At 47.8% G+C, this 72,089-nt stretch overlaps 1 protein-coding gene across 1 annotated transcript; it reads left to right on the top strand.

Annotated features, from left to right (window-relative positions):
* The first annotated feature begins 27,878 nt into the window (after positions 1 to 27,878).
* Positions 27,879 to 67,091, top strand: LRRC55 (leucine rich repeat containing 55). The gene is made up of 2 exons (XM_086953305.1): positions 27,879 to 30,033; positions 63,011 to 67,091. The coding sequence occupies exons 1-2, from the start codon at positions 29,385 to 29,387 to the stop codon at positions 63,244 to 63,246; spliced, it is 885 nt and encodes a 294-aa protein (XP_086809431.1). The 5' UTR covers positions 27,879 to 29,384; the 3' UTR covers positions 63,247 to 67,091.
* Positions 67,092 to 72,089: the final 4,998 nt, after the last annotated feature.

Below are 72,089 nucleotides of genomic sequence, written 5' to 3'. Positions count from 1 at the left end.
TGCCCGGCGGCCTGCACCTATGAGGAGAGAGAGGAGAGTAGAGGATGGGAGAGCGCGAAGTGCAAAGAATGACAAGCAGAGGGTGGGGGGGAGGAGGGACCTGCACTTGAGACATACAACACAGCAACAAAGGTGCTGACTGAGGGCCTGCCCCTCAGGAGGGGAGAGAAAGAGAGCAGGTAGGGAGAAGCAGAAAGGGGGCAAAGGAGTGAGGAGTAAGGCAGAGACAAAGATTTTTGGAGCACTGATTTATTTGGTGCACCCTCGTCCGAGGTACTAGAAAGAGACAGAAGTGCCATGCTGCACACACAGAAGACTAGCACAACACATTTGTTTAACTAATTCCAGGGAAATTCTAGCAGCATGACACCTCTTACAGGAATGATTGCTTTTATGTTTGTATTACACAATGTATTCATGCAGCACTCTTAACTGCCTCTGTAGGGGCGATTATGTTGATTTACTTGTAAAGGGCACATCTCACTTTAATTTGCTTCTTAGCACTGAAGCAGTATCCAGCCGTGATGTGTTCAGTCTACTCAATATAGAACGTCCATGATTAAATAATCCGCGCATGAATACATAAGACGTCCATGATTGGATAAACCGTGCATCATAAATACATAGAAAGTCCATGATTGGATAATCCGCACATGAATACATAGAACGCCCATGATTGGATAATCCGCACATGAATACATAGAACGCCCATGATTGGATAATCCGCGCATGAATACATGGAACGTCCATGATTGGATAATCCGCTCATGAATACATAGAACGTCCATGATTGGATAATCCGCACATGAATACATAGAACGCCCATGATTGGATAATCCGCGCATGAATACATAGAATGTCCATGATTGGATAATCCGCGCATGAATACATAGAATGTCCATGATTGGATAATCCATGCATGAATACATAGAATGTCCATGATTGGGTTAACCGCACATGAATACGTAGAACATCAATGATTGGATAATCCGCGCATGAATACATAGAATTTCCATGATTGGATAATCCGCGCATGAATACATAGAATGTCCATGATTGGATAATCCTTGCATGAATACATAGAACGCCCATGATTGGATAATCCGCACATGAATACATAGAACGCCCATGATTGGATAATCCGCGCATGAATACATAGAATGTCCATGATTGGATAATCCGCGCATGAATACATAGAATGTCCATGATTGGATAATCCACGCATGAATACATAGAATGTCCATGATTGGGTTAACCGCACATGAATACGTAGAACATCAATGATTGGATAATCCGCGCATGAATACATAGAATGTCCATGATTGGGTTAACCGCACATGAATACATAGAACGTCCATGATTGGATAATCCGCGCATGAATACATAGAATGTCCATGATTGGATAATCCGCGCATGAATACATAGAATGTCCATGATTGGGTTAACCGCACATGAATACATAGAACGCCCATGATTGGATAATCCGCGCATGAATACATAGAATGTCCATGATTGGATAATCCGCGCATGAATACATAGAATGTCCATGATTGGATAATCCACGCATGAATACATAGAATGTCCATGATTGGGTTAACCGCACATGAATACGTAGAACATCAATGATTGGATAATCCGCGCATGAATACATAGAATGTCCATGATTGGGTAATCCGCGCATGAATACATAGAATGTCCATGATTGGGTTAACCGCACATGAATACATAGAACGCCCATGATTGGATAATCCGCGCATGAATACATAGAACATCAATGATTGAATAAACAGTGCATGAATACATAGAATGTCCATGATTGGATAATCACGCATGAATACATAGGACGTCCATGATTGGCTAAACTGTGCATCATAAATACATAGAAAGTCCATGATTGGATAAACCACGCATGAATACATAGAACGTCCATGTTTGGGTAATCCGCGCATGAATACATAGAATGTCCATGATTGGATAAACAGTGCATGAATACATAGAATGTCCATGATTGGATAAACTGTGCATCATAAATACATTGAATGTCCATGATTGGATAAACTCCACATGAATAGATAGAATGTCTGTTGGACAGGCCACATGACGGGCCGCTCTCCCCCGGCTCGACCAGGCCCGAGCCCAGTCATACAAGCACCACACACCACCATTGTACGTCCTACGTCCCCTCAGGGACACCTGCCCTCGAACATGATCACCTCATGGGCCCGATCCACTGCCGACCCATGCGCTCAGCCTGGGCCGCCATCTTGGACACTTCATCACGAGGCCGCCTGGCCCCCGATCGACCTCAACCCTGGGCCTAGCCCGGCCTCAGACATTCCGGCACCACCCTCCACCCAGGAGGTGAGCGAGCTACTTGGCAGGTCAATGGGAGAAAGAGGTGTCGATGGCTCTCCCCCGGCCAGTGCCGCTCGCCCATCGCCTCCCCGGGCGCTGGCTCCACCCCCCCGCTGGGTGTCTGGACTCCCTCATCCCGGACCTCCCGACCTCCAAGTGCGAGGGTCCGGACATCAAAGCCCGCCAGCCCTATAACTGGGGCAGCTCCAGAGCAGGAAGGCAGTTGTATCTTGGAGTCGAGAGACGTAAAGAGGAACTCACCCTGGACGGACTACTGGCGCTGCCGTAGCTCTGTCCTGTGCACCATCGTCCTGCCTGTTGGCGCTGCCACAGCCGTCGTAACCTTCATCCTTCATCGTCGTCCGGATCTGCTGGCGAGGCCGCGGACCGTTGTAACCGTCATCTGCATCGGGACCTGCTTGGCTTCTCCACGGCCCGTCGACCATCCGTCATCCATCCCGGGACCTGCTTGGCTTCTCCACGGCCCGTCGACCATCCGTCATCCATCCCGGGACCTGCTTGGCTTCTCCACGGCCCGTCGATCATCCTTCGTCCATCTCGGGACCGGCTTGGCTCCTCCACGGCCCGATCAGCAAACACACCGAGCTCGAGGATTGAGAGCTATTTAACTCATTGGCAACTAAGACTGTCCCGCTACCCCTTTTTCCTCAACCAGAGATCAGAACCGAGGGGACCCCTGAGTCCAGACCTCCTTGTATCATATCAACGTAACCTAAGAATTGCCTATAAAGTCTCGTTAACCTTCAATCTTGTGTGGTGTCCGTCTGTGGGGGGGGAAGTTACTTATCTGTACAGTCGTTGGAGACGGCTCTCCCTGGAGACCTCTCCCCGTAATCTCGGCCGACCCTCCCGGTCCGTCTAACATTGGTGGCCAGCGGCGCGATCCGAATCACCGCATAACGTACAGAGAGTAGCTCACCCCACAACGAACAACAATGTCAACTAAAGAGAGCGGATCAACTGAGAAGTTCCAAATGGAAAAACTCGAGGAATACAGCCATCGTGAACTAAAGCAGTTCTGCATCGAACTAGGTATCGCTACCACCGGACTAAGTACCAAGGACGATTTCAAGCATGCCCTAGAATCTTGGGCAGAGACCGGGGATGTCGAAGCCCCTGAGCAAAGCACCGCGAAAAATACCAGCACGGGCCCTGAGGGGCAAAGAACCAGTCTCTCGCAAGACGAGATCCAAGAAAGAGAAAAAGCCCGACTACACGAACTCGAAATGGCCCGACTCAAGATGGACATAGAACTCAAATTGGCCGAGCAAAAAATAAACTTAGAGCACCTTCGCCTCCGAGAAGAAAGAGAGGAGAAACAGAGGCAAAGGGAGCTCGAGGAAAAAAGACTAACGTACGAGCACGAGCGGAACCTAGCCGAGATCAACCTGCGCAAACAGAATAAAGAGTTAGGGGTGCCTGACCGACCGTCCACCCCAGGGACCACGGAGAAAAAAGTGCACATCCCCAAGGATGTGGTCCGAGAATATTTTCGAGAAGACGACATCCAGCAATGGTTTAAGGCCTATGAAATCGCGATGACTGCGCACCGGATCGATAGAGCCGACTGGGGAGCCGGCCTATGGGGCAAATTCCTTAATGAGGGCCGCGATACTCTGTTACAGCTCCCAGACCACCAGATGACCTCCTACGACCATATGAAAGCGGCCCTCCTCACCCGCTATGGCCTCACGCCCGAGATGTACCGTCAGCGGTTCCGAGACTGCACACGCATTCCAGGTACAACTTGGGTGGACTATGTAACGTACTTTAGCAGAGCCTTCGAAGGCTGGATCAGAGGGAACAACGTCACGACCTACGAGCAGCTGTTCAATCTGATGGTATGGGAGCATCTGTCCAACAATTGCTTCATTGAACTACGCCAACACCTCCTCGACAGCAAGTTAACCGATCCCCGGCAGCTCGCAGCCGAAGCTGACCGGTGGGAGATCACCAGAGTGGGCCGGAATGGGTCCTACGAGCAGAACAGGAACAACAATGGTCACCCCCGACCCAGAGGAGGAGGAGGGGGCCAAGAACGAGGAAGAGACAACACTCCGGCCGCCCCCACTACCAGCACCACCCCCCCGGCCAACCGGGGCAGCACCCCGGCGCGACCGGGATACAGAGCCAATGTTACATGTCACCGATGCCAACGAGTCGGCCACTATGCAAACGACCCAAGCTGCCCGCAGTATCAGAGTCCAAGACCCCGCCAGGTGGCCGCCGCGGCACTAGGGGAAGAACAGATCTCCGAGGAACAAGAAACAGACGAGCAAGAGTATCAAGAGTGGGAGCCAGCAGCCATGACTCTCGCGTGCTTAGGGGGAAGAGACATGGTCCCGCGGGTCCCCCTACCCGCTAACACCCAGAAGTACAGCCAATGGGTGAGCATCAATGGACAACGGGCCGAAGCCCTTCGAGACACCGGGGCCAGTGTGACAGCCGTCCGCTGTCATCTGGTGACCCCAGAACAATATCTACCGAACATTCTCTGCCCTGTACGATCCGCCGACAACTCAGAGAGTCTGTGTCGGATGGCCTGCGTCCCCTTTGAGTGGGGAGGGGTCTCCGGCATGCTGAAGGTAACGGTCCGAGACGACGCCCCCGTGGACTGCCTCCTCGGAAATGACCTGGAAAGCTCCCCGTGGGCAGCCGTGGAGCGAAAAGAACACTTGGGGATGTTGGGCGTCCCAGACTGGGCGTGCGTCACCACCCGGTCCATGGCCGCCCGTGCCAACCCTCACCCCGAAGAACCAGAATGGCCGGCGCCACCGCCCCCGGTCGCCCCCGCCGAGACCCCCGACCATGGTATCCCCCTCGAACTTGCCCAACCTTCCGACCTTGCTAATCTCGACCAGTGGGCTCAAGAAGGGGGACCCACACAAGAACAATTTCGTCAGGAGCAGGAGACTTGTCCCTCCCTTGAGGGACTCCGACAACAAGCGCTCGCCCAAAGCGCAGGGGATACCTCCGGAACTCATTGGGTCTACTGGGACAATGACCTATTGTACAGCGAGCAACGAATCGCCGAGCTAGGGGCCAACCGAGTACTAGTGGTGCCCCTCCGCTTTAGAGACTTCCTGCTAAATCTGGCCCACGATGTCCCCCTGGCAGGGCACCTGGGACAAGATAAAACCTACAGCCGCCTAGTGACCCACTTCTTCTGGCCAAAAATGAGAAACGATGTGGACACCGGAGACAACCCTCCTATCCGCCACCGGGCCTACCGCGTACCTGATCGGGTACGGGCCTGCATCCAGGCGGAAGTAGCTAAGATGCTCACGCTCGGGGTCATCGAGCCCTCAGACAGTCCATGGGCCAGCCCGGTCGTACTGGTCCCCAAAGCGGCCGCCCCCGGAACCACACCAGAACTCCGGTTCTGTGTCGACTACCGGGGCCTGAATGACGTCACCAGAACGGACGCACACCCCATCCCCCGGGCAGATGAACTGGTCGACCGAATGGGCGCTGCCCGCTACCTCAGCATCTTCGACCTGACGGCAGGTTATTGGCAGATCGGCCTCACATCCCGAGCACAAGAACGTTCTGCCTTCTCCACCCCCGATGGCCACTATCATTTTAAGGTCATGCCCTTCGGCATGAAAAATGCCCCAGCGACTTTCCAACGGCTCGTCAACCAGGTCCTGGCGGGGCTCGAAGAGTTCAGCGCCGCCTACCTGGACGACATCGCTGTGTACAGCCACCATTGGACCGAGCACCTCCACCACCTCCAAGCAGTACTACAAGCCCTTCAGCGAGCTGGCCTCACGATCAAGGCCAGCAAATGTCAAATTGGACAAGGGTCGGTGACCTACCTCGGACACCAGGTGGGAAGCGGCCTAGTGGCCCCTCTACAGCTGAAGATTGCCGCCATCCAGAACTGGCAACCCCCTATCACTCAAACTGAGGTGCGAGCCTTCCTGGGCCTCACGGGCTACTACCGAAGGTTCGTGAAAGACTATGGTACCATCGTGGGGCCTCTCACCGAACTCACATCAAAAAATCAGCCCAAGAAAGTGAACTGGACCCCAGAGTGTCAAGCGGCATTCGAACAGTTAAAGGCCGCCATGTGTTCCGCTCCTGTGCTCCAGGCCCCAGACTACAGCCGGGAGTTCATCGTCCAGACGGACGCCTCCGACCAGGGCGTTGGGGCAGTCCTGTCCCAAGTGAACACCGAAGGCCTTGATCAACCGGTGGCCTTCATCAGCCGGAGACTCCTACCCCGGGAACAACGCTGGAGCACCATAGAAAGGGAAGCCTTCGCTGTGGTATGGGCCCTCAAGAAGCTCCGGCCCTACCTTTTTGGCACCCACTTTCGGGTACAGACTGACCACCGACCCCTGCAGTGGTTGATGCATATGCGGGGGGAAAACCCAAAACTGCTACGCTGGTCCATCTCCTTGCAAGGTATGGACTTCACGGTTGAACACCGGCCTGGGTCCGACCACGCCAACGCGGATGGCCTGTCCCGGTTTTTCCGCCTCGACGAAGAGAGTCCCCAAGAGGATGGGTAACTCTCCCCGCCTTCAGCTGGGGGGGACGCATGTTGGACAGGCCACATGACGGGCCGCTCTCCCCCGGCTCGACCAGGCCCGAGCCCAGTCATACAAGCACCACACACCACCATTGTACGTCCTACGTCCCCTCAGGGACACCTGCCCTCGAACATGATCACCTCATGGGCCCGATCCACTGCCGACCCATGCGCTCAGCCTGGGCCGCCATCTTGGACACTTCATCACGAGGCCGCCTGGCCCCCGATCGACCTCAACCCTGGGCCTAGCCCGGCCTCAGACATTCCGGCACCACCCTCCACCCAGGAGGTGAGCGAGCTACTTGGCAGGTCAATGGGAGAAAGAGGTGTCGATGGCTCTCCCCCGGCCAGTGCCGCTCGCCCATCGCCTCCCCGGGCGCTGGCTCCACCCCCCCGCTGGGTGTCTGGACTCCCTCATCCCGGACCTCCCGACCTCCAAGTGCGAGGGTCCGGACATCAAAGCCCGCCAGCCCTATAACTGGGGCAGCTCCAGAGCAGGAAGGCAGTTGTATCTTGGAGTCGAGAGACGTAAAGAGGAACTCACCCTGGACGGACTACTGGCGCTGCCGTAGCTCTGTCCTGTGCACCATCGTCCTGCCTGTTGGCGCTGCCACAGCCGTCGTAACCTTCATCCTTCATCGTCGTCCGGATCTGCTGGCGAGGCCGCGGACCGTTGTAACCGTCATCTGCATCGGGACCTGCTTGGCTTCTCCACGGCCCGTCGACCATCCGTCATCCATCCCGGGACCTGCTTGGCTTCTCCACGGCCCGTCGACCATCCGTCATCCATCCCGGGACCTGCTTGGCTTCTCCACGGCCCGTCGATCATCCTTCGTCCATCTCGGGACCGGCTTGGCTCCTCCACGGCCCGATCAGCAAACACACCGAGCTCGAGGATTGAGAGCTATTTAACTCATTGGCAACTAAGACTGTCCCGCTACCCCTTTTTCCTCAACCAGAGATCAGAACCGAGGGGACCCCTGAGTCCAGACCTCCTTGTATCATATCAACGTAACCTAAGAATTGCCTATAAAGTCTCGTTAACCTTCAATCTTGTGTGGTGTCCGTCTGTGGGGGGGGAAGTTACTTATCTGTACAGTCGTTGGAGACGGCTCTCCCTGGAGACCTCTCCCCGTAATCTCGGCCGACCCTCCCGGTCCGTCTAACAATGTCCATGATTGGATAAACCCCGGATGAATACATAGAACGTCCATGATTGGGTAAACTGCGCATGAATACATATGGCGTCCATGATTGGATAAGCTGTGCATCATAAATACATAGAATGTCCATGATTGGATAAACTCCACATGAATAGATAGAATATCCATGATTGGATAAACCCCGGATGAATACATAGAATGTCCGTGATTGGATAAACCGCGAATGAATACCTAGAATGTCCATGATTGGATCACCTGTACATCATAATTACATAAAATGTCCATGATTGGATGAACCGTGCATGAATACATAGAAGGTCCATGATTGGATAAACCGTGCATCATAAATACATAGAATGTCCATGATTGGATGAACCGAGCATGAATACATAGAAGGTCCATGATTGGATAAACCGTGGATGAATACATAGAACGTCCGTGATTGGATAAACCGTGCATCATTAATACATAGAATGTCCCTGGTTACACACACTCACATGCTGCATGAGTACATGCATGGGGTTAGCGGTGTAGATTAGGGATAGGCAGGCTTCTAAGCTTTAGGCAGACCCACATCTTCTCCAAGTGGCAGACTTCAGGTGATGCCCCTTGTCCTCTATGAGACGAGCTGTCACGCTGACACCAACTCTGGTCTCACAGCAGTTCAGAGCTCTCTGCAGAGCAATCTGTTTCTTACTGAAGTAGGTCTTCAATCTTGAGTGAAGTGCGGTGGTCTGCGTCCCACTTTTATACCCTTCTAGCCGACAGGGGAAACGGATCCACTTTCTAAGGTCCTAGAGCCTGTTTGATGTTGTTTCCTTTCAAATGTCATTCTGTGGCTGCCATGTGGACGCAGCGCTTGTGACACAGCTCTCACAGCAGGTAGCGATGACACTGTGCACCTGGCCGTGTTCATTCTTCCTGAAGGAGCTACCAGAGACAGAAAAAAGGACAGGTCCTCAAAACCTCCCCATCTTTATCAACAGAATCTGCTGATTCGCTTTTTCTCCTCCACTATTTACAAAATGGCAGTATTCAGGAAAGCCTGTTCAGAATCCCTTGGTATATGGTCCTCATAGGGTTTCTGAGGGTAGTCCTGTCTCCACCCTCCCTCACCTCAGTGTCTGGGTCACCACCCCCTGGCTTCAGAAATGCACATGTGTGCTTTAAGAATAGAAGAATAGAACAGGATGTGGTTTTTCACACCTCTGCAACCCCTGTTCTTGCTACTCCAAGGGCTCGGTTACAAGCAGACCCCATGCACACAAGCAATTGGTTTCAATTTCGAATATGAGGACTTGTACATTACCATTGTGGAGCTGGGAAAAGAGTTTTCAGAACCCCTTTCAGAGGGCCACAGGGCACACATGGGCTACTGGGCCCAATTATGGATGTTGAGGCCTTTTACTCCTGATGTCCCAGGGCGTGATCTCCTGTGAATCCTGAGCAACTGCACCAAGTACTCCTTCTACACTTGACTCCTGGTGGTAGCTTTGGACGAGCAGTCAGAGGCTCCCTCGGGGTGGGGAGCGTGGGTACAGTTTAGTGAACACGACTCATAACTCAAAGCACATTCAGCAATGTCAGTAAATGAACTTACAGTCAAATACTTATTTCTATATCTAAAAAAGAAGTGTTTTATGTCTAACGCTGTGCATTCAAAGAAGTATCATGACATTCGTAAGCAATAACAGAATCCCCTTAACCCCTTCGCTGCGGGGGTAAATCCCCCGCTATGCTGGGGAGGGATAGGGGGGCGCCCACAGCGCCCGCATGCTCTTGACGACTAAGTTCGTCATGAGCTACGGCGCTCCTGTGCTCATGACGAGCTCAGCTCGTCACTGGTGCAATGGCTCCGTGGAACGTTCAGCACAGCGGGGGAATTCTCCCCGCACCTGAGTGTTCCACGGGCCATGACGAGCTGAGCTCATCATGAGCACCGGAGCGCCGTGGCTCATGACAAGCTCCTCTCGTCATGAGCATTCAAGAGGTTAATGTCGGCCTCTCATGTTTAAGTGGCGAATCCCTGTCCCACCTTCTTCCTAGTAACGTGGTTGGGGTTATTACCCATTCACCGGTGGCCACATCCAGGGAATGCTCACTAGGTGGCCTTACTCAGGAGTCTACTCTGACTCTTAAGAAATAGTCAAATGTGTCTATGGTGCCGCAGCACCTTTAATAGCAAGACCCTGGGGCACAGGATGCCTGTGTCAAGTCTTATACGCACCAGCAGCATGAAAGAGTTCAGATTTTCAGCAGGTGCCCCGACAGCGGGCATTATCAGTACTCCAATCCTACTCAAAAGAGTCGGTCTGCAGGCACGACTCGCAGCAGCACCGGGCAGGTGCAGGCTCTCTTCTGAGCAGTGTGGCCGGCCTCAACAGTGACCGGAGGTGTTTCAGGCTTTTGTTGGTGCAGTAAGTTCAGCATTTCCTAAACTCTGGGGGATGGTGTTGTTCTTTATGCTCTCAACCGGGTCCCAGTGATGGATCGGGGATCTCGCATCATCCTCCGGAGTTCACGGGGCAGGTCCCAGGGCTCAATTCTGAACCGCAGGTCGCAGTTTCGGTTTTTCCTGGCATATGGGATTGGCAAAATGGAGCCCAGGGTCCTTCATGTAATGTCCCATTACAGGCACACCTGTACTCAGTGTATGGACACAGCACGCACACTGACCAGTACTATTACCACCATGCATTGTGACCTCACAGACAAATACATTAAGCACACACATTCGCTTTGCGCGCACTGCAGCCTTTCGGTATTGTACCAGTGTGTGCTACTTGCAAATACACACACTGCCAGAACCCACATTCATCATGTACACACTGCACTACACTTAACCTTTCATGGATTGCACTTTTGGGAAGCACACATGCACCCAGCACATGCTTCCCCTGCACACACAGCACTGCATCTCTCATGTATCCCAAACAGGTACACATACACTCAGTACATGCTCTCACCATGCAGGTACTGCACAGCACCGCTCAATCCCTGTATTGTACCCTTCCCAGGCACACATACATCCAGTGCGGAGTCACCACTCCTGCGACGTGCAGCACTTTACATCTAACTGCTGTAAACCAAGGGTGAGTTAAACGCGCAGCAGCAGGACTTTCCACGATTGAGCTTGTGGGCCACACTCTAGTGACACATGATAACAAGGACTCCTTCTCTTCTACTGATCCTTACGGTATGCTGCTACCACGCCGTTCGTCCTGCTTGACTCCTCAGGAAGGCTGTAGCTTTCTATCACTTGGAGGGTGGTAATTAGGAACCCCGACGGTCCAACAAGATCAAAATCTGTGAAACAGGCCAATGTCATGGTGCACACGCATGATCCGTGTTTGCCTATGACAACAAAAATCACCATTTGGGATCCAGGCAACTGTACAGTTGAGCACTCAGGGCAGGAGCACACGTCCTTTACCTTGCAGAGGACGTTTTCGTCCCAACAGGAGTGTTGTCCTCAAGTTTCCGTACAGACAACATTATCATGTGTGCACGGTGTCACCAGCTCCACACCGCTTCTGCACGTGGACAGCTGTTAAACAACATAAAAATTAGGTCTGACGCCTTTGATTCACTTTGCAATAAAGAATTCATACTAAAAGTGCACTTTTAGGTGGTAATTGACTCATTATAATTAGTAATGTTAAGATGAAATTAATCTGTTTCTCCACCAAAGCAAACTACACAACCTGTGTATACTCCAGTCTTTCTACATGAGCACTGATGACTGTTTGTGTGTGAAAACTACTAGTCATTGAACTTATAATGAAAAAAGAGGTAGTTAAATATTTTGTATACCACCAAGTACACCTTTGAAAGCACAAGTCAACCATCCCTCACATTGTGTCCTCTGACCTCTTGTGCACATGCACTGGCTCCGATGGGTGACAATAGTCACTTCCCCAGGTTGTGTGTTGTGTGGTTGTGGTCACGTCTCTTCTGCATGCAGACTATGTGTGATGTGACTGGTGTCTTCTACAAGAAGATATTGTGCATCAAATGATACACTGGCCCCTGCAACAGAGTCAGGTCCACCGACACTCCTCTGGCACATAGTGCAGCCTCTGGGTTTATACTGTGTCTCTTTTCTTGACCTAGAGCTCTGCTTCATCTTACACTGTGTTTCACAGATGGTACCTTATATTCCCCATCCCTCCTTCCCCTATACACTGTTTTGTTTTAATCTTCCAATAAAGAATGTGAAACTCATTTCTTGACTGCAACCTATAGCCCACCCAGAGATCTGAAACAATGTGTTTACAGCGCCATCTAGCTTTGCTCTGAGGTACCTAGTGGAAGTGAGACCCTGCTCAGGTCATAGGGCAGCCTGTATCTCTCCTGTATGCATCCTCAGGTCAGTTGATGTCCCCCTTTTCTTCGAGTGTCGAAATGCAGGGGCCTGGTACCCGAAGGGAGCATCAAGGGGCCAGAGTCATACCCAGTGGAGGCCTGGAGAAGGTGCATGGAGGGCACACAGTGGCCCCTGAAGAATGGGTCCACTGATCTCAGCCAAAAGAACACAGAGGGACAAGAGAAGGAAATATGCTGGCAGTGGAGCTGCTGGGCTCAAGCAACACAGCCAGCCAAGGCACCACATGGTAGGACTGGCTGGTGGGGGCAGCTAAGCTCAAATGGGATAATCACCGCCTGCAAGAGGGAGAATCTATATGACATGACCCGAGCAAGCGCCAGGACGCTTGTTTGGGTGCAGCAGTTGCACCCTATAAGTATGTCTTCATTCATTCATTCATTCATTCATTCATTCATTCATTCAATGTAGAGTCCTTTCCCACTCCACAACAACTGGCACCGGTTCTTGGCCCACTTCCTGGCTGAGGAACCTTTGCTACCTGAGCTATGACCAGGCAGTGAAGCTCTGCACCCCCACGTGTGCCTAGAGGCGCAGATGTGAGCAGCCCTTGAATAGGACAGGATTTGTCCGGCTGGGTGCCGAAAATGTTAGTGGCCAGAGAAGGTGTGAATAAGACAGACCACTCCTTCCTGCAAACCTAACACAAAAGCGAACAGGACTGGCGGGACAGTCACCAGGAAGGAGCTTTATGGCAGGGTCAAAGCATATACCAAGGAGGAAGAGATATGCTGGGGGTTTGTAAAAGGCGACTGCGCATGGGGAGCGGCTTGCAAATTCCGGCACATGTGTACTACTGCGTTCCTCAATTTGCTTTTTTACTTATATTGTACATAGTTTGTACCTTTCTAATGTATGTGACTGTTCTCTTTTTTCTTACTTGTCACTCACTTCATATCACCTGTAAAGCGCTCTGATGTCTTTGTATGTTCGTGCTATGTAAAACTTTAGAAATAAATATGTAACTAATGCGGCAGGGCAGCCTAGTAACCGAACATAGAAAGAGTAAGGGTGGTAAGTGATGCCCCCACATGTCGCCTCCTACGACCCCGTAGTTGGACACGGTTGGGCAAACAAAGGCGGCTTAGCTCCCAGTTTTGACCCGTCCCCCACACCCACAGACAAGGCAAAGCTCAGGCCACGGGTACATGAGTAGTGTGGATGCAAGGGTGGCAGTGCTGCTGGTCGGGTGGGCAGAAGGCTTCCCAGGTCCTGTCCAGCAAACAGTAGGAGCAGTAAAAACCAGAACTCAGGGACAAAAAGCCCGGATGTAGTTATGGAAAAAAAAATTCTAATAAGAGTTAAAGGACTACTTTCTGAGCCACTGCTGGCTGAGGTCATCGCCTCACCATTGGAGGTGGTCCCAAGGGAACACCCAGGTCAGTTCAGACTAATCCACCTTTGCTTCTCTGAGAGAGGTGCAGTCACTGACTGGACCCAGGAAGAGCAGTTTGACTCCAGTGGCATGGAGAGCACGGGACCCATGTCTGGGCATACCCGTCCCACTCGGGGTGACATGTGCAACAAAGAACAATTGATGTATAGAATGCAGAACAATGTCATACATTCACCCCAGTACAGAGATCTGGGCCTAAATCCATCATTTTTTTGCTCACCATGCCATTCCAGGTTGAACCCAGCCATATGCAAATCAGTCTTGACCCTGAGCCCAATGGGAACAGTCCAGCCCGAACTGCCAGGTCAGGTCCTCCTTGGACTGGAAACAAGCATCCTAGGACCGGTTTCGGGCTTTCAGCCCTCATCAGCTAGGATAGCTTGGCTCCAGTGGCATAGAGAGCACGGGACCCCCGTGCTGTGGAGGTTTAGATGGGCGCTCCTGGGGGTTGGAGTATACCGTGGGCTGCTCTCCTGTCTGTACACTATGTTAGGTACAATTATTGACCCTCTGGGGAATACAGGTTTAAAGTGCAGACCCAGATGTGGCTGAAGGGGGAGAGGGGGCAAGGGCGGGGAGGGGGAGGCGGGAAGGGGATTAGCATGATTATGTGCCTGTGGTTTAGCCGCTGTTGTTTAAGTTTACTTACAGTTGTTATATAAATGTCATTTTTATATGCCAGTCCAAACTGGGGGGGTCCACCCAACACCCTGCTAGTATATAAGGCTCAACGCGTGGACAGTCATGGACTAATATGGAGTTTGCCCGCTTAGGCACCCCACATTCTAGGCAGCTCTGGGCGATTCTCCTCTGCTTATGAGACGCCACAACTGTGACATCGTGGCTCTGATTTGTAATGATATGATGTATATGAATGTTTAATTGACATGCCCAGATGGCAGTGATGAAATGTTTGAAGCTCGTACTGTACTATGAAAATCTAAAATGCTAATAAACAGATTTGACAAAAAAATAAAATGGAGAGCACGGGACCCCACGTCTGGGCATACCCGTCCCACTCGGGTTTACAAATGCAACAAGAACAATCGAAACGCAGCCTAACAGGCTAATCTAGCCCAGTTCAATGGTACCGCCATCTGGTGACCACCCTGTGTACCCTTATGACAGCCGAAGATAGATCTAGACTCAACAGGTAGTGAGAACCTCCAGGGTGCTCTTGGCATAGCTTGGTGTGCCAGAAGATAGCCTGCAGCGTGGAGGACAAAGGGGCTAGCGAAGGAAAACACCACGCTTGAACTATTGCCCATTGTCACCACATGTCATATCTGGCATTCACAGCTGAAAACTGTATGGCCACACAGTAGCTAAGGGATACAAGGTATACTGTTGGAGATGCCCATTGCTTAATTTGTGCCAATGTTACCACCAGCATTTAATTGTTAACACTGGCACTTACTTATGACACTTCACCAGATGGTGGCGCTGTGTGTCTATTTTTGAGCAAAGCCCACCAGTTTAACGATTAAATGTACCTTTAAACATTTCTTCCAGGCCTTTCTTGCTGCTTTGGGTGGGCTGGAAATGCCCAAAGTATCAAATGTCTAGGAGTGTGATGTTTAGTAGGGAGTGTTTAGTCTGGTATCTGGCAGTGATGCAGTTCCCGTCCCAGTGTAAGCTGCAGTGGCCTACTAAGCGACACCCTGGGGCCTGACTCTTGATTGGTTACAAATTAAGCACTGCTGAGGCCCTCTTTTGGATTCTGTGGATAAGGTTTTAGTAGGTCAGCAGATGATACACAGACATCCCCTTGCTCAGGGGTGGGCTGCAGGACCCCTGCTCAGGGGTGGGCTGCGGGATCCTTGCTCACTGGTGGGCCACGGGACTCCTGCTCAGGGGCGGATTGTGGGAGCCCTGCTCTGGGGTGGGCTGTGAGACCCCTGCTCAGGGAATGGGCTGTGGGCCCCTGCTACGGGGATGGGATGTGGGACCCCTGCTCGGGGGATGGGATGTGGGACCCCTGCTCGGGGGATGGGCTGTGAGACCCCTGCTCAGGGGATGGGCTGTGGGACCCCTGCTCAGGGGTGGGCTCTGGAACCCCTGCTCAGGGAATGGGCTGTGGGACTCCTGCTCAGGGGATGGGCTGTGGGACCCCTGCTCAGGGAATGGGCTGTGGGACTCCTGCTCAGGGGATGGGCTGTGGGACTCCTGCTCAGGGGATGGGCTTTGGGACCCCCTGCTCAGGGGATGGGCTGTGGGACCCCTGCTCAGAGCTGGGCTGTGGACTCCTGCTCAGGGGTGGGCTGCTGGATCCCTGCTCAGCGGTGGGATGTGGGTTGGTGTTGTCTCGTTCAGTCGCTGCAGTATTGACTCAGAGCCACTGGGCTGTCTTGACTGAGCAGTCATCCTGTTTACACACAGCCACCCAGAGTCTCTCGGTTTGCCGGCCCTGCTTGTCCACCCCCACAGTCTTGCAGAATCACAGTCATGCGACAGACAGAGAAAAACAACAAATGACGACATTTTCATAAATGAAAAACACAAAGGCCTTGAGAGCGGGCGCTTTTTAGGTCTCGCCTGCGTTGCAGCGCATGCGCTGCTCGCTTGAGAGATCTATTGTCGCTTGTTTTCTGTCGGGCTTCTATGGAAGTGGGGTTGATGCACGCCCTGTCTCCCTTAGTTCCCGCCAACCCGTTGTCTGTTGCTCATCATGCGTGTGTTGTGTCCTTGCCTCACGCTCGAGACCCCCTTTTCTGAGAGGCTTCCGTCGTGTTCCACCACTGCAAACCGGTGCTTGTTCTTCATATTTATGGCTCGTGACACGCTTTAACTTTTTTCCCCTTCAATTAGTAACTTTGGTAGCTGGGCGGGTATGCGCAGCTTGCCAAAGGGCGGGCATGCGCAGCTTGCCAAAGGCCTGGAGTGCGTCTTATTGTTTGTTTTTCTCCCCTTTCTTAGCACATTTTGGGTCCCATTTGAAGAGAATGGGTGTGATCAGCAAGGGTGTGCCATTAAACAGAAAACTTATTTTGTCCCAAGAATCGTGTAGTGCAGTAGACTTACCTGCCGAGCAGCGTGTTGTGTCTGCAAGGGGACTGCCAGTTAAAGTCCAGCCCTCTTTCATAAGAGCCACCCCAGAGTGCAAGTCATCACACTCTAGTTTGAGATGAAAACCGCTGGACTCGAAGCGCCCAACTCGATTCCTATCGCAATATATTATCGATTTGTGTGGTGCAACTCTCACGTGATGCTACTGTAAATAGTTGCAGAGTGTCATTGGTGTCACAGAAGTTAGCTGCGAACACGTGCAGATTGACACTATTTTCACAAGAAATTTGTGCAAAGTGTCACCGATCTCACAAGATGCTAATGCAGACACTTGCAGCGTGTCATTGGTGTCTCAAGAGACAGGGGCAAACTAGTACAGATTGACACTATTTTCACAAGAGATGTGTGAAAATTGAAGCGTGTCACTGGTATCATAAGAGATAGATGCAAACTTGTGCTGATTGACACTATTTTTACAAGAGATGTGTGCAAAGTATCACTTTTCTCATGACATACTTATCCGGAAGATTGGAGGGTGCCTCTGCATCTGACTCTTGTGATATCAAATACGTGCAGGGTCGCACTAATTTCACAAGAGACTGGTGGAGAGTGGGTCTTATGTCACCGTACGTAGGTGCAGAATGATGTAGCGTGAACTGAGCTCATTCACAATCCACAGGAGAGAAGCAGCACTGACATCACACTAGGTAGACAGGGGCAGGTAAAAAGTGAAATCAATACCACAAGGGACAGATGCTCATTGGAAATGATTTCACAAGAGGCAGTTGCTGGGTCAGATGTTACAAGGCGCTGACTCAAACAGGTGCAGAATGACGCTAATGTCACAACAAACGTCTGCAAAATGGCACAGATGTCACAAGATAAAGGGGCGTGGCTGGGATGCACATTAAACATGCCAGTGAAGTGGGAACTGGTGCACCAGGGGATTTGTACATCAGCTATGTACTTTGTGGTGTGCTTTATTTTATAGAAACCTGTGGTGTCGGCCAGGCTCCTCAGTCTCTTTAGGAATGGACTCTGGACTCCGGACTGGTGGCCACAAGACCTTGGCCCAGTACCAGAGCCGAAACCATCTGTAACAAGCATTTGCAATGCAATAGGTCTCGCATTTAGGAGAGTTTGAGCTATTGGCATTGTAAATGGCAATGCCTTTTATATAGGTTTTTAAAACAAATAAAAGGTATTGTCATTTACATTGCCAATAGCTCAAAGTCTCCTAAATGAGAGACCTATTGCATTGCAAATGCTGGTTGTTCTTGGGGTCACTCCCCCAGTTAGTCTGATGGGCAGATTCACTGCACAGGCTGGGTTTGAGATGCAGCATTCCACATCTTGTGCTCAGAGACATCACACATCGGTTTCACATCACCGACCTGTAGCCACAGAATGCTGCATTTAATAAAATAGACCTTGTTCATCTGACAAGCGTATTTCTAGGAGCACATTACAGTGCAAACGACAGAGTTAATAAGAGTAAGCGTGTTAACTTGCTCTGCACTCTGCTCTCTCTGCCCCTCAGGATCCGAGGAAGTGATTAAAGCCGACAGCTCGAACTGATGCTCGTGCCTGTCGGAAGCAGTCAGCCAGCATTGCCTCTTAACAGAGCAAAGTGACGCCGCTCTGCTGTCGGGTGATTTCTTTCCTCTTAGCAGGATTCACATTCCATGGGAATAATAGCTGAACCCGGTGCAGGGGTTGTAGGTAGCATTACTGCTGGCTGTGCTCAATACCTATTGTCTCTCACAGCTCTGTAAACTTTAATTGCAATTACAAACCAGTAATTAAATGCATCGGGAGTTATATTGCTGTGTTTTGGTAATGCATCTGACGCAGGATAGAGCCTCGAAATAAATAGACATCTTGCAGTCTTAGCACACACTAGAACCAACAAGGCTTTACACTGCCGCTGAGATGCAGAGGGTCACAGGGTGCCAGGGTCGTCAGCACAGCTGGTACAGTTCAGTTAAGAATCCGTTAAGGTCGGCTTGTGGGAAATGATGCAGGAAGCAGCGGGGAGAGGTGGGAGGGAATTCCTTCTTCCGACCCCAAGCATGGATGCGTGTGTGCTTGGAGCTTGGGGAGCAGGATACTGAGCCGTGGCAGTGCTGCCATTCTCCGGGAGCACGGGCGCTGTATAAGGCCACACACTGCCTATATGAAAGGCTGGCACAGCTGAGAGCACCGACCCGACCTGTAAAGAAACCTTCAGTTCACTCCTCGCTAGTAATAGCACAAAAGACACGCATGTTTTACATGGGTTGCCAAGTAAGCGCCAAGAAAACCACTTCTGGTACATTGTCTAGCTCAGAGTTTGCAAGTGCCAACGGGTGCATAGCGCCTAGAGCTCTGCAGCGCTTCCGCTCCGGAACATCGGTTAGTGGCGGGCTAGGAATCTGTTACGGTCGGCTTGTGGGAAATGATGCAGGAAGCAGCGGGGGAGAGGTGGGAGGGAATTCCTCTCTGCGGCCCCAAGCATGGATGCGGTGTTTAGGTGCTGTGGGAGGGAAAGCGGTGCCTGAGTGCATAAATTTACAAAACAAGCATTGGCCGCGTGGCCGGGCCGGGAAAAATGAATTTTAAGAAAAAACAAGAATGAGTGTAATTCCTAATGGTCATGCTGCTACAAGGCTACTGTGCCTCCGGAACCGACCACCTTGAAGTAAAACATACACAAATGTGCCACTGTCCTTCTCAGACCATTGCTATTACAACAAGTTGCCGCCGCGCTGCCTGCGACGACCCGGAAGCGGTTGGGCAGCCGGCCAATCGCAGCGCGGCCCCAACCGGAAGTCCCGCCCCCATCGCAGCGCGAGAGAGAAGAGACTGTCCGAGAGAGGTGAGTGGGGGTGGGGTGTGCGCGTGTGTCTGTTGTAGTGTGTCTGTGCGTGCGTGTGTCTGTCTGCGCGTGTGTCTGTTAAAGGGGGGTGCGTGTGTGTGTATGGAGTGTGTGTATGTGCGCATGCGTGCGGGAGCCTTTGTGTGAATGCGAATAGCAGGCAGGGCGACGCGACGTGCGCGCTCACGAGCTGCAATCTCCAGGAGGACAGGCTCGTCACAGTCTGATGTCCACAATATTCCCAGAAAAGCGGCAACATAAGTTGTCTCGCATAGACAGCAAAAGCTTCGCTTTTGCTTTCGTCTAGGCGAGACCTAAAAAACCTGGGGGTCCGGCTGGACCAGGAACTTTCCCTCAAGCAACATGCTAACCAGGTGGTGGGATCCTGCTTCCACATAATTGGTATGCTACGCAAAATCTTCCCCCTCCTGCCAGATGCCAGCAGAAGAACATTGGTACAGGCACTAACCATGAGTCGTCTAGACTACTGTAATGGCCTGTTGCTAGCTGCCAATGAGGGAGTCATGGCAAGACTACAGGTAGTCCAGAATACGGCTGCCCGTCTAGTCCTAAATGCACCCCCTTGCTCCCCTTCTAAACCCCTACTAGAAAAGCTCCATTGGCTACCTATCAGACAAAGGGCTAAATTCAAGGTATGCTGTACCATACATAAGAGTCTCAATGGTATGGGTCCGGCATACCTGGCCACTAAATTCGTCCCCTACAAGCCCTCCCGCCCTCTTCGCTCGAGCGAACAAGGACTTCTAGTAGTGCCCAGGGCAAGGAAGGCAAGACAGGGCAGCAAAGCACTCTCAATAGCTGGACCGTCTCTTTGGAATAGCCTTCCCAACACCCTAAGGCTTTGCACAGAATACCTTCCCTTCAGGAAGATGTTAAAGACTCTCCTTTTCAGCTCCTAGACAGCATACGTTCTCCCATTCGTACTGTGGCAGATGTCAGAAGCGCGGAGATGCTCCCTAGGGAGTCGACACCAGCGCTATACAAGCCAGTAAATAAATAAATAAAATGGCCCCTCACCCTTTCCACCACATTTATGCGCAGTCATGTTCTTTCCACCCGCTACTTCTGCCGCCGCAACACATTAGGAGTTGTCTCCGCGTCTTCTATTACTCCTATGCTCACAGTTTGATCATCCGCATTGGTAACGATCAAGTCTGGAGTTGTCTTAAACCATGTTTGCTTTTGTCTCGAAATTCTTGATGACTGGCAAATTTCAGTTAAGGCTGATGAGAAGGCCCTTTATTGCAATGCAATAGGTCTCGCATTTGCGAGAGTTTAAGCTATTAGTATTGTAAATGACAATGCCTTTAATTTATGTTTTAAAACCCAAAACATAAATAAAAGGCATTCTGATTTACAATGCCAATAGCTCAAACTTGCGTGAATGCGAGACTAATTGCATTGCAAATGCTTGTTCTCGATGAATGTATCTTGCTGTGAGTCACGTCATTTAGCGGCAACAGCAGTTGCTGTAACTGGGGTCAATCTAGGGCATCTACAGGAGTCTGAAGAAAAAAACCTAAACCCTGTGTTCAAGGACAGATCTGTAGCGCTGCGAGGCCATGGCATTGACAATGCAGCGCTACAGATCTCTGAGAATCTAACATTTCTGCCAACAGTTTTGCAAGCAAGGGGAAGAGGTTGGGGTTTGATGCTGGCCACTGAGCTTACTGCATTTTTCAAAAATGCTTTTTAAAAAAATGTATTTTTTTGATTTATCGAGCATTTTTCTATAGCGCCAACTTGGTCAAAGGGCATCAGAGACCTTCACACTAGAACAAAAAATAAAGGATCCATAACAATCACTAAACAACAGACAAGCAGCGAAGAAACCAGACCAAGCAGTGCACATCAAGAAAGACAGGCCAAGTAGTTCGGGTCCGGATAGAGTGGGCACGTCAGCAGAGGGGACGCGGAGAGGTGATCAGAGCTTTACCCAAAGAGCCCCTCAAAGAGGAGGACTCTGAGATCCTTTTAAATGTGGAGGGACCAGAAGTTGAGGAGAGATCCAGATCCCTGCCCCAGTGCCAGAGTACCTGTTTTATGTTGCGTCTGTACCTGAATAAAGGGGAAACAGCCTTTACAGCGCGGCTTGCACCACGCTGCGCCTTTACAGCGCGGCTTGAACAATTCTGTGCCTTTATAACGCTGTCCAAACCCCAAAAGCATCTTTACAGTGTATTCCTTTACCACGCAAGTCATTACAACATCTTCTTTTAGGCACAGTTGGATTGGGATAAAAAATCGGCCCGGGCACGCTAAAATAAAGTGGCCCAAATTTGCATATTGCCTTCCCCAAAACACTGCTTTGGTGAAATTTTATTAAAAAAAGGGGTCGGGGGTAACAAAAATGCACGGATGAGTTCCCACTGGCGAAACTCACCTGAAAACAAGTGAGGCCACTTCTGCTCAGGCCCCGTGCCTCCACTCAGTATGCACACATTATTTGCCGGCCCAGCGAGAGAAAGAAAGCTACACCTCTGCCCTTTGATAAAAGGGAGGTAATGGACGCCCATCTGCCTCCAGAAAGGCCACTCAGGCACCCACTGGGCCGCTGGCGGCATCCGAACAATGGAGAAACCACCCAAATCAGCCCCCAGACTGCTCAAAAAAGCAGCACACACCTGGAACTGGACACGGCCCCTCGGGCATTGCCCGAGTGCCCGCGTTACCAATCCAACCCTGCCATTAGGGGAAGTGTTGTGGGTCTGTTGTTGGACATTAAGTCCAAAACTTTCCCTACTGTTGCACCGACTAGAGTTGGGAAAGTAAATTATACTATTTTCAAGTCCAGCGCCCCCATAAGGCAAGTAGTAAAGACTCGAGTGGTAAAAGACTGTGTTGTAAAGACACATTCTTGGTTCGGACTGCATTGTAAAAGCTTGCATGGTAAATGCATGCTTGGTTATAACATACAACTGAATGAAGGGGGCTCCAGTGGTGTGGCTCACTGGTTAGAGGCGGCGGTGGAGCAGAGGTCGGCCCGGGACCAAGGTTCGATTCCCGACGCAGCAGGGTCTTGGGCCATGGTCAGCGGAATCGATAATTCTCGCCTCGGTGCCTACTCCAACCATGGGTCCCACCCAGCAACTCTGGGCAATAGCTTGCTTAATCTCTACTAACGGCCCCATGAGCGCCGGGGATGCCTGGTCTCACCTTGGAGATGCCCAGGAGGGACCATCTCACAGGGAAAGCCAGGACGGGTTCCCCAGCGGTATACAGCGCCGGGACACCCCTTTGCTGGGGCAGCTGTGCGCTTTACAAGTATACAACATACATACATACATACATACGCATCCATCATTCCTCGACCCTCCTTAAGTGCCAGAGACAGTCGGTTTTTCAGGTACAGAACAGGACAGGACATTGTGGAGTGCTTTGTGAGTGATACGTACAGGCTTAAATCAGGCTCTTGCTTTGATGAGGATACGAAGGACAGTAGAGATGTGGTTGTATTTCTTGTGACTTGTTACAACGTGGGAGACTGTGTGAAGCTATCAGTGTTTCTAGATGTGTTTTAGGGAGACTGGATATTGATATATATCTGTAAAATCCAATGAATGCCCAAAAGCGTCTTGGCGCTGATGTCTGTAAGGAACTGTACGGTGGAAACACTATTAATGGAAGCTAAAGAGGGAAGAAGAGCCAGGAATTGAGATGTTTCCTAAAAATGTCAAAATTGGACCGACATCTCTGATGCCAAGGTAATGATGTCCTTCGGCATCTGAGGCGCGAGTTCTCATAGTCCAGTCTGGAAAGAACCAGCGCACGGTCCAGCGCTTGGATCTTTGACCCAGCACCAGGCAGGTATCTGGTTGACCCCGTGGCCCAGGGGGTTGCAGCTTGAGGCTGGGTCCAAACTGGAATGGGCTGGGGTTGCATAAAACAATGGATTTGACCCCGATCTGTGACTAGGGTTGAATGTTTGATTAATTTAGCATTATGTCCATCATCTTTTTGTATCTGTTGCCCTAAGTGGGAAGGAATTGCCCAGACCTGGGTCCTGTGCAGGCTACACCACCATATTCAAGCTAGCCTGGCTGATGAGGGGTGTTACACCAAAACCGGTCCCAGGATGCTTTTTTCTGGTCCTGGGAGGACCTGGTCTGGCAGTTCGGGCTGGACTGTTCCCATGAGGAACAGGGGCAAGAATGATACTGGAATGGCAAGAGGAGCAAAGAAACAATGGATTTAACCTGGGGGTGAATATTTGATTAATTCAGCATTCCGTCCATCATTTATTCTTTTTGCAGCCACTGAGCTGCCCATACTGAGCAGTTATCCTACTTACAGACAGCCACCCAGAGTCTCTCGGTTTGCCGGCCGTGCCTGTCCACCCCCACAGTCTCTCGGAATCACAGTCATGCGACAGACAGAGAAAAACAACAAATGATCACATTTCCATAAATGACAAAAACAGAAGGCTTCAGAGGAGTGCACTATTTCTCGATTAATGTACCCCGCAGTGAGTCACGTCACTCAGAGGCAACAGCTGTCGTGCTCACAACACTGTGGCCAGGTGATCCAGTTGGTCCCTGTGCTCTACTACAGTGAACTCCAATGTCCATCAAACAACTCTTCCTTGTTCCAGGATCCACTGTGGATAGCACAGTCACCCAGAGCCGTAACAAAACTTGAGGTAAGTACATGGAGGGGGCCCCCCATGCTCCGGACACAGTCAGGAGCTCTCAGGCCAGGGGCCTGTCACCCGTGCACAGGGCTGAAACTGTCTCACAAACTGTAAACCTCACTTTGTCCCACAAGGCCTTGGATGCCATCACTGACAGAATATACAAAACAAAAACAAAGATATCTTGTGGGCAGAATATTGCTTCAAAGAGATCAAGGTGTAAAATATCAAGAAGGGGAATGCAAATAGGTAAGTATAGATTTGCTGTTCTTAACTCCACTTCTATGTACCTTGAAGATGTATATATCGTCAAGGTACATATACGTGCTGTTTGTTATATATAGCAAAACTTTGCTCACCAATAGAAACTTACCGTCACAATATTTTTGTCCTCCATATTCGTGTCACAATATTTTGTCCCACAATATCTTAGTTTCTGATATTCTGTTCAAGAAGAACCTTCTGTTGGTTCAGATTTAACATTTTCTTTGTAAACTGATCACTAAATATATTTAGGATCCTGATTCAAAACCTGAAAAAGTTAAAACCTGTGAGTGAAATGAGAATGATGAGTAAAACTGACACAGACTCAACAGACCGACTCAGTGCCCCAAATCTTATAGTCAAACCAAGAATGCATTTGAATGGTGTCTCTCCCCAAACACCTGTGCTGTGGCGCTGCCCCCGCCTGTCCCACCTGGGCCTCGGAGTTCTCCCTGGGTACTCAGTACTACATTCCCATAGGGTCACTTATTTTAAATGCATTTTCATTATACACACTCTTCTTCGTCCCTGGTGCAAGAAGTCTTGATGTTCGAGTCAGCGGCGTAGCTAGACGTATTGCCCCCCGGGAGCAGGTATGAGAGGTACAAGCAGGAGGGGTTTAGTGGCTGACCGACAACTTGTTCCAGAGGGGTATAGGTTTGCGGCCAGCAGGTGACTTGTTATCGGGACTGGGGGGCATGGTGGTAGTCGACAGACACGACTCCCCCCACCCCCAAAAACAGTGCTGCCCAGGTCTGCCCGCGAGCTACGCCACTGGGTAGTGTTGACAAATCAGTGCATGTGGGCCAGACTCTATGAGGCATATTTAGTGGAACATGATGCAGTGCAGTGCTCAAGCCATCTTTCTGCACCGAGCAGCGTCATAGGAAAGTGCAGGGATGCGTTGTATTTACAGCAATATGACGCATGCCTGTGCTTTCCTCTGTGCTGGCGCACAATGGGCTGCCATGCGCCAATCCAGGCACCTGTGCACCCTGGTTCAAGGGGGCCTGTGCTGCTGGAAGGATTGTAATTTATGTCATTTTCCTCCTTCTATAGTGCTGCATATTGCAGTACACATAGAAAGAGTGAAAAACGAGAAGAAATAAATAAATATTTTTCCTAGCTTTGCCAATCTGACGCACTTTTAGGTTTACAAAACCTTGTAAATGTGGCAATGCGGCAGATTCCTTGGGGCCTCATTTATGAGGCTGGGCGTCACTTTTACGCCGCCGGTGCGTCACTTTTTGTGACGCACCAGTGGCGTAAAAAATGCGCCTTGTTGCGCCATATTTACAAAGTGACGCATTTATGTATATGTAGATGCGTCACTTTGTAAATCCCTGCGCCACATTATAGCTGCGCCAGGTATAATGCATGCAAAGGGGGGCGTATCGACGCAAGTAAGGCTCGTAGAAGTGATGCAGTGAAATCTATGAGATTTCGCTGCGTCACTTTTAGGACGCCGATGCGTCAAAATCTTGCACCTGCCTCACAGCAGGCGTAAGACTGACGCAGGCCCTTTCACATGGGGCTTGCCCCATGTGAAAGGACGCATTGCTGGAGTTGCGTCACTTTTGTGACACACTCCAGCAAAGCGTCACTTTTGTGCTTACAGATACGTCAGAAATACTGACGTATCTGTAACTCCTTGCGACATGATGCATCATACATTAAATATGACGCTTCAGGAATGTCGCAAGGAGTGCGCACTGAGAAGTGACGCATCGCTGCTTTCACGCAGCGATGCATCATTTCTCATAAATGAGGCCCCATGTGTTTAATTGGAACACCCACGCCAACTCGGCCTTGCATACCGCGCAATGTAAATTGTGTTATTTATTTAAATATACTGAATTCCGTTGCGCTCTGTTGCGCCGTATGCCAAAGTTTACTACCCCCCACCCTGCCCCTCTCCCGCCCCCGCCTCACCGCCCACAGCACTCGCTCGGCGAGCCGCCACTGGTCTTGTCATAAATATGTCATACATTTAAATATTGAATGAACATCTGCTACAGCACAACATTATCATCAAAAGGTTAGACTACTGCAAAAAACAGCTAGTCACGTGTTTACTAAATGTGACTCAGGTGCCCGCGATCTTTAGTTACACGTTCACACCACAGCTATGCTAAATGTGTCCTTGACAAGTATCGTTCTTGAAACTTAACAATGCAATGCTCCCTACACGTCTGATGCCTGACAAAGCCTATCTCCACCTCTGTGCTGCCTTATCTACACATTTTCTCAGATACGTACTCTTGTAAGCTGGTCTGTGACCTTCCGTTTGGTCTGTACCTAATTATATTTCCCTTTTCTACTGAAGCTCATATTTATTTTCCTTGCACGGGGTCCGGTCTCCTTGTGTGCTCTTTTATCTTTTATTCTGATACCAAAGACAGCTGAGGCCTGTATTTCTCCTTTAACTCTTTAATTGCTGTCGTCGGCCATTGGCTGACGGCAGCACTACCTCCCCAGTGCTGCCGTCGGTCAATGGCTGACGCGGCCCCGCCCGCGCAGGGAAAGGCCTGCACCGCGGTGGAATTACCGCCGCGGTTAACGGGTTAATACGTATATTTGAACAGATCTTTCTGATGGTGATTTCATTGATACTTGTCGGCCTTCTTCATATTTTCTACATTCATTATAACATTATGATACTAAGTTATTCATTTATTTAAGAAGCGTTCTTACACCTATTTGTTGTAGGGCTCTTGATATATACCTCAATTCCATTAAATATTGGACACATATTAAACCTCTAATTATGAATAACATAGTAAAGTTAGCATGATACAGAGCCTGAGAATGATTTGAGGACATTTCACCGTGGGACAAACATAGACACTTTATCAACACCAGTGTTTGTCCCCTCGTGATTGCCATTTATTTAAGCATTTCAGAGCAGGTGGTGAAATGTCCGTCGGCATATTAAACATGGCACAAAGTCTGCATACCCTTGAGAAAAACATTACAAAATCAGAAACATATTCTGGGTATCAATAATAAGTTTATGGGGTTATTTAAGAGTTTCTGTAGGAAAGAACAGTGGGTTTATTTCTAATATTGATTGGAGGAGAGTTCCAGGTGGAAGCCGGGAGGTCCCACCACACCCGTCCCACAGTAAAACAAAGCTCGTCCCTTGGTCACCGCTCACCTCCGTAGCATTCTCTTACAAAGTGAGTAGGATTCCCAGAGAGGTTTAGTGGATAACCTTTGTTTTTTATCTCTTGTTCCCCTTTAGAATCGTGGGTCTGGGTGTGGCGACCCTCCGCGTCTGGTGATACCGAATGACGATGAACACCTAGACCCGAAACAGTGTCACTGGACGAAACATTGTGACAGGGAAACGTGGCCAATTATTTCTGGAAAAAGATCCTGGTGTTGAACCTCAGAGGGGATTCTCAACCCAAAGCCCTCCAAGAACTAAATTATATGTTCCAATCTGTGGGGCAGTGTCATAGAAATATGACCATGGCTTCCTCTCCAAGCTCATATCCAAAGACACTTTTGAACATAAGGTTAACCTCCAGAGAAATTTGCCCTTTAAGGAAAGACCACTGATCTTTTTGAATGTGGACCACTGAGAACAAATTCACCCCTCCTATGGGGAACACATTTAATCCAGCAAGTGCCAGCTTCTCTCCAAAGGGTCCAACTAACTAATTACTGTAAAGTTCTTTAGTGGGAACACTTTTCTTTGTCAAACAAGTCCTCATTCTAATCTTCATTGACTCTTTGGGGCTATAATGTATATGTTTTGTTCTGGAGAACCAAAGAGGCAACACTTTTAGGAAAGGACATTAAACCTTTGGTGTCCAGAAACAGTGCCTAAAAAGACTCTCTGCAGGAATCCGATGATACTACAAGATCCCTGGACTCAAGGACCCAATATCCGGCAGCCATTTTAGATGCGATTGTGCTATAGTCTTTTTAACATAGATTCAACTTTCATCGATGGAACTTCTTGGATATGAAAACTTAATTCTGACATTGAGTTTGGGAACAACGCAAAATCACTCAGACCACTTTTTACTGAAACAACTGCTCTGCGATTAAAATACAGGACAACGCCACTTTACATAAAAAATACCCAATAACTCCCCTGTTTCTAACTGCCTTGATTCACAGTAGTGCTAAGAAAGGGTCGAAACATATTGTAGGTTTCTAATTTATTTCTGAATTATAATGAATTTACCTCAACAAAGAGCAAGCTAATTTGGGTGCACCAGGTGCTCTTCACATTAGCATGAAGTAGACCCCCATTGCCCTCAATGTTCTTGAATTTGAACAGTTACTAAAAGATTTGTTTTACATTTTACTCACAAATCATTTGAATGTGGAAGAGCAGGAATGTGAATAATATGATGTGGAGAAACTGAGGAACAGGGACTGAAGGCTAAGGGATTTTTATGGAGATAATCTATGCCCTATAGAGGAACATGTGTGACAGTGTTAGGTCTGATGGTTCAACATTTATCTGACCGGACCACATAGATGTTGAGTTGGATTTTCTAATAGTCATTTCTAAGAGCCGGAACCTCCGGTGTACCTGGACTTGAGCACACAAAGAGAGCAGCGAGTGCAGAGATGAAGGAAATCTTCTTGCTGTCCAATCCAGCAATGTGGAAATATGTTCTATTAGTTGACGTTACTAATACAGAAGGTTAGGGCATCTGCAAACAACTAGTCTTCGTGAAGTATCTCAAGCCTTCAAGAGGTCATTCGTGTTTCCCTGCACTCCTCGTTCATGAGAAGACTGCCCAGCCGTTCTCTCTCCATCGTTCTGATCATGAAGCCCCTCATGTCCCTGCTTCTGGTGTTGGTCTTCCGTCCGGTGGTCCAGGGCTGCCCAGTCCTTTGTGTTTGCCAGGAGCGCTCAGTGGACTGCAGCAACCAGCGTCTCTTCTCCGTCCCCCCTGACCTTCTTCTGGACACACACAACCTAAGCCTCGCCCACAACCGCATCGCTAACATCCCTCGCGGCTACTTGTCGTGCCATGTCGAGCTGCAGATCCTGGACCTGCGGAACAACTCCCTCTCGGAACTTCCTGAAGGCCTGTTCGTCAACGCCCGCCGGCTGGCCCACTTGGACCTTAGCCACAACAACTTCAGCCACCTGCCTGCTGGGATCTTCCAGATGGCCTACAGCCTGGTGCGGGTGAACCTCAGCCATAACCCTGGGCTGAGGAGGGTCCACCCGCTGGCCTTCCAAGGTCTGTCTCAGCTCCGGCACCTGGACCTGAGCTTTGGGAGCCTGTCCTTCCTGGGGTTGGATGCTCTTGAAGATCTGTCCGGGCTGGTGATCCTGCAGCTCGGTGGGAACCCCTGGATGTGTGGCTGCACTATGGAACCACTGTTGAAGTGGCTGCGGGATAACATTCGGAGGTGTGTTGCAGGTAAGGAATGCATTAAAACCAGTGTACTTGTGTCACAGCCAGCCACACACTGTCACTTCCACCCTGTATGTCTGTTCATGTCATTGTGTCCATATGTGTGCATGGTTATCTTGCTATAGCTGTGTGGATATCTGTGTGTGCTTGTCATGTATGTATGCACCGTTCCTTAGCAAGAATGCACCAGGGCTCTCATACATGTGCAGGACATATCTCCACAGCCTCAGGTTAAGTAGCAAACTATAGCCACATTGGGGTACATTGGGCCGCCCACACTCCTATCACAAGCTATCATTAGGGCAGTAGCTGCGACTGCACCCACTGCACTAATGATAGCTTCTACCTGTTGTGTATGTTAATAGGGCCTGTATGCGTGTCTGGCTATCAATGTGCATGTGTTATCATTGCTCTGTATGTTCTGGGTTTTTATATGCATTGTCATCACTCTGTGTGTCTATATCAAACTTTGTGTGCACAAGTTAGTTTGCCTTTAAAAGTGGATCACCTACATATCTGCATATTTGTCACTTTGCTGTGTGCCACAATGTCCATTTATCTGTCCGTCAATGTCAGTGTGTTAGTTTGCTGTCAAAAGTACATTGCAGGTCACCTCTGATCTTGTAAGTTGCACACACTTCAGGGTACCATTCACGTGCAGAAAAACAGCCTTACACATCAGCGGACTTGCCACTCTTGTAATGGACTTCTGGAGAACCGGGCCTTATGGGCCTGGCGGCGCAGGGCACGCCTTAAATCCCCGAGTTCACCTGCCTTGTCGAACAGAGACACGAGACACTCTGTGGAGCGTGGAAAGCCAGGTTTATTAGCTGCAGCCAAACGCAGTTATCCCAGAAGTTGCACACAAAGTGGGTTCTGAGGAGACTGCCACTTCAATCCGTGGCGCACAATCTTTTATAGAAAACACATTTACAGAGTTTACTCCTTACACATACAAAACGGACCAATAAGAAAAGTTGGAAAACAAGCTATCGGGTATCTCAAATACTCTTCTCTCTCAGACCCCGTGTGTTACCCCTCCCAACAAATTAATCAGTACTAGTACCAACAATCTAATTTGCAGGTGGCAGGACGTATTTGTGTGCCTCAAAGGATAGTTGTATAATAGGAGAATACAAGGAGAGTATAGCGAAGGCCAGTCGGAAAGCATAGGAGAAGGCAAATAGTCAGTCGAAACAGGGATCAATCAACCCAAACATGGATTAACGAACTCGGCCAGACCCTGACATCGGGTTTCGTGAACAAGGGCAAAAGAGTTACTCTTTAACTTAAAGGACACGAAGCAGCTGGGTAAAGCAAAAACACTCCGTCCGCCATGCTGCCTGAGTGAGGGCAATACAAAATGGTGACGAGACACAAAATGGCGGCTAAATACAGGACGAAGTCGGAAATCGAAGAACCTCAGCCTTCCTTTTGATGTCTATGGCCATGAGGTAATCGAGCTGTTGCTGTAGCATCATTCTAATATTCTCTGTTTTCTGTGACACAGGCTTTGGGACACACATAGTGGCACAAAGACCACAGATGGCAGGTCCACACTGTACACAAAGACAACAAGAGAAAATGATGGCCAAGATCATTCCAAGGAACGTTAGTATCTTCCATCCCCATGTGGACAGTAGTCTCCAAAACCATCCCATCACAGACCAATCTCCCGTGTCCTGATGTATAGACTCGGAGATGATATGCAACTTGGAGATAGCTTGGTATACCGTAGGGGCGTTATCAGGAATGTAAATGCAGCAACTAGACCCGATCAATTTACAGACTCCTCCACGATCTGCAAGGACAATGTCTAGAACCATTTGGTTCTGCAAAGTCATAAGGCGATCCGCCTGAAGTTCAGCTGTCAGATTACTCAAGGCTCCAGAAGTTACATTTATGGTAGCCTCAACAACACAAACTAGTTGTCTGATGTCTCTGCTATTGGCCATTGGGCCCCAGAAAGTAAGCAACCCTTTAATGAAGTCACCTCCTTCTTGTCCTGCTGTGTCTTTCGAATCAATAACTCCCCTACCATATCTCTTCCTATGATGACCTGAAGGAGCAGTATATGTTGGAGGAAGAAGAAAAGCCACATAGCAAGTTCCTGAAAAGTAGGTAGGAAGCCACGTATAGGCTCTATCATGGCAGATAAAATATGTGCCTTGTGATGGCACTAACGGTGAGGAAATCTGAGGTGAATAGACATAAGTGTGGGAACAAACACTCTTCTCCTGTTGATTCTTAACATTCTGACCATTAATTTGTAGACAGAAATTACCTTGATGAGGTACAGTCCAAATTGGTGGGGATCTCCTTCGCCTAGCCTTTTCTGTAAGGCTAGTAACATAACGGATTACATTCCAGCCATCATATGCTCTCTTCTCGTCCACAGGAATCTTACTGAGCTCAGCAATTCTAGCCATAGCCACTATTCCCTTTATCAAAGAACGGTGACTAAAATTTGCTCCACCACCATATGGACTACCAGGAGGATACCGTAGTTGATTCTGATAAACATTAGAAAACATAGCCAAATAGGCCCAAGCGGAGCCTTCATAGGAAAATGGAAGGACTAAATATGGCATCCCTATCGCTGTATTGTGGGGCATGAGCCCACAGACCCAACAATCAGTGGTATTCATTACCAGTTGATGCTGATGCAATAACTGAATAAATGAATTATTAAAGTATTCTGTTCTCCTAATCTGCTCATGTTCTGGGAGTGTATGAAACCGATGTGGGGAGGCAGTAGTAATGAAAGATAAGGAAACAGAGGTTGGAACAGGTGCTTGCTGCATAGTATAAACAACCCAACTTTCACACGCTAATAAAATACATGAACATATTAAAATACATAAAGTTATGCCACATGGATTAACCAATAATTTTTTACATTTACTTTTCCTCTTTACATTCTGATCATTAATTCCCACTTTAGTATCCATACTCTAAAGCGTTGCTCACGGCAATCTTCCTAGATCACTTAGCTGTGATTATTAGCGGTCCTATGACACTGCAAGTCTGGCAGACCTATGTCACTACTCAGGTCACAGCTTAAGACTCCTACCGTGACCCTGCAACTTGATGAATAGTGGGAAAAAAGGGGTAATGTCTTTCAAAAAGTATAATCAGAAAAATAGAAAAAGGAAAGTTCAATTGTCTTTAGTTACTCTTGGTTGTAAATTATACTGAGTCTTATTAGGGATTGTTTGCTCCTTAAACAAAGTTTCTGGATTCACTGTGTTCAAATGCAAATGTGATGGTACAGCTTCTTGCAACACGTCGTCGTCTTCTTCTCAGAGTTCGTTCGATCCAGGCGTGCACTACTGAAAGGTACAAAAAGAGGTATCCTTTCGCCTTCACTAGCACTTATGCCCTTACAAACCCAATGATCAAAAGGCAAAGGCAAAGGTACCCTCTTGCAGTGCACGCCATGGACCCAGTTCTTTTTCCCGGCGACCTTTACTGCTGTACGTACCGCCAACAAAACTTGCCTAGGAGGATCCCAACGAGGTTCCAGATTCTTTTTCCCCTGGAAATTCTTGACGCAGACCCAGTCTCCGGGTTGAAAAGAGTGACCTGGATCTGCAGAGGCCTCCGGCAGAGCGTTTCAAACCTGTTGATGAAGAACGCGTAATTTAGTGGTGAGGTCATGCAAGTAGTCAATTAACATTGGGTATGGGATATCAGAATACTTTTTAGGTCGAGGGACTCCCCAGATGTTGGCTGGGTGCCCAAATACGACCTCATATGGACTAAGGCCTAAACAAGAATGCACAGTAGTCCTTGTAGATAAAAGTGCCAAAGGCAAGGCATCAGGCCAAGCAAGACCCGTGCTGGCTTGAATCTTTGCCAATTTAAGCTTGAGAGTGCCATTATAGCACTCTACCAAACCTGCTGACTGAGGGTGGTTTGCCGCATGGAATTTCTGCTTAATACCAAGACCTGTACATACTTTCTGCATGATTTGACTTACGAAATCTCTCCCATTGTCAGACCAGACAATGCGCGGCAAACCAAACCTCGGGAAAAACTCCTTCAAAAGGACTTTGGCAGTAGACAAAGCAGTATTGTCCTTTAGGGGGTAGGCCTCTATCCATCGGGAAAAGGCACACACCACCACCAGAACAAACTTGAGGTTATTACAACGATCCATATGAATGTAATCGATTTGCAATACCTCAAAAGGGCACGTAGGGGGAGCAAAATGACCTGCTGGAGTTGGGGTACCCTTTACTGGATTATGCATTAAACAAACAATGCAATGCTTCACCACATTTTCCGCACATTTAGGAATTCCTTCATTCTCCCATACTGGAGCCAAAGGTTTACATATGCCTTTTGCACTAATGTGGACTGGACCATGCGCCATAGTAACTACAGGTAGTACATAGGCGTCTGGTAACAGCCAACGCTGATGATCTGACAATTCCTTCCAACACCCAGTCGCGTCCAACATTCCCGTACTTTCTCTCCACTTACTCAATTCCTTTTCAGTAGCCTCTTCATGAATCATTCCCACAACTTCTATCGTGCCCTCACACATTCCTCCCTCTCTGACCCATCTTGCAGGGCCCGCAACACACATGCGAGTCGTAGCGTTTCTTTCAATACCTCATTTGCAAAAGCATTCCCGCGACCCGCATCATCAGTAATCTTCTTATGAGCAATACACTTGATTATTGCTATTTGGGTAGGCAACGCAAGTGATTCGAGAAGGTCAGTCACTAACTGACCATGCTGTATCTTAGTCCCATCGGAAGTAAAGAATCCTCTTTCCTTCCACAAGCGACCGAAGCTATGAGCCACACCAAAGGCGTATTGGCTATCAGTGTAAACATTCACTCTCTTTCCTTTAGCCAACACACACGCTCTCGTCAGGGCAATTAGTTCAGCTGCTTGGGCTGAATTCTGTGCAATACGTGCTGTCTCCACTACCGTATACAAGGTGGTAACAGCATAAGCTGCAGTCGTGTCGCCATTTGGAAGCTTGAAACAAGACCCATCCACCCATAGGATCCCATCCGGGTCCACAAGTGGTTTGTCTTTTAAGTCTATTTTGCCTTTTGTTTCCTCCTCTGTTCGGAGAAAGCAATCATGCTGTTCTTGAGTGTCTTTCCCTTCCGGAATGGGCAGCAATGTTGCTGGATTCAAGGTATTATACCGCTTGATGTGTATATGGCTAGCCAAGAGCGTCAGCTCATATCCAGACAAGCGAGCACTCGTGAGGTGTTGTGTTTTCATTCTATTCAAAAGGGTGTCCACTGCATGTGGTACCATAACAACAAGAGTGTTATCTAGTACCAATCCAGCAGATTGACGAATGGAGATCGCTGCCGCTGCTGTAGCTCTGAGACAACTAGGCAATGCCTTGGCTACTGGATCCAACGTAGCCGAAAAATAGGCACATGGCCGTTGTTTGTCTCCAAATTGCTGCGTTAAAACTGACAACGCGCAACCTTCTCTTTCATGAACGTAGAGTGTGAAAGGCTTACTGTAATCTGGAGTACCTAACACAGGGGCAGAACACAAGGCAGTGCGTAAGTCAGAAAAACTTTTCTGACTTTCATCAGTCCAAGGAAGAAGTTGTGGTGTATCTTTCAATGTGAGTGCCAACAAAGATTTAGCCAACAACGAAAAATTCGGAATCCGCTGTCTACAATAAGAGGTTATGCCCAGAAAGGCACGCACCTCCCTTTGTGTGGATGGTACAGACATTTGTGCAATTGCTTGAATTCATTCTGGGGTCAATCATGAAATGAATGAAACGGAATGAAATGAAATGAAATGAAAATGAAATGAATGAAACTTGTATAGCGCACAACTTACCCTGGGGCATCTCAGCGCTTGCTTAGGGAACCCGTCCTGGTATTCCCCTGTGAGATAACCCTGGCAGGGTATCCACAAGGTGAAAGCCAGGCATCCCACCGCGAGGGGCCGTTGTGGAGATTAAGCAAGCTATTGCCCAGAGTCGCAGAGTGTGAACCCGTGAGTTGAGAAGGCACCGGAGCGAGAATTAACGAGTCCGTGGAATTTTGAGCCCAAGACCCGCCGAGGCGGGGAATTGAACCCTGGTCCCGGGCCGAACTCAAGCTCCAGGTCTGCCGCCTCTAACCCCTGAGCCACACTTCTCCACCAATCATCTCCAAGAGATTACCTAAATTGGTAACCTCTTGGCGGCAATATTGCAACTTAGAAGGGGACACCTTGTGATGCAGGTCAGACAAATGACGCAACAGTGAAACAGTCACATACTTACAGACATCCTCTGAATCAGCAGCAACTAACAAATCGTCCACATACTGAATCAGAGTGGCACCTGGAGGCAAAATGAAAGCGTCAAGCTAAGATTTCAAAGCCTGACTATAAATGGAGTGACTTTCACAATAGCCTTGAGGTGCACGCTTGAACCGGAAACTTCGGCCTCCGAGAGAGAAGCCAAAAATATCCCTACTTTCCTCAGCTACAGGAATGCTAAAGAAAGCATTCTTGAGGTCTATAACCGAGAACCATGCTGCCGAGGGGGGTATCATAGTAAGCAAGGCAGTGATATCTGGGACAACAGGAAACTGGGGGAAACAATCTTGTTGACCTCCCGAAGATCGATCACAAAACGATATACAGGAGGCTGAGAAGGGTCTGTGCGTTTAAGAACAGGCAGAACAGGACGGTTGCAAACATTACCTCTTGTGTCTTCGACCACACCCTTCTGAACCAAATCATAGATAATAGCCAACAAAGCTCGTTCCCCATCATTGGAAATTTTATACTGAGGAATGCGTGGCAATTTAACATCAGGTTTAATAGTAACCACGTAAGGCGGAATCTGAAGCAGACCAACATCATTCGGGCCTGTAGCCCAAAGCGTAGCAGGAAGAGACTGCAATTCAGGCGGGAGTCGATCTTGAGATAAATACATAGGAGAAACCAATTTCTCACCCAAGGTAAGATGCACACCAGAAGGGGAACAATACAACGTTGCATGAAGACGTTTCAACAAATCCAAACCCAACAAGTTTTCTCCGCAACCAGTCGTTAAAATAAGCGGAGCTTCCAAATCGTAAGGACCAATCGAAAGAGGCAAAGGATAAGAAACCGTGTTAGCAACTGGGGCGCCAGAAAATCCTACAGAAACGTTTGTTAAGCCAGACAAAGGTGCCCCAGGGAGTTTGGAATGAATGATAGAACTTCTCATTGCACCAGTATCCAAAAGAAATGGCTCTGCAACACCCAATGCAACAACTTCAACATAAGGCCCATTCTGATCCACTGGAACTGATACCACTCCCTTACTTTGTCCATGGCTATCCTAACTAGAATGAAAATCCTGAACCTCACCCTCAACACAATAATCGTCATTATAATATATAGTATAGTATTATGCTGATCGAAATAATTCAAAGAGTTCTGAGGGGGAAAGGAACGCTGTCCCTGAGGCAACGCACCTCGCCCTCTACCTCTAGGCACTGATTGAAAACCACCACGGCCTCGCGGCCCTGGAAATTCACCATTACGCTGCAATAAAACCAGACAGCTATTCTTAAAATGGCCTTCCTCTTTACAATAAGCACATTGATTAGGACCAAGCAAAGGTAGTGCAACAAAGGGTTCATGTTTCTGTAACAACCTCTGAGGCTGGGGAGGCTGTTGAAACTGACGTTGGCCAGAACGAGGGGGATAAGCCTGCTGAAGAAGAACCTTCGTTTTTAATTCCTTAGTCTTCTTCTCCATCTTATCTTTCTCTTCTTTATCCCTATTCTCATAATACTGGGCAGTGGCTAATATCTGTGCAGACGAAGAAACAGCCCATGAACTTTCGAAGTCTTTCAACTTATGCGACAACTCAGGAAGTAAATTAAATACAAATGTATCCACAAATAATCGCTGTCCACCTTCAGTAGTCATATTCTGACCACTGTGATCAATAAACGTCTCCTCAAAACGGGTAAAGAAATCGGAGACACTCTCATCTTTCTTCTGTTTACACACAGCTAACTTATCCCAGGTAACGCGTAAGGCAGGCATCATCATCTTCATTAAAGCGATGATTCTACCAGGCAATTGCGTAATCAAATCATCTGGCTTAGCACCACCCACTTGTGCTGCATCTGCGGCACTAATAGCGGCCCAATTATCACCTAAAGCTTGGTCGTGGTCCTCTCTACGAATCCGAGCCCACAATGCCTTGGAACTACATTCCCCATCAGCATATCAATATCAGCTAGATTTATAATACACGCATCAACAGTCTGGGACAGCTCTTTATAATACCCAGCAGGATTTTTACGAGGGTCCGGTAGAGACTGTTTAACCGTCAAAACTTCAGCTCTTTTCCAGGGGACATGTACCCATATACGCAGGAAATGAGCAGGGACAGCCTGAACTGCCCCCGCTTGCGGAACCGCTTCCCTCCACACTGGAGGAACTTCCCTCATAGGATAATTTTTCGTTTTCTGTCTAACTGCAGAATCAGGTTCAAGAATAGTCTGAGAAGAATATAACGACCTGAAAGTAACAAGTATCTTTACAGCGTCCTCAACTTCAGAACCCACAATAAGTCCTTTATCAAACTTATCCTGTATATATAACAGAACTTGAGGAGTTAAATCCAACTCCATATCCTCCCATCCTTTGACAAGAACGTCACACATGACATTAAAAACATATCTCTGCGTGGGCGCATTCCACTGGAGATAGGTATTCAAAATATCAGGTACACTATACAGTGGACCACTCATCATCCATTTGTGAGCAAGAGAATCCAACATAACTCGTTCGTCAGAATCTGGCATTTGGCTACGGGATTGCCTTCGAGAAAAAGCAGGGGTCCTATTAAAAGACCCAAAAAGGGGAAGAAATGACCAGAAATAGTGTTAATCAACCGATTACGAGTCGGGGAAGAAGCAGACAGTAAAACTAGAGACGCAGTATTAAGCAAAGGAAGAGAAGGACCAGCCGTCACAAGAGAACCCAAAGATGAAGGAGACTGAGGTACAGGAGTCGGCGGCAGAGGGGGTGCAGGTGGCAATTGCGGAAGAGGCAATTGCGGAAGAACCGGAGCACCTGGCTGAGCAACAGGTTGCTGGACAGGCGGCAACAATACAGGTGCATTAGCTCCTGGCACATAAGGCGGAGGCAATCTCAACAAATGGGACATTAAGGGATCTTTGTCAAGATCCTTATTCTGTGGAGAAGTAGGTAACACAGGATAGCACCTATCAATTGCCATACGATGTTGTCTATCTGAGACCTCAATCGCTCGATCAGTCTCCTCATCCTTAAACTGTTGGGCAGCCTGTATGATCGTCATATCTTTCATTTTTCTATCTCATTTTGCCTGCTTAATTTCTCTCTGTTTGGCTTCTTTGCGACAAAGGCGGAAAGAGTCAAACATTGCCGGCCGGGCTTTTCTTTTAAACAAAACTGCTTCCAAATTATCCAAAACATGAGGCTCAAAGCTGCCATTTTGTGGCCATCGTAAAACACCATCTTTCTTCGTGTATCGAATCCATGCCTCATTAAAGGCAATGGGGCCAACACCATGTTTAGAATAGAGCTCATAAGTGGGAGTTCCAACCGGAGGAATCGGACATGAGTCCTCGAGCCGGGAATCCCTATTACAACCAAAACAACAGAACTTCTTAAATCCCCTAAAACCAGGCATCTTAAGTTCACTGGTCCCTTTACCAACTTCAAGGAGTGAAAGCAAAGAACACAGTACAAATGTACTCACCCCTTGGCTTTGGCTATTGCAACAGTCGAATAACAAAATTCAAAAACAAAACAAAGAAGTGAGCGCTACCCACGAATACTTAACTAAATGGTCTTCTCACGCCAACAGAGGTCCGGCTAACATCTCGCGATACCAGTCATCACCAGAGGGTTCAAGGCAGGGCGGTAGTCAGGGCAGCAGTCGTCAGCAGCCGTCAAAAAAGAGTAGCCATGCTGCAAAAGACCTTCGGTCCACTTCGACATACAGGGGTCATTTGACGTGGCTCGCGAATCCTCCGGAATGTTCTTGCGGGGCTTCTCACGACCCTCGGGCTGAACCGCTACCACTGAAACTGCCCGACGTTGGGCGCCAGTTGGAGAACCGGGCCTTATGGGCCTGGCGGCGCAGGGCACGCCTTAAATACCCGAGTTCACCTGCCTTGTCGAACAGAGACACAAGACACTCTGTTGAGTGTGGAAGCCAGGTTTATTAGCTGCAGCCAAGCACAGTTATCCCAGAAGTTAAACACAAGGTGGGTTCTGAGGAGACTGCCACTTCAATCCGTGGCGTACAATCTTTTATAGGAAACACATTTACAGAGTTTACTCCTTACACATACAAAACGGACCAATAAAAATAGTTGGAAAACAAGCTATCGGGTATCTCAAATACGCTTCTCTCTCAGACCCGGTGTGTTACCCCTCCCAACAAATTAATCAGTACTAGTACCAACAATCTAATTTGCAGGTGGCAGGACGTATTTGTGTGCCTCAAAGGATAGTTGTGTAATAGGAGAATACAAGGAGAGAATAGCGAAGGCCAGTCGAATAACATAATATAAGGAAAGAATAGGAGAAGGCAAATAGTCAGTCGAGACAGGGATCAATCAACCCAGACATGGATTAACAAACTCGGCCAGACCCTGACATCGGGTTTCATAAACAAGGGCAAAAGAGTTACTCTTTAACTTAAAGGACACGCAGCAGCTGGGTAAAGCAAAAACACTCCGTCCGCCGTGCTGCCTGAGTGAGGGCAACACAAAATGGCGACGAGACACAAAATGGCGGCTAAATACAGGACGAAGTCAGAAATCGAAGAACCTCACTTCTGGCCCCCCTGCCCTCCCTAAAGATAAGTCCTTCCTTTTGGGAGCTGCAGAACCTGTGCCTTTAGTAGAGGCCCCTTGAGTCAGACACAGGTTCATGCTATAGCGGGCTGCAGCACCTGTGCATTTAATAGATGTCCCTTGAGCCAGATACAAGTCCATGCTGTAGCGGGCTGCAGCACCTGTGCATTTAATAGATGTAAACTCACACAACAGAGAAGTACTACAAGATACACTCTCATCAATACAATGTCAGACAACAGACTAAGACTATGGATCCTATGATGATCCATAAAGGGACAGTAAATACAATATGTACTTGTACCTAAGACAAAACAAGGGAAGACAACACATGTCTTAATACTGCCCTCACACACTTTGCAGTGTCATGCTTCATCATTTGACTGCATCATACATCCAGGTGCAGACCAACACACTGGATGGAGCTCAATCTTTTTTTGACGAAGATTAGTGGTGAGGGTAGAGAAACAAAGAAAAACATGTGATGGTGCACATACAAAAACAGAAAAAGAAGAGAAAGAAGGAAGGTCTATTCCGTCCGGACTGGTAGTGGGGGCAGAATTCCTGGTGCATCTTGTGACTATGTGACGGCGAGAGCACAGTCCCATGCAGTCCCGGGTTCAGAAATCTTTTTTATGAACTCGTGAATTGGTTCCCTCACAGAAATTCTATATTTTAGCCCTGCCAGAGGTCTACAGACAGAATAAAAATATTGATGTTGACCCCTAGGCTGTTTTAATATTCTAGTACTGCACAGTTTTGGTCTCTTTATAGAAGGTAATAGACCTCCCTCCTTTCTCTTCTTTTTCTGTTGTGTCACGTTGTTTTCCGTGTTGTATCTGCACTATTACATTTTTTCACATTTTTTCACCTGTGCATTTAATAGAGACCCCTGGAGCCAGACACAAGCCCATGCACTTTGAAAAACGCAAAAAAGTGCATTTTTCAAAGAAACGCAAATTACCACCAACTTGAAGTTGGTGGTAATTTGCGATTCCTTAAGGCCCAAATTGCACTTTTTTGGTGCTTCTTACATTGCATTTAAGGAATCGCAAAATTTGCGATTCCTTAAATGCAATCGCAAAATAAGGAATTGCAAATTTTGCGATTCCTTATTTTGCAGGCAGATTTGCCTTCATACATACCATTTGGCAAAATTGCGATCACAAATGCTGAAATTCTGCGAATTACGGCATTTGCGAATGAAATTTTGCTTGATATATATGACCCTTAGTCTTTAGCATGTGATAAACAAGCAGAAATGCAGTTACAAAAAGAATCAAAAGACAAACATTTGAAAGTCTTTAGCATAAACATAATTTAAAGGATAAAATGATAGAAACTAAAAGAATAGTATACAATGACAAGAGCAGAGAACAGACTCCTTTTTAGATATAGCTTGTATTCAATGTCACAGTGAAGCATCACCTTTTCTATTCCAGAATCTTGTTACCTACGATGCCTGGCATGAGAACAGGGCTCTCAGCAGCAAGATAGCATAGTTTCATATTCTGGTGCAAGGAAGTCCGACCACCCCTATAACGTTTCCGGAGGGATTTTCTCTGTTTGGCCGGGCCTAAGAACTCTTTCTCTCCCCTTTTCTACATATTTATTTTATTTCCTTCTTGCATTTTCTAACTGCCATACTTTTTGTTCTCACCCCCACTTTCTTTCCATTTCTCATCGTTTCTCTTTCCCTTTGTCCATCACTGTTGGCATACTGCTACATCTTAACCCCCTTCTCTTATCATATATTCTGGTGAAATGTTATTTATGAGCTTCCATGTAAATAACCGACAGACGGGGGCTTAAAAAAAGCAGTAATTATACTTTCGCTTTGGAACCCCAACTATATTAAGTAGGGTTTGTGTTATGCCTTTGTCCAGCGTAACATTAAGAAATAAAGTGGCTGCCTCTAAGGCAATCATTTTAAATTTGCAATCCCTCCCTATTGTATGAAACCTTTAAAGCAAGTTAAATCATTATTATTTGGACGATTGAGCGAGTGAAAATCAAATTTCTCATCTACATTCTCTTCAGTCTCTGGTAACATGATGGGGGAAGAAGGAAAGACTCCATTATTTGTACTGAATCGATTAAGGGACCATATATTTAAATCCTGATAAATATATAGAGCTGGATAAGTACAATCAAAACTGCCAAGCCATCTCTCTTATCTGCCTTTCAAATCCCCGAAATATGCCCTTTAAACAAGACCATATACTCCATACCATTAATTTTCTTTAATTTCTAAACGCTATTACGGACATGATCACTCCGGTCATGTTTACTCAATGAAGCATTTGGTATGAATGTGCAGAATTCTGATCCTACAATGGCACAAAGTACACCCCTGGTAGCTTGGACAAAATCAAGAGCCATTCGGTTTTGCAATAAGACAGTCCTTCTTGCTTCTAATTGATCGGAAATCAATCCTAATGCTATGGCAGTACAATTAGTGACTTTTTTAAAAGACTTTAAAAAAGATATTAGCAACAGTTTGAATTTCATGAATCAATGGCCTTATTCCATACATAGGAAACAGGATAACAAAGAAATAATCAGTTTCCGATTTTTGTGTAGGCAGCCTTTTCTGGGAGGCGGAATTAATATGGTATGTCGTATGTCAGTAAGTAGGATAGCAAGATCCAAACCTGTCCTTGGGTAGCCAACGACAGCCTCAGTTGCCACAATAAAAGTGCTGAGCAGCTTTGGAGAATAGCTATCAGACGAAAAAGAACCCCTGGGGTAAGTAGAAAAGGATATGGATCAAGGGACAGATTTACTAAGAAGTCACCTAACGCAGCAATAAAACTTGCTGCGCAGCTTTGCTTGACATGGAGAGAGCAGAAGTGAGCCATATCTACTAATATATGACACATTTCTGCTGTCTCTCTCCATTGGCGCACTTTATGCTGCCTAGCACCAAAGCAGGCAGGATTATTTTGTGCAGGAAGGGATACCTTGCTACACAAAAACAATCCTTACAGATATTTTCCTCTTTCCACATGTGCTGCGCCTTCGAAAGTGAAGTGTAACGAGGCGAAATATTTTTAGTCCTCTTCGTTACACTTCACTTTCGAAGGCGCACCATTTTTATACAATCCTAGATTTCTTAACCTTAGTAAATCTGGAATTGCATCAAAATCCATGGGTGGATGTATGTGAATGCCCACGCTCCACCCATGGAACACCTTCTCAATGCAGAGTAATGCAAGACAGTGATTTACGCTGTCCTACGTTACTCTGTATTTACTATACAACAGAGAGACACACAAGGTGGCTTTATGTGGCTTTGTAGAGTCCGCTTAAGGGCTTGCACTGTCTTGTGTCGCTTGCATGGCACAAGGGCAATGCATTGCCTTTGTAAATTTACCCCCAAGTTCAGAATCCGATTTGGCTGTATAAACTAGATTACAATCACTGTGGCCCACAAAGATGCTGCCATTTTGAGTTTCACAAGCCAGTTCACATGCAGTGTCATTTAGATGCATAGCAAGTGGCAGAAAGCTCTGGTTAGTAAACCAGATGTCACCAACTTTTTAGGGGGATAGAACTACTTTCACATTAATTGGGAAGTGTCCATGCAGGTATAAATCGAAGCATTGTTCTTCATCAAAAGGAAAGGGAAGAAAGTAACTGGAAGGCTACCAACCACCCATGGCAGGATGTGGTATCTGCAGGAAGCTGGAGAGTCTTCATTTGGGTGTGGATAAAGGGAAGAAAGTAACTGGAAGGCTACCAACCACCCATGGCAGGATGTGGTATCTGCGGGAAGGTGGAGAGTCTTCATTTGGGTGTGGATAAAGGGAAGAAAGTAACTGGAAGGCTACCAACCACCCATGGCAGGATGTGGTATCTGCAGGAAGCTGGATAGTCTTCATTTGGGTGTGGATAAAGGGAAGAAAGTAACTGGAAGGCTACCAACCACCCATGGCAGGATGTGGTATCTGCGGGAAGGTGGAGAGTCTTCATTTGGGTGTGGATAAAGGGAAGAAAGTAACTGGAAGGCTACCAACCACCCATGGCAGGATGTGGTATCTGCAGGAAGCTGGAGAGTCTTCATTTGGGTGTGGATAAAGTTCAGTAAAGTTGGCACAAGCGCCTCTGCTTGAACCACTGAAGCAGAGTAGTTTGTTAAAGCAGGAACAGGTTGTGTGTGAGGGGCTTGATTCACAGACACAAAGGCAACAGCAGGGTTGGCCCTTCTGGGTCTTGTGGTCCTTTTATCATATGAGGCCCATCGGAATGAATGGGAAGACAATCTCAATTTGCGATTCGCAATTAGCAAATCGCAAATTGAGATTGCGATTTCAAGGGTGCAGAGGTGTCCAAAGAACACCCAGTTGCACCCCTGAAATTGATCTGTGCACATATGTTGCGCACACACATGCCCTAGGGCATGTGTGTGCGCAAAATGAACCTTTGAAAAATGCACTTTAGTGCATTTTTCAAAGTTTTTGCAAATTACCATGAAGTTGTACTTCATAGTAATTTGCGTGCCCTATTAGCAAATTTGCTATTTTTAAAACTTTCATGCATTGCATTTAAGGAATCTCAATTTAAGATTCCTTAAATGCAAATAATCACAATTTAGCGATTTCTCAATTTGCGATTTTTGCATTTGGGATGATGCATCCCAAATGCAAAAATACCGATCGCAAAGGGGCAGATTCTGAGAATCTGCCCCTTTGCGAGCAGATTTTTGTTTGATGCATCTAGCTGTATGCCACTTTCTGTAATCAAGAAAATGAGCCATTCTTGGAAAGATTTACAGCAACTGTGACATTTGCAGTGAACCATACTCTGAGTGACTTGTTCACGGTGCTTTTGTTTTTGTGCACTGTTTCTTAGCTCAAAATGTGTCCTTGTGTAAAAAATTTGACATGAGCACATTTCATGCTAAAATGTAGCGCCAAATGGTGGAATGCGCATTTCCTGTAATGATGTGTAATTTTGTATAATTTTGCTAAAATTTTGCTTAATTACATGAAAAAAAATTACGTGAATTTCACAAACCCCTAATTGCATGATGCAGTGATTGGTTTACATCTACCCAGCTAAGTTTTGTAGCATTCAAAAAATGTGTGTTGCTCTTCTCAAAATGTCACTGTATTTTTGCGAATATTTTTTTTGATAATCAAATTTCTTGTTTTTCGAACACATACAACAAATCAGCAAAAAAATGGAGGTCAGTAGATCAATTACATTCTTGGGAGCATAGCAGCCCACGGTTTCACACCCAATAAGATATACACCAACAAAGTAAGGAAGCAATTCAATCCTAATCCTCCACAGTACCCAACCACTTCCCCCACACCCTTCGGTATTTTTTGGAACACCCTCTTGCCACGTAAAGGGCTTTTTCTTGGGTTGCGCACCAGTCTGCCCCCCTTTGCCACTTCCCAAGGTCAGGCAGGTCAGGACATTTCCATGCCGCCGCTATGTCACGCTTGGTTACAATCGTGGCTGTATTAAAAAATATATTGTCATTTCTGGACCCGTCAGCCCGTCTGTGATCCCCAATAGTGAATGACGTGGGTCATGGGGAAACTCCCACCACAGGACCTCCGTGAGCTACTCCTCAATGGCCCCCCAAAATCGCTCCAGTAGGGGGACAGGACCAAATCACATGGAATAAATCAGCTGGGACATGGCCACACAGCGCAAGCCCGCTTGGTGTAGGCGCTGGAGATGAGGTAAGCAGAGGGTAAGTAGTATAGTTGGATCAGCTTAAGTTTGGCGGAGGCGGTGATCGTCTTGGGTGTCATGTAGGCATCGCGCCAATCCACCTTATCCAGGGGACCCACCCACTCTACCCATTGGTCCCTCAATTTGTCCAGTGAGGTGGGGGTGTTGTTGACTAAAGTGCGATAAATATGCGTGAGATGCCCCCCTTGCCTAAGTCTCCCACCATAGTCTGCGCCTCAGTAGGACTGTATTCGAGGAGCCTCGTGTCATCAGTGATGTGCGCTTGGAGGGCATGCCGCAGCTGTAGATACTTATAGAATTGGGATGGATGTAGGGGAATAGCGGGTGCGAAGTTCCTGGAAGGAGAGCATATGGCCTTTAACCCATATCTCCCCCAGTTGCGAGATGCCAATGAGGTCCCACGATTTAAACCCCCGCAGCCCACTAACCCCCTGGAGCCAAGCCCCATGCCAGAGGGGTGTACATTGGGTCAACCTACGCGTCCTGCTGGTGTGGCGTAGCGAGGCCCGCCAGGCCAATAATACGGAGCTCACCACGTCAGGTAATTGGGATGGAATGGGCCCCGTACATCATATCTTGGACTTTGGGTAATCCCAGCTCACTCAGCTCAAGCTGGTAGGCCGGGTCGGAACCAGCCCCCATTGAACCAGTCGTGAACCACCAGGAGACGCGTTGCCAAGAAGTAAAGATACACGTGTGTCCTCCCCATACCCCCGTCAAAGGAGGGGATCAGGCATGCGTAGAAAGCAAGGCTCGCCCTTTCCCCGCTCCAGAGAACCTTGGTAGCTAGACTGTCCAGTTCCAGGAACCAGGTCCTGGGAAAGCAGAAGGACGTAAAGAAATCTAGGGAGGATCATCATTTTAAACAGAGCAACCTTCCCCAGGGGATTCAGGGGTAGCGTCTTCCATTTTTGAAGATCTTATTTGGCCTTTTTAACCAATGGAGTGACATTGAGGGACCAACCCAATTCCGGACCAAGGGTGACCCATATCCCTAAGTATTTAAAGGATTATCGCCGCAGCGGTATGCTGGATTGCCATTCGTAGCAATCCCTAGAGAGGTGCAGTGGGACCAATACTGATTTCCCGGGTTCAGCCGAAGACCAGAGGCTTGCCCGAAGGACTGCAAGATCTGGAGGAGGCGGGTTCTGACAGAAAAACCAGGATGTTGTCCGCATATAGCGCGATCTTGTACGCTTCCGTATTAGGCCACTCCCAGCCACAAATACAATTCTCAGCCCGCACTAGGGAGGCCAAGGGCTCCATCGCCAGGGCGAATAGCAAGGGTGAGAGGGGACATCCCTGCCTTGTGCCCCTGCCGTATTTTTGCGAATATTAGGGACCTTTCTTATTGTTAACTCAGACATAGGGACATGAATGGTAAGTCTCCCTCCTGCTTATGGCACTGGCTATTCTAATAAGGGTAGCATGGCATTGGTGGAGTCAAATGGGGCAGCGACATTGCCAGTATGTCCAGGGCCCTAGTGCAAGGAAGGAAATGAGCCCTGTGTGAAATATTTGATTTGATGGGGAATTTGTATAGCGCACTATCACTCCGGGGAGCATCTTGGCGCTTTTATGGCTTGTGTAATCCAGGTGGTGGGAGATGTAATGACCCGTAGAGGCGATTAAATCCTAAACCAGGGTTTTACAGATTGTGCCTGTTAAGTTGTAGATCCAGGTTTTGATGGCTTTCCTGAATTTACTCTCACAGGAGATTTCCCGAATTTGGTGAGGGAGTTTATTCCATGCTTTAGAGCCTCTTACCGCTAGAGATTTTCCTCCTCTTGTGACAAGACGGAACTTTGGGATACTGGAATACTACAATAATCAGTGTTCAATGGACCTCTCGGGCCTCTGGGACCTGGTGCCACTGCACATACTGCACCAGTGGCAGGTACTTCTCTGAAATGGCGCATCCTAGTCACCATCACTATCTGTGTTACTTGGCGGGAGGAGTTATTGCTCATTTTGGAGGGTTCTCTCAAGTTCTTTTGCTCATCCATCAGTAGTTCGGGTTATAGCTGGGGTGCGCTACCTATGTGGCCGATGTTGTGCGTTGGTTCAGTAGTGTATTCTAGGAGAAGTGAGTAGAGTTGTGGAGTCATCATCTCATCGTGTGTGATATGCACCATTCTTTAGTGCATTGCAGCCCATAGCGCTGCCCATCCCTTGGCTCTCTGCAACCGCCGCACTTGCTGTGTTTGCTGCACTTACATGAGCCTTGTTTGCTGTACCAATTCACGCTGGATGTACGACGTTACAAAGCGTACTTTTACAACGCGTGCTGTTACTACGCAACTTTTACAACGCAAGTTGTTATAACGACTTGCGTTGGGGGGTGCTGGATAGTAAATATTTTAATTTACTATTCCAACTCCAGTCCCCGTGGATAGTAGGGAAGGAGTTGGATAGTAAATTAAACTATTTACTATCCTGGAGCGCCCCCCAGCGCAAGTCGTTGTAACGACTTGCGTTGTAAAAGTTGCGTGGTAACAGTACAGCGTTGTAAAACCTTCGTTGTAAAGGTTGTTCCCCATTCACGCTTGTTATGTTAGGTCATATGGCTTTATAAAGCGCACAGCTGCCCAAGCAAAGGGGCGTCCCAACACTGATAGCAGTGGACAGGGGGGCTGCTGACAAGAGACAGATTCTTTAGCGGAGGGAAGAGGTGCGTTTTGATTGCCTTGCGAAATGCCAGATAATCATTCAGATTGCAGATGAAGATTGGCTGAGTGTTCCAAAGTTTGCCGGCCCATGTACGGAAGGAACACCCACTCGCCCGTACCCTGCTCACCTGGAGAACCACCACCAGATATTGTCCCATCGAACGGAGTTGCCGAGAGGGTGAATAGGGGGCAAGCAAGTCGGCTAGAATGCCAGGAGAGGAGAAATTCAGAATTTTAAAAGCAATGCAAAGGGACTTAAACTCTACACATTAGGCCACAGGCAACCAGTGTAGCCGGTGGATAGCACTGGTGGTATAGCAGGTTCTAGGGAGGTTAAGAGAGTTCTGGCAGCAGCATTTTGGACTCTGCAGTCTCAGGACTTCAGCCTTGTTCGCCCCCAAATCGAGTCAATTACCATAGTCAAGTCTCGACAAGATGGAGGCCTGAATAATCATCTGTCTGATGGAAGGATCGAAAAACACCAGCAGAGGTTTGAGCGCCCGCAGTATGCTGAAACATACTTTCTTAGTTTGAGACTGAAAGCTAAGGGCTACGTCGACCCAAAAACCTTGGTTTTTTACCACCTGCTTAGGGGCGGGGCACAGCCCACTGTGGCAGGCCGACAGCGTTCGCGCCTCAGGTCAGGGTCTCTACCTACCAGCAGAACCTCAGACTTACTGGAGTTAAGTTGGAGGCAGTTGGCAGTCATCCACTCACGAAGGCTGTGAGATTGCCCCGAAAACCGGGGGCCCCTCACACCGAATCGTCCGAGAGTGTGACTACCACACTTGTCCACTGACCCCTTTGCTTGGCCCAGAAGGTGTAAAAATCAGAACGAGTGAGGTGGCAAGACTCGGCAGCCGTGCAGTGCTATTGTCAGAGGGTGCAGGGAACTGACAATAAAAAAGAGGGGCAGGGGTCGGGCTGCACTATAGGACAAAGCACTTATGATTCAGTGAAGTACACCTCAAGGGGGAGAAGCTTTGCTGAACAATAGTGCACTGTATTTGGGAGGAGGCCATAGCAGTATAATGCATAAAGCTTTGGTTGGAGGGGGCAGGGCAACAGTCACGCAGAATTAGAATGCATTTCACCAATCCCTCAAAGACATGAAGGACACATGAGAACAAAATGTAGTGCATTTGTCATCAGGAGTACTTACTGGAGCTCCGGATTAGGGGTGGGCAGTAAACTCTGCTCCGCCTGCGGAGCTGGGGAGTTTTCTCACTCCGTACTCCACTTGCAGCACGGTTTTCAGCAAAAACTCCACCTGACTGAAGTCAATCTGTCTGGGCGTGAGTATGTGAGAGGATATTTTTTATCTGCAGTGACAGAGAGTTTTCCGAGTTTCAGTCATGCTTCCTTCCAGAGATCAATTTCCTAAATAAATGCAGCGCTGACAAGCGTTCACCTGCAGACAGGGTCGGATTGGGACTGAAAATCGTCCCGGGCACACAAAAAAAATCGCCCCCCATTTGGATAATGCCTTTCCTCAAATCCCTGCTTCAGCGTAATTGCATTAAAAAGAAGGAGGGGGGGGCTTAAAAAATGCATGCATTCGTTTACACTAGTGAAACACACCTGAAAACAAGTGAGCCACTTCTATTGAGGCCCCCTGCCTCGTTCAGTATGTGCACACATTAATGGGCCAGCCAGCGAGACAAAGGGAGTGATACCTCTGCCAGTTGCTAAACCAAGGGTGGGGGATCGGTGGTGTTGGTGGCGAGGGAGGGTGTTAATGAGCGCCCATCTGCCTGCTGAAAGGCCACTCAGACACCCACTGGGCCGCTGACTGTATTGCGAAAATAGAGACCCCGCCCAAATCGGCTGAAAGATCTCAGCCCAATACTACCCTGAAGCTCAGAAAAAGAGAAGCCCATTATTAATGTCTCCCAATCAGCTCCGCCCAATGAAATCTGCACAACTCAAGCATCAGCGCAATGAATGAAGTACAATAGAAAAGTCACTGACCAATGGCCTTAGTGCAGCTATAGTGCAGTGTTAAGCCAATTAGAAATCACCCAATATGCACTGGCTGCTCCACAGTGTATATTGCAACAACCCTGAAATGCAATTGTGCTTCCGTAAAATCAAAAAAGGTCAGGCTGTTCACATTTTTTAGGAGGCTGGTTGTAACTTTCTTATGGGAATGAAGTGGACAGGAGGAGTCTTTCAGGGAACTTATTATTGGTGTGGTGAGGGAAAAGTCTGGTCGTTGTATTGTGGGTAAAGCCCAGATGCTATTGAACTACACAAAGTCCATGGTGCTGTAGTTGTGGAGTCATGCTAAGCCAGAGGTCTTCAAACTTTTTGATGCCGAGACCCCCTTGTAAAACCTTTTTAGGCTTAAGGACCCCCTTCCGACAAAAAAATTCTAGAAACTGGTACTCCTCATCATAAACAACTATCGACAACCATAAATGCACCTGTTAGACCTCATCACATCCATCCATCCATCATTCATCCACCCACACTTCCACACATCAATCCATCCTTCATCCATCCACCCTTTCATCCTTCCATCCATACATCCATCCTTCATCCATCCTTCATCCATCCATCCTTTCATCCTTCCATCCATCCTTTACCTATCCACCCAACATCCACCCGTCCATCCACCTTTTCACACATCCATCCATCCATCATTCATCCGTTCAACCTTTTATCCATCCATCCATACATCTATCCTTCATCCATCCACCTTTTCATCCATCCATCCATCCATCCATCCTTCATCCATCCACCCTTTCATTATTCCATCCATATATCCCTCCACCTTTTCATCCATACATCCATCCTTCATCCACCCACCCTTTCATCCATCCATCCACCCATCCATCATTCATCCCCCACCTTTTCACACATCCATCCATGCATCCATCATTCATCCATCCATGCAACCTTTTATCCATCCATACATCCATCCATCCACACTTTCATCCTTCCATCCATCCTTCATCCATCCACCCTTTCATCCATCCATTCACCCATCACTCATCCACCCACCTTTTCACAAATCCATTCATCATTCATCCATGCAACCTTTTATCCATCCATACATCCAGCCATCATCCATCTACCCTCTCATCCTTCCATCCACCCTTTCATCCATCCATCCTCCATCCACCCACCTTTTCACACATCCATCCATCCTTCATCCATCCACCCTTTCATCTTTACATCCATCCACTCATCATTCATCCGCCCACTTTTTCACACATCCTTCCATCCTTTCATACTTACATCCATCCATCCATCCTTCATCCTTCTTTCCTTCCATCCACCCACCCTTTCATCCTTCCATCCATACATACATCCTTCATCCATCCACCCTTTCATCCATCCATCCATCCTCCATCCACCCACCTTTTCACACATCCATTCATCCTTTATCCATTCATCCACCCTTTCATCTTTACACTCATCATTTATCCACCCACCTTTTCACACATCAGTCCACCCTTTCATCCTTCCATCCGTCCATCCATACAGCCATCCACACTTTCATCCATCCATACATCCTTCATCCGTCCACCCTTTCGTCCATCCATCCATGCTTCATTCACCCACCTTGTCTGTGCCTCTCTCATGGGGGGTCAGTATCTCTCTGCGTCGTCTTCATTCTTCTTCCTCTATCATGGGAGGGCATTGTTGTCTTCCTTTTTCCTCTCTCATGGGAGGGCATCTCTGTGCCTCCCTGCTTGGGGGAGGGGGGGGGGGAGCGACAGGCTGTATAAACGTCTCACCGTGCAGGCACCAGGTATGAGGGCTCGTGGGACTTGAACCAATGATTGTAATGTCCTTCTGCTGTTTACTGTGTGTTTGTAAAGCGCTCTGATACCTATGGGTTAAACTAGCGCTATATACAACAAACGTTAAAAAGAAAAATAAACCCACATCTAAGTCTATTGAACTCAAAGGGCTACAGCCTTCTCCCCCAGCCCCCCCCCCCCCCCCAGCTCCTGTATGTGAGCCTGGCTCAAACAGCTTGGACACACACAAAGGCACACCAGAGTACTTCACAGGTCTTTGAAAGACCTTTACTTGTTAATGAGGCTTTGATGATTTTCACACCTTGGTGTGAATAAGGCCTCCGCTGTGAGCACCCTCGATCAGCCCGACGCCAGGAACAGCAGAATCTGCGACCCCCTTCCCAGGACTCCACGACCCCCCTGGGGGTCGCGCCCCACAGATTGAAGACCTCTGTGCTAAGCTGTAATGCTGTTGCTGTGCTATTGTGGATGAAGGGTGATGCGCTGTAACGTGGTGCGCAATGTCCATGTCTCTACTGCTGTGTCTCGGACTCCACTTTTTCGTCTGGGTTCACTTTCTGTACATGACTCATCATGACGTGTAATGTCCAGCCACTATCTGTGTCTAAGACATTGCTGATGAACAGTGACAAGGCTCAAGCCGCTATCGCTGCACATGTGTTTTTTAATCCACTGCTGATCACAAAAACCTGCCTACTTTTATTTGGCAATTCAGTCCAGGCCACTAGCGTCTCTCTGTTCATAACAAATGGTCATATTTAGGGGCAGTGCTGCCCTGTGGTCACTGGATTGCTGGTCTTCATTCTCCAGCTAATGGAACCTCTCTTGCCTCTTTGCCTTTAAATCAGATGTTGCATTACCTAAGTCACTATACTTAATGTGTATGCCAGTTCCATGGCTATCTATACAACGTGTTTTCTAGGGTTGGGCATCAACCAGGAGTGGGAGGGGTTATGTCCCCTGATATATCTGCGTATTTCGGCATAGTTCAATTCCGCGAGTTCCGCCCACCCCTACCGAAGATTGCACTGGGGGCATGGAATAGGTCCTGCCTGCTTACAGTACCAGGTCCAGCCTACTTTAGTCACACAGCTCAATTACCCTGGCTTTAGCAAACTGATTTTTACTTCTGCACATAAAGTGACATCAATGAATGTTCCATCATGCATCTCATCAGAAGTGACATCATCTCTCCCTACTTCAAGGACCTACTTATTGGCGACTGCAGCTTGTACCTGGCACCAGGAATATTGTCAACTTGCCCTCATCACAAGAGAGCTTGACTACGGGAACACCTTGTATGCCGGGATCAACAAAAAACTCACCAGTAAGCTGCTGACCATTTAGAACTCAGTGGCCAGAATCACTCTCAACCTCCCACCCCACACTCACATCACACCTAATTTTAATGAGCTCCTAACGCTCCCCGTAAACAAACAAGCACAATTCAAGTTGCTCACTGACACTTTCAAGGCACTACACAAAAATAATCCAGCATACCTCAACAATCACATCTGCCTACACCAACCATTCAGAAACCTCAGCTCGTCTGCACTCCTTCTTGCGCACGTCCCATCCATATGGAAAAGCATATCTGGCGGGCAAGCCTTCTCCTTCATCGCTCCCACAGCGTGGAATGACCTGCTGCTACACATAATAGCCTCCTCCTCCCTTCTTGAGTTATGTAAGAAGATGAAGACCTGGCTTTTCGAGTAGTCCCTCTAGGCCCTTGGTTTGGCCAGACCTGTGGTTCCCAAAGTGTGCGCCGCGGCACCCTGGTGCGCCGTGAAGGGAAGCTAGGGGCGCCTCGCCGCTGTGCAGGATGTGGGTCTGAGAAAAAAATATAATTATCCTCAAAATGAAGTGAAACTGCGAGCTGACAATTTTGGAGCTGGGGAACCAACCAGGTTCGACCCTCGACATCAGCACAGAATCCTGTATCATTCTGGGCAAATCACTTAATCTCCCAGCACCTACCAAAACATAATAAATGAATGTATCCTTGTGTAACGTGACTGGTGCTCTTCAGGTCGAGTTTGCGCTATATAAATCTGCAGCAAAAAAAAAAATTTTTTAAATCCAGCCGACCAAAACACAGAAAAAGGGTAAAACTTATTAACTGTCAAATGACATTCAAGAACGTTCCTATTGAGCTTCGCGCGCAACCAAGATGGTCGCGTTAGCACAGGGCTCCCGAGACCCTCGCAACCTCCCATATCTGAATATTATCCTGATTACATCGACGGGTTATTGAAGACGAGCCATAGCTGAGGTGAACACCGTTGTCCAAATTTGAATCGGACTTCGGGAACTGGAATGACAACGACTTGAATATTGCGGCCTGCCCCTCGGAGATGCCCGGAGCTCGAGTTGGTACAGTACCCGGTCAGTAGTTGAACAACAGCGGCATGAGGAGACACTGACTTGTACTTTCACTTTAGTTTTCGAGGCTCCAGTCCGATCCTATCTGAGAAAGGAACCACACTAACAGAAGCTGTTTGATGGCTTAGCGATCATAATATGATATCCTGACTGCGCACATTGGGCCTAGACTGACTGGGACCTCTGGTTGCCGCTGATGCTTTGATCGCAGCTCCCGGTGCGGCTACTTTCTCTCGAGATACGCCACTTTGGAGGGCCTCATTGTTTGTGCTGGCGACCAGACCTGATGGCGACAAGCAAAAATCCAAGACCACTAGGCGAGGTGGCTACACCCAAGCAAATAATATGGATCGATATGCCCAATCTAAAGGATCCCCTGGTGGTCCGAGCAGATCACTAGATGGTACTAAAGAGGGCCCAGCCTCGACGGCAGAATTGACTTTACAAGACGTCATAGTCGCCCTTGATGGAATGAAGGCGTGCATCGGCCAACAATTTGAGACTCTCGCCCACAAGCTGGACACGGTTTCGATCGATGTCAATTTGATCCGTACTGATTTATCAAAAACTAATGAAAAGGTCAAATCTTTAGATCTGAAAACTTCCAGCCTATCGGGTGATGTGTCCGACTTGCAGACAGAGGTCCGCAACCTGCGGACCTCGAACGATCTTTTTGCGCGCCGGTTGGAGGACTTTGAAGGTAGGGCCCGGCGTAACAACGTACGCATTATTGGGGTCCCGGAAAAATCAGAGGATCCGGCAGCCGATTTGTTTGTGGAAGATCTCATCACCAAACACCTCGCTCCTAAGGGTTTGAGCACGTTTTTTGCAGTTGAATGAGCCCACAGAGTACCGGTGGTAAACCGAAGCTGAGTGCCCCGCCGAGATCTTTCATCGGCAGAATCTTCAATTTCCGGGATAGAGACGCTATCCTGCAGGCTTCACGGATGAGTGGACCCACTAAATTCGAAAATACCACTGTAAGTTTCTACCCAGACTTTACACAGGCAGTCCAAAAGCAAAGACTCAGATTTATGGGTGTGAAACGACGACTGAGGGAGATCGAACTGAAATACGCAATGTTATTTCCAGCCAGGCTGCGAGTGGAATACAAGGAACTAACAGATTTTTTTGACCATACGGAGATGGCAGGAGACTGGCTCGACACTTTGCCACACCAAAGTGGCCGGGAGGAACATTCTGGAGGAGCGGAGGGCGGCCCGATGGAGCAGGAATAGGAGTATGGTTTCCGGCCCCTGGACTCTATTGATAACCTTGACTATGGTTCGATGACTTTCATAGTATGATTTGATGTGTCATACCCGGGAGTGATGGGTTAACTCTCTTCCTTCTCGGGGTTTCTTTTTGTAGACAAGTTTGATATAAGGGCGACAGCCACACTGCAAGTTGGGGTTGATATTCAGTCTTATGCAGGGGTGCAGGGTGGGGGGAGTTGTAAAGGGCTTCAGGTTTGAGGGTGGGGGGTGTTTGAGTGAGTGTGTTTTGGTTCTATGCAAGGCAACGTATTATATTATCATTTGATTGGGATGTTGAGTTCCGAAGGGGGGGGGGGGTCTGCTTATACCTTTGGGATGGGGGGTAGGGGATTGAGACTAATGAGTTGGAATTTGAATGGGCTGGGGGATAAGATAAAACGAGGGGTTGTGTTACAGTTGTTGAAGCGACTTTCCCCTGAGGTGGTGTTGTTGCAGGAAACGCATTTGATCGGTAACACTTGCCACGCCATGAACCGGAGAGGGTATCACCTGGCTGCTCATGCGAGGTTCACCTCTGGATCCAGAGGGGTGGGTATCCTGCTTAGGAATTCTCTCCCATTAGAAATAGATGCCACGGTCTTGGACGACAGGGGGCGTTACGTAGCTCTTACTGGACGGTTGGAGGGTAGAACTATATCCTTGATCTCTGTTTACGTCCCCCCGGGGCTGCAGTCGACAACTTTTGCTGACCTGGGGCGATTAGTAGTGGGACTTCCTGAGGGTACTCTGGTCATGGGCGGAGATTTTAACTCAGTTGTCTCTGGTAGAGAGGATCGCCATCCACCCAGGGACCTCACGGGGACACAGAATTGGCTTAGTGGCTTCATAGACACGCAGGGGTTGGTGGATTGTTGGAGACTGCTGCACCCTGCCCAGAATCAATACACTTTCCACTCGGGTGCACACGGTAGCCTTTCTAAGATTGATTACATTTTGATGCCAGCTGCACAGTCCACCTCTGTAACTGAGGTTCGTCATTTAGCACGGGGAATATCCGACCACTCTCCACTGTGGCTTCAGATAGACTTGCGTCTAGGTTCGTAGGGGCGGGTAGCCCCAATTAATCTGTGGTATCTCCGTAACCCTAAGACCCGCGAGGCGTTGGTCAAATCTCTTGACCAGTATTTTGTTGAGAATCTGGGATCGGTGTATTCTGCAGTATCGCTCTGGGAGGCTTTTAAGACGGTCATCCGAGGTCAGGCGTTATCATTGATTGCTGGTGCGAAGAAGAGTAGAAACAAGGAGGTAGTCAGGCTCGAGACAGAGATCACCGAGCTGGAGCGTGAGCTGGAATCGGGCGTCACCCGTGAGAAGATGCATGTTATGCGACTTAAACAGCTTGACTACAGGGCGTTGGTCACGGATGCTGCGAAAGTTATGGGCAGGGAGCAGCAGGGTCGATTGTATGATGTCGGAGATAAAGCCGGCAAATTGATTGCATGGTTAGATAAAAAAGAGAGGGCTAGTTGTGTGGTTCCTGTGATTGAGAGAGTGAATGGTGTGTGTGTGACTGAACCCAAGGAGATCGTCCAGAGTTTCGCTGAACATCTCCGGGAAGTGTATTCCCCCGTATCTGATAGGCCGGAGGAAGACTCTCATTTATTGTTGCGCGGCATAGCATTGCCCTGCCTATGTGATTCTGATAGAGAGTCGCTAGATGCCTAATAACCGCGGAAGAGGTGGCTCTCGCAATCCGCTCTGTTCGTTCGGGAAAGGCGATGGGCCTTAATGGATTCCCCATTGAACTGTATAAACTGCGCCCCGATAAAATTGCGCCATATCTTCGTGATATGTTCTTGGAATCGCGAGATGGCGGCTCCCTTCCCCGTGATCAGCGTCTTCTGACCATAGTGGTGATTCATAAGGAAGGGAAACCAAGGGACCGCTGCACCTCTTATAGGCCTATATCACTTCTTAATGCGGAACCCAAGATTCTCGCTAAGTTGTTAGCCAATCGTGTAATAAAGGTGATTAGTGACTTGATTCATCCGGATCAGTCCGGTTTCATCCCGCATCGGAATACGGCCCGAAATCTGCGACGTTTGCATGGTGTTCTCGCGAGGGCTTCGTCATTGCGTGAGTTGGCCATCTTGGCCTCTTTGGATGCCACGATGGCTTTTGATACAGTCGTATTTGTGGGCTGTACTTGCCAAGTTTGGTTTTGGTCCTGGCTTTATTAGATGGGTCAGGCTTCTCTATGAAGACCCGTTGGTGCAGGTGGTGGTGAATGGTCGGGTCTCTGAGCCCTTCGTTCTCAGAAGGGGCACAAGACAGGGTTGTCCATTATCTCCGCTCTTGTTTGCTCTTGCCCTTGAGCCCCTTGCTGCCTGGATTAGATGGGAACCGTCGATGAAGGGTATTCAGTGGAACCCAGACCTCGAGGATCCTATTTCACTTTACGCGGACGATATCTTGTTGTATCTGACTTCGCCTCGGAAGTCGTTAATTGTTCTGTTTGATGTCCTCACCTCCTTTGGTAGAAACTCGGGTCTAGTCATTAATTGGACTAAGTCTTACCTATACGTCCTCTCGGGAGATGTCCCTCTATTACCGCGTGATTGTCCCATCCAGGTTACGCAGACGGGTTTTAAGTATCTCGGGGTTTATGTATCATTGAACCCGGCTGCCCGATATGAACAGAATTTGTTCCCGCCGATGACCCGGCTTACGCTGGACGTGGTGCGCTGGCGCAAGCTGCCGCTTTCGCCGCTTGGCCGGGCAGCGCTCTTTAAGATGATGTCATTGCCACGCTTTTTGTATGCTCTTCAGAACACCTTTGATGTAATTCCCGTGAGCTATTTTCGGACTATTGAGGGTCTCCAGAGGAAGTTGATCTGGGATGGGCTTTCACGTATCGCTTTCGCCAAGTTGACGCTCCCATGGTATGACGGTGGCATCGCTCTCCCTGACATCAAATGGTATTATTGGGCGTCTCAATTGGGGGCCATTAATCATGGCATGTATAGTTCCGGATTGAACCCTGCGTTTGCCATGGACAGGTGGCTGTTGCCTGGGGGCGATTATTATAGAGCGCTTTATTCTAGAGTGGATAGAGGGAAGCTCTCCGGGCTCACAAAGATTGCGGTACAGGTTTGGCACTGTGCAAACAATGCTATGGGATGGAAGGATCGGCTGACTCGTGAGACCCCACTTTTTGCTTCTGAAAAGCTGGGTAACTTATGGAAAACTAAAGGATTTGAGAAATGGGATATGATCGGTATTAGTAAGGTGGGTGACCTATGGGTAAAAGGCAAGTTTAAAACCTTTGAGGAACTAAGGGTTGAGTTTAACCTTAGTGACAGGGAATTTTTCCGATATGCTCAGGTCCATCATGCCCTGCATTCGGTTTTTACTGATAGTGCGGAGATTCCGGAGTCCTCTCCACTTGGGGATAGAATACTAGATGGTTATGTGCCAGATAGTACTATCTCTTTGTTCTATAAAAAACTGATTAATGGTAGGACTGACCTGTTAGTGCTCCTCCGGGAGGTATGGACCCGAGACGGTCTTGAATTAGATGATGAGGATTGGCAGTCTGCGATCTCTTCTCCCAAGGAGGTCGCGATTCCGGCCCGTCTCCGGTTTGTGCAGCTTAAAATCCTGCATAGAGTCTATGTGACTGCCCACGCTTGATTAGAATGGGTTATTCAGAGGATGGTCTTTGCAAACGTGGTTGTGGGCTGCTCGGGACGTTTCTACATGTAATTTGGGAGTGTCCTGCAGTAGCTGCCTTTTGGGCTGGGGTACACAATAAGATGGAGGAGGCTACTGGTATTGATTTGCTCCCCGAGGCTAGATGTTGTCTCCTGAATGTTTGGGAACCAACTGATTATAATGTTGCACAGACGCAGTGGGCAACCCTGGGAAATATGGTGGCTAATAGAGACATAGCGCAGTTGTGCGGTTCCCAGAGGCCACCCACAGTCGAGGCTTGGATGGAAAACATGGATTGGTGCATGTTTAGGGAGAAAACGGTCTATGTGGCGAGGGGGGGGGGGGCAGGAAATGGGGTAAGATATGGGGTTATTGGAACACTTACCGGGGAGATATTTGCACTCCTCCTCTTGTGGATGTCCCTGAAATTCCACTCTCTCCCTGACCTACCATTCCTCGTAATGTAATAAATGTAATCGGTTTTGAGCTCGTTTCTACCCTGCTCCCATCCCTTAAAATGATTTGCATACCTTATTCTATGATACTTACACCTCCTTCCGCAGTCGGACTGATATCCTATTGTATTGTGTTTATTGCCTTGTTGTTTTTACTTTCAATAAAAAGATTTACAAGAAAAAAAAAAGAACGTTCCTACTATGACAGCTTTTTCAAATTCATGTGCAACGTTGTACAAAGTCCATTATCAGGCAGAAAAAATCACATTATTGAAGACATATATTTTGGATTCTTTAAATGGTGGAATAATTTAATGATTGGGAGAGAGAGAGAGAGGGTGTTTGTGCGCTGCTTAATATTGTTCCAGGTGGCAGCCCCCTCCATTGGGTGGGAAGGGTGCAAGGGGGTGGCCGAGAAGGGTGCAAGACAGAGGGGAAAAGGGTGCATGGTAGAGAGGAGAAGGGTGAAAGGCAGAGAGGAGAAGGGTGCAAGGTGGAGGGGAGAAGGGTGCAAGACGGAGGCGAGAAGGGTGCAAGGCAGAGGGGAGAAGGGTGAAAGGCAGAGAGGAGAAGGGTGCATGGCGGAGGGGAGAAGGGTGCAAGACGGAGGGGAGAAGGGTGCAAGGCGGAGGGGAAAAGGGTGCAATGGGGATGGTGATGAAGTTAAAAATGTGCCCACCCCCCTGAAAACATTTCTGCGGATGCCCATGATCAGAGCCCACCTCACGTAAACTTCTTGTAACGCCACAGAGCTCCTTGAGCCTTTCTCTAGCCTGGTTACTTTTAGTGGGAGTGCTTTATACTACTCTATGTATGCATTGAGATGTACTTTATAAGATCTTTGTGATTGCAAATAAAGTTTTATGATAGTGATAGCTACTCTCTGAATCCTTCATCACGTCTAGGCTTGATTCTTCATGTAGACCAGTGGTTCCCAAAGGGTGCGCCGCGTGGGTAAAAAAATGGTGGGGAGCCACGGCCAACTGCCAATTAGGTCAAGGGAGCCACGTGTCAAAAAAGTTGGGGAACCACTGGGCCAGACTCACCCCTCCTCAGTGCCAAGATGCCCTCCTGGGATATAGTGTCCTCGACAAATCTGCATAACATAGCATAACATAACACGTCCTGCAACAGCATTCCAGCTGAACTCCTTGACTTCACTCACATATATCTTCCGATTAGGCCATCAGCACCTCATGAATTCCACCCCTTTTTGATTACTGCAGAGAAGGAAAAGAGGAAGGCCAAGAAACACCAGGTGCCGAGGCCTTGAGGCTGACTGCAAGGAGATAGGTTACACTTGTAGACATATTGAGAGAAAAGCCCTTGACAGATGGCTGGAGAGTCCTGGTTGATGGCCTATACCCCAGGAGGGGTAGTTGGCATAAGTAAGTAAGAATGCTTACCGCACTTTGCCATCCAAAACCTTCTGTCTTCACCTAAACCAACATGTTCTCTTCCTGGTTCAGGTTTCTAGAACCTTTCGCCTGGAACACACTCCCCAGCAAACTCCAGGACATACACTCCCTGCCTGCGTTCAGGTTCACCCCAAAGCCCCCCTCCTCTGGTATGAAGACCACCCAGACCAACAGCCTTCCCCACTGCTCCTGAATATCTGTCTCTTGTCCTTTAGTAGCGCTGCTGCCATGCTCTCCATATTTAATACATGTAATATTTCCCTCGGTTCTGTACATCTACTGTAAGTTGTTCTGTCTCATTTCCCATCAACCATCCCACAAATGGCAATAATGTAATGCAGCTCCCGGTACCAGTGTGCAGCGAAATGCTCTAACAAATATAGATCTTTTCAGGCAGTTATTGAGTATTAATGCCCTCCTTCAATTCTCTTTCAATAACACAGCCCCATGACTCATTTCAGGAAGTTCATAAATACAAATCCCTTCCTATCAAACGTGTCTCACTTTTCTCTTATCGCTTTCAGACATCAGTCATGAAATTTAAAGGTAGTATTAAGCATTATTTTTATTGTATTGTATTGTTATTGATTTTATATAGCGCTTCATACTCTGATGAGGCACAGAAGCACTTTAGCAGATGGGTAGCATGCTATGTCCTAGGTTTATGCTTGGGTAGAAGTGTTGGATCGCATTGTGGCATTGATGGAAGCCTTTTGGTGCCTTTGCGAGTCACCTGAGTGGGGCTCTTATCCTGTCTCAGATTGTAGCACCTAATGCCCTTCTCCCCTCTTTCTTTCAGATGCCCAGCATGCAGAGTGCCAAGGCCCTCCTGAGGTGGAGGGCACCTTACTCTTCTCACTGACTGAGGAGAGCTTCAAGGCATGCCACCTGACGCTGACCCTCGACGACTACCTCTTCATCGCTTTCGTTGGCTTTGTGGTCTCCATCGCCTCTGTTGCCACCAACTTCCTCCTGGGCATCACGGCCAACTGCTGCCACCGCTGGAGCAAGGCTACTGAGGATGAGGATATCTAGCCTGTGCCATTGATAAGCCGCAGTGGATGCTGCCAGTGGCAGTACCAGCATGGGGGAGACTGAGACATATGTCAGTGCCAGCCTGCCCCAACACCTTGCTCCATCGATGACGAGAGATCAGAGTATGTCCTAAGATTGCACTATGCGTCTGGTGGTCAAGAATGCTTAAACAATACCAGTAGGGGACAATGACATCACCAAATGCAGCCTTAGACTGTTGCATATGTCCTAGCAAAGGTGGAGTAGAACAGTGTTTACTTTAGTGCCAGTCTGCCCATGTGCCAAGCTTGTATGGTGAGGGAGGTCAGAATATCATTGAAATTAGAACCAGCTTTGTCAAGCTGTAAACTCGCTGAACTACAGTTTTTATCTGTATACGTGCCCATGCAGTGACAATAGTCGCAACACCCTGCTTCAGTGCCAATTTTCTTGCACCTGAATATCTTTCAGTGACCAGAGGTTAGAACATTGAGAGGCAGGTTTCCTTTTTTTTGGCGAGGCATAGCCCTATTTCAAGTCTGTTCAACACTCTGCCTCAGTGCCATCCTTGCCCAGTGCCATCCTTGCCCAAAGAAACTACAACTTTGTGGAAACTCTGCCACTCTATACTCGCGGACAATGCCCTGCTAATATCAAGAGGAAATGGGACGCTGATGTCTACTCCTGTGCCAAACTCCTGGGTTATGAAGGCAATTCAAAGCATTATGGTCAAGGGTTTCTCTGCCACTCTGTACCCACACTGCCAGTTGTGTCCAGGTATTACCAGGTGGAAGGAGGAGATTCTGCTGGCCTTCCTGGAATGCCAGAGTATCACCTCTAAGTTTGCATAGATGCCTTTATCAGCCTCTTTGCCCTTGTCCGCCCACTGCCTCGCTAAATGCCAGCATTTCGAAGACGATCAAAGTGCCAGCCAACTGCTGCCTTCTGACCACATGGGAACTAAAGCAGCCCCTCTGAGATCTGCAAAGTAACTCCTCTTCGAGCCTATGCCACTCCCCCGCCATCACAGGCACACGCCAGAGGTTTAGTAAATATGATCAACGTTATGAGCTCCAGAAAGTCCTGGTGCCTTAGGGAGAAAGCTGATCTCTCCTCAGATCTCCATCCTGATTCTTGGGGAGAGATTTGTGTTTCTCTTTCCTGTGCCAACCTCCCTTCACAGTCTGATCTGTTCGACTTCCTGTTTCCGGTTCCGGATCATGTGACTTCTTCTGCTTTCTACCTCCCGCTCCTGCTCAGCCTGCACTGCGTTCCCTCCGAGCACCAATGAGCCGGCCATACTCTCCCTCCCAGAGTCTGATCTGTGTTCAAGCTGCCTTCTTCTCATCAGCTAAGCTTTGATTCTATCACTCCCATTATGCTCTGTGGTTCTTCATACCCAGCTGCCACTTTTTTCATTCTGTGCCTCCCGGTGTGATCTGGTTTACTCCTCCCAACTGGAGGTGTATGTCATCATGTTTTCTGTTTTCTTCCCAGCAGGGGCATAGCTCAGTCACTGAGATTCAGGGGAGGGCAAGGGGGATGTAAACTTCAAATTTCCAAACTAAACTTACGGTGGGTTACAGGGTAGAGATAACCAAGGTGCGGGATGGACTGTTTCCATGAGGAACAGGGTCAGTACAGATTTAGATGAGGCGGGCATCTGTCTAGAGTGGCACAGTGGGCAAACATGGGTTGGAATGCTACACCAAGGGATTGCTAGTGTTAGACTATTTACAAGCATTCATCCCATCGCCTTTTGGGTGTTTGATTGTCAGTAGTGTATCTGAAAATGTGAGACTGCTGCAATTTTCTGAGCCTACTCCTGCCAGTGTTTGTGAATTCCAAAAAGTTGTACATTTGCACCCATTGAAGGAGTACCTCTATAGATGCAAGTTTACTGCTTTTTTTGTAAACAGATCACTATATATATTAAAATCCTGATCCAAAATATTAACAAGTTAAAACCTCCTAGTGAAATGAGAACAACACGAAACACCAACACAGGCATACCAGACTGAGGCAGAGCCCCCAGACACACATAACACATTACGAATAAGTTTGAGGGGCGTCAACACCGAAACATCCCAGCTGAATCTATGCCCCTGCCTGTTCCAATTAGGCCTGATAGTTCTCCCTGGGAACCTTTGACTATGATCAGGTACAACACAATGGCATAGAGTTCCTGCCCTGGGATCACTTATTTGAAATGCATTTCATTGCACGCACCCTTCTTTGTCCCTGCGACAAGAAGCCTTGATGGTTGAGTTGCCAAACTGATGCAAGTGAGCGGGGCTCCATGTTTCTAGTCCTCGCCCTTTACAAGTCATTTTATCAGGTGATTGGCGAGCCCATGTACAGAGTGGCAAATAGAGGAGGATGTGCAGGAAAATTAATAGGGCAAGTCATATCAGAGCCGAGCCATGGATCCGGCTTGGCTCTAAGAGTCCATGCATGAACTGAGCCATGGATATCATGCAACAAACATCATGTAAACATATGATATAATCATGATATAACATGCTGAAGCATTTCTCCTTGGTACATCAGATGATTTAACTGCATAGAAAGACATATATAAAAAGTGATCTTTTTTTGGAACATCATGGCTCGCCCCCCAAACACAAAGCCATTAATGAACTAAGAGGCATGTCAGAGGTCATGTGGACCCTAATGGTGGTCTAGAATCTTATTATAGATGGAGTAACATTCCTGTCTATTAAATTAAATATAAGCGGTGCTTGTACATCGCAAAAAATACAACACACCATGTGTACTGATAAATGCATACCAACCACCAAGGTTCAGCGGATCCATCTGGTTTTCTTTTCCCTTGCACCACCCTTCAGTAATTTATTCACACTCTCATTATATGTGCCTAAAAGTCATTCCCTTCACTCACCACCCGCCACTTGCTTAGTTCATGGTCCCTTCTTCGACATCCACACTTCTCTTGTGAGTATAAAACTGGTGATCAGCCATATGAAAAATATGGGCCTACACAGCCACAGCACAAAACTGGCAGCATCACCAAGATGACGGAGAGCCTAACTGAGTAACTGTGTTAATAACACATACAAGTATTAGATATTTCCCACAACACAATCCTGATATATGATTCGCTCGACAATCATGATTTAATTCAATGTTGGTATTTGTGTTTCAGCTGCAAAGACACACCATTCCAGCATGGCTCATAGTTGTCCAGTGTTAGCTAACGAGGGGGTCAGGGGTCCATGACAGAGTTTTCAAGACAATCAGTAAATGAATCCCACTCAGATTGGTTGATTGATTATGAATTTATCCCACTCGGATATTATACCAATCTGGCAATGACCCAGCACTCGAGGATCAATGTAGGGACCCCTGTGTCCTATGCATCTTTACGCTTTGGTGAAGGACATAATAAAGTGGGGAGTTAAGAGCGGGAGAGGTTGCTAGAACACAGAGCCTAAGGGCATCTCCGTGATCCCAACTCATAGAGTCGAAAGAGCGAGGTGGGACGCAAGGATCGAAGCGTTGGGTTTGAGTCTCGATTTCTCACCAATTCACTGTGTGATGCTTCGGCTTTCCATTCCACTTCCTTGCCTGGATTGCTGCTCTGCTACCACCGAGGACGTCTCCTGATCCCTTCAGACCTTTGCGAAATCAGGCGGGAGGGACTTGGGCTTGGGAGCCGCCTCGCCAAATACGGCCCAATGTGGAGAGCAACTGACTGTAGATCACGGTGTACATTCCCTGAACAAAGGAAAGGCTTTGCCTGACATACACACATTTTTTGTACGGATAGTTTATTTAGATACGTATATAATATATATTATTAGATTGTTGTTTGTGCAACATGTGGTGTGTTTTTTCCGCCAGCTTTTTATGTGATTTTGTGGGGTGGGGGAGGGTGGGGCGGGGGAGCGTGGGGCGGGGGAGGGTGGGGCTTCTCAAATGCTATTTTCTAATGTGAACTGTTTTCTATAGTAATAAAACAAAAGGATAAAAAAGCACGTAGATTTCCTCCGAGCTGCTTCAGTAACTTTACGCGTGTTCTTATGTGAAATCAGAGTCTTTAGACATATGGAACTTTGTAAGGCTACTTTGGTTTCGTTCATATGCTGACACCAACCCGCGACTTTCAACAAATTGCGTATGTATCTCCACATCTTTAACAACCGTAAAAATTGCTGGATCTCCTACCAAGGCTACCAGAGACTTGGGCCTAACCTTGTGACACCCTGGCTCCCAGAAAGTTAGCAAAGAGCAAGTTTGCTGTTTTGGAACTGCTCTTGTGTCAGCTGGACAGAATCAAGGGCAAGCGAGGAGCTATCTGGACCACTGAGCGACCTCCAGGTCATGCAAGGGATTGTCGATTCAAAGATTCATCCTGCCTAATAATGTCCTAGTCTGCTGAAAAAATCACAGTCAACTGTAGAGCGGCTCACCAACCAGTAAAACGAGGTTCACTCGCTCAACTAACACACTCTCATTGAACTGGAATACCTCAGTCACCCTGTAACCTTATGGGTTCACAAGGAGGGAAGGAGCCAACACTGAAGTGCGGTTTTGAGTGATTTATTAAACGGTTTCTACAAAGTCAAAGATTGTCAGAATAACAAACAGTAATCATAGGGCAAAGGTCCTTGCGGGAGGGGGTAGGCTTCCATTCTAGGCTGGTGACGTCCTCCTCTTTGGCCCGTCTCGCCCGAACCCAAAACAAAAGGAAAAGAAACGTGGTCGTTAATTCACAGCACGGTATCACACAGAGCTTGGGAAAGGGTAGTGAGGGTAACACTCGTGAGGAGGCAAAAGACCGTCACCAGATGCCTGAGAGATAAATCCGGAAAGTGCAGGGTGCTGTGCTCAATAGATCAAGTGCCCGGACAGGTTCCTCCCTCCTCCCTCGGTTACCTGGTTCCCGCCCGTTTGAAACTCAGTAAGGTACGCAAGCGTTCCCGTACCTGGTGTAGCCACGCGTCTTCCTGCACGTGGCTGGGCGAAGCGTGGGGACTTTGGCCTCCTTGCTTCTCCTGAGATAACGCCTACGAATCGTCCTCTCGGTCCAGAGCTCGGGTCCCGGTTTCCCCGACTACAGCTTCTCCTTGGAACGTTGCTCCACGGGCGAATCTCCCTCCTCTGGCGTCCTCCACGTCCGTCCTTCAAGGTGGTTGACTTCTCGTCGGCTTGGGCTCCGCTGCTCCAACTCGCGCCGCACCGTCCACGACTCCACATCTTCCGGATCCGCCTTTGTTCTCCCTGTGCGCGAGTCTGATAGGCTTGCAGATTCCGTCGTCATAGGGGTGGAGTTCCAGTCTGGGAAGTCCAGGCCATCCTTAAAGGGCCCGGACCACTCCTGCAAGCGGGATCGAGAGTCCGTTACGGGGCTGGTCGTGACGCCGTGACACACCCTAATACTTTCTCATATCTATTGCAAAGTACCCCAGTCCGCTGACCAACCTCCCAGTCAGCCCAAAAACCTGGTAAACAGCGCAAAGACCTCCAAGAACAAGTGAACACCCTCACAGTCAACTAAACAATCTCCCAGTCAACCCAAAAACCTCAAAGTTGAGGTAATAACCTTTTGGTGAACCAAAAGGGGTCTCAGAAATCTGGACAATGTCCCAGGATAACTCAACATTTCTTGATACACTTTGAAATCCTTCAGATGGACTAATCAATCTTCCAGTGAATGGAAAACTGAAACTAAACAGCTCCAGGAATCCATTCATGGGGCTGAAGCATTTTTTATTTTGTGGAGTGAGGGTGTGGGGCCCCCCACACAGAGCCATCCAGTGGTGCTGGGGACTCCATTACTGGGGCCAGATGACAGCAGAGTCCCGGGGACGCCATCTTCTGGGACACTGCTGTTTCCTAGCTGCAAGAGCACAGGAGGGGAGAACTTCAACTCCCTACCCTCGCTCTTGCAGACAAGGAACATAGGTTTGCACCTGCCCAGTGGGAGCAGAAACCAAAGCTACTCCCACCTGGGCAGGAGCAAATCTGGTTCCTACTGGTATCTGGCATTGATGCTGGAAGGGGAGCCGGTGGGGCTGTGGAGACATAGGCCTGCCCCCTCAGCTCCCAACAAAGAAAAATGCGGTGGGTACCCCAGGTGGGCACTTTGGCACATACCACCAAAAAACACAAACATACTATGGCAGTGTGGGAATGGGCTCCAGGTCCTGCCATAGCTAAAAAAAAAAGGGTCCTGCAACACGGGTGCTGGCTGGGAAGCTGGCAGGAGCTTTGGGCCATCTCCCTCAGCCCCCAACTACATGTAAACTATTAGTGTCCTGGGTGGGAGCCATTTATTATTCATTGCTCCTGGCCAGGAGTCCCCCAAAATGCCCTTCAACGGCTAATTTGCTTATTGTTTGCACTGTTCGGAGGTGCCCCAGTCTGGCAAATATTTTATAAAAGTGCTGTTGGGGACTGCAGGGAGCACAACAGCCTCACAGGAAATGTAAAAAAAACCTGAGTGTTATGCTATGGCTATTTCTTAAGCATACAACATGAAAATTGCCTCAACCACTCTTACTTGAACGAAAAAACGTTTTCAGGTAAGAAAAATATTTATTACATCCCAACCAGGCATGCTTACTCAATGCCAATTATTTTAAAATTTTAGAAATATATTTTAACATCAATAGACAGAATTAAGGACTGTACATTCAATTTATATACAAATGGTTTGATACACATAAAAACAAACAATGTCAAAATGATATTTAAACACCAAAGGTGGAATAGAGCATTATTAATAAACAGCATTAGGCTTGGCCAGTTCAGATATTATTAATTTTGAGTCATTCAATTGTTCTCTATTCCCCATTCTTTCGATTTTTTCATTTATTGATTCTATATGTATGTGATATTTGATATGTATTATTTTCTTTGTAGGATGTTGAATGTTTAAATATCATTTTGACATTGTTTGTTTTTATGTGTATCAAACCATTTGTATATAAATTGAATGTACAGTCCTTAATTCTGTCTATTGATGTTAAAATATATTTCTAAAATTTTAAAATAATTGGCATTGAATAAGCATGCCTGGTTGGGATGTAATAAATATTTTTCTTACCTGTAAAAGTTTTTTCGTTCAAGTAAGAGTGGTTGAGGCAATTTTCATGTTGTATGCTTAATAAGGGTCTAGCCTTAACAATGTTTTCATAGACCTATCTCCTTTGGGTTCCAAAATGGCTATTTCTAAAGCGCTGCATAACATAACACCCTTGTGTTTCATTTTGCTTTGGATTATCTTAATTTGTTTACCAGCAGTTTGAGATCTTAATGTGTGTATGTCTATCTTTTTACAGGTCCCAGTGGGGTGGAATATGCAGTAATTCTGAGATTGGCCACATATAGGGAGTTAATCAGCACAGGAGAAGAGAAATGCATTGTCATGAAATCTTTTCTGCTTTTGGATAAGATCAGCAATAGGTGGTAGGGCCACTGGCTGCCTGTGTGAATGTATTTTTGTTGAACTATGATCTACTAATGATTCACTGAAGTTTAGCATATATGCTGATGCGGTCTGTATGTTATGAGGGTACGATACCCTGGATTGACTTCAAAAATAAACAGATGATGTTATACCTATGGGCTTGCTATCAATTGCAAGATATTGTAGTGGAATCAATACTGCTTTAGGTGATCCTCCATTACAGAGAAAGAACAACCATGGTTACACATACATGCCATGTATAACCAGAGTGAAAAGGAGGTTCTGAAGAACAGGTCGTCCTCCTAAAAAGTCATATGAAGAAATGAAGACAGAAACTGGGTTCGTAGATCTGTCTCGTGTGGTGGCTGACTTCAAAATAATATTTAAGTGTAGTCGATAAAAAAAAAGAAAAAATGTCTTTCTGTTAGTTCCCTCACTCACCGGAGTTTCCTCACAGTGACATGCTTCCTCATTGGGGCCATCCCAGTTCTCTACGAAAAGGGGCGTGCTACGACTTGCGAACTACGTAGGAGCACTATAGTTGTGAAGGACTATGTGTGGTGCACAAAGTGTAGTGAGGTGGAGTGGGTGAGTGTGTGAATTAAAAATACCGTGCTAGTGGGCATCAATGCTTTATTTTGCTCCTAGACTGGTATGATTAAAAATGGGGTTATACTGTAAGCCGACCAACTATGTAGGTAGGTTCAGTATATGGTCAACATGTTTCACGCTACCCCTGGCGTTTCGTCAGGACCATACAGGGACCAGCCCTGCATATGCCACTCCTAGAAACCTAAATTAAGGTTAAGGATTCATTAGTGAAAAAAAAGGTATTTACAATGATGCACGCTGCTTAATTAGAACACATGCGTGGTTCAAAGTACATACGCGATGACTTTCGGACGCATGTATTGTTCACTAGAGAACCTGTAAGAAAAATGAATAAACAGAGTTTTAAAAACACCTTTCCCCTTTCTCAGGGAGATCGGGGTCTTGTAAGTCCTTCATGATGCACGTTTTCGATACATATACGTGTATATATGCATACTCTATATGGTGCTATTTGCCCCATATTGGTGCGTGCAAGCTCTCAGGTCCGGTGTCTGCTAGATAAACACACATAAGGTGATTGTGACGTGAGATATCTGTACAAACATTTAGAAGTGACCAACTGAGACAAAAGACGGTGAACACACACTACATTTAACATGAAAGTCAAAGTGAAATCCCAAATATTTACATTTGTAGGTGCTCAATAGCACATCATGGTCTCTGAGAGGGGCGGTGTCGCCTCGGTGGAAACAATGCTATAATTACGGGATTGTTAAAGCAAGGTTAGTTTTTAAGAAGACCCGAAGGTTAACTGAGTAGCAAGTATTTCAGAGGCTTTGCTCTATTTTCTCTGGTAGGAGAAAACAGGATGGTTCAC

This window comes from Lissotriton vulgaris, chromosome 1_2, assembly GCF_964263255.1.
Source record: "Lissotriton vulgaris chromosome 1_2, aLisVul1.2, whole genome shotgun sequence".
Taxonomy (NCBI): domain Eukaryota; kingdom Metazoa; phylum Chordata; class Amphibia; order Caudata; family Salamandridae; genus Lissotriton; species Lissotriton vulgaris.
The sequence above is the reverse complement of the archived record's forward strand: the minus strand, read 5'-3'. Positions and strand labels throughout refer to the sequence as shown.

What these genes read in the sequence shown, in the direction of transcription:
- LRRC55 (XM_086953305.1), top strand. Translation starts at nt 29,385, where the DNA reads ATGAGAAGACTGCCCAGCCGTTCTCTCTCCATCGTTCTGATCATGAAG. An exon ending in CATTCGGAGGTGTGTTGCAG is followed by an intron (nt 30,034 to 63,010) that starts GTAAGGAATGCA and finishes TCTTTCTTTCAG; the next exon opens with ATGCCCAGCATGCAGAGTGC.